Source organism: Falco cherrug, chromosome 2 (genome assembly GCF_023634085.1).
Source record: "Falco cherrug isolate bFalChe1 chromosome 2, bFalChe1.pri, whole genome shotgun sequence".
Classification (NCBI taxonomy): domain Eukaryota; kingdom Metazoa; phylum Chordata; class Aves; order Falconiformes; family Falconidae; genus Falco; species Falco cherrug.
In genome coordinates, this window is record NC_073698.1 from 76,109,701 (window position 1) to 76,164,367 (window position 54,667).

The window sequence follows — 54,667 nt, forward strand, 5'->3', positions numbered from 1 at the left end:
TTAGAGTAAAGGTCCACCTCTTGCTAACATTTTGCATGTTTGGAACTGGGAATGTGTTTGGGACATACCAGAACAAGCAAGCAAGCTTTATAGATATAAATCACAATTTCAAGTTAAAGAACTTGTCTTCCCCAAGACATTCCTTCTAGTGTGACAAAGCAAACTTGACTAGGCAGATGATTATGCCTAGGGCAAAATCTGTGTGCTGTAACTGTTAAAATGGTATGAGAGAGAGTTGCTGGAGTTCATTACTTCCCCACCCTTGACAAGTCTGGACTAGACAAGAAGAACAACTAATACACTTGTCCAGTATTTCAAATATCAAAGTTACTACACTTGTTGCTGCTCTGAAAAATAAAACCCTGATTAGAAACAAACTTTAGTCTTTCATGTTGTTAATTCCCCTTAGTAACAAGTAAGGTCCTTAACGTACTAACGCACGCACAAACATGTTAATGCAATGATAGAAACATGTATTACTAAGCTGGCAACAAGTCTTGCAAAATGACAAATACTAGTGATCACTTACAGATTTATGGAGATTGTGCATGCTATATTTATGCAGAGGGCAAATAATAGAACATGAGCCATACTTCCAAAAAGAAGAAGAAATTAAGTCTTCCACGTAAAGCAGGATGGCTCAGCTGGAATTGCTATTTCACCTTCTATCTGTTGTTAGGTCACTTAAGGACTAAGCTATTTCTATTACTCTATGCAGGAATTCCCCTGGAGGGGCCTGCTATTGAAGAGCAGCAACACTTTGTTATTTCAAACCACTTCTGTATATAGAACAATTTCTTACAAACATCAATACCTCCAAGACATAAGTAAAGAAGAATGATAAGCATGAATACCAGTAACTCCTTTCTGCCATGGAAGGACTTCTATCCTTAGCAAGGGTGAAACCTATGCATTTTTGCACAACATGTTTTGCAAGCCAAAGATGCTGTTACTACGTAAAGCCACTTAAATGCTGATAGATTTTCATATTTCAGAAGTTTTTAAAATAGAATTATTCATGTTGTAGAAGAAAACTGGTTAGAATATTATGAACGCACAGGGATTTCTATAGAATAGTAAGATGTTGATATCTTTATTAGGAAGCACATTAACTTCAGGCACAGAAGAATCAGTTTTTAACTGGAATATTCTGGACTATGTTTTATTCATTAGTAGATTCTCATACTTTGATTGAGATCATGCAAGTCTCTTAAGCAGAAAGCTGGAAAGGTTTTCTCTGAATAAATTCATTTGGTTGGCAAGGATATGACCTGGGACAATATTCTTACCTTTTTCAAATCAGAAATGTTTGGAAGCTTAAAGTTCAGATTTTGGCGCAAAATCTTCAAAGAGTTTCATGCATGAAATACCACAACATTTACAAGAAGACAACAAAATATTTTAATTTAAATATGCCCCATACTATACAACTGTATAAAATATTGACTAAGCATTCATTTGAACATTAAAAAAAAAAAAACAAAAAACCCAAACAAACAGAAAAAGCAAGCAGCACACTGTAGTAATGATAACAGAAGGTGGCACAGGCCAGGATGTACAACCAGAAACACAGGCAAGTTACTGTCTCACAACCTTTGTTTATAATTACCACCAGAAGGGGAAAACACACTGTAACCATCCCAAGACTTCCCTGGTTTCTAGTGCCCACCTTATTAGGCAGATGTCAGTGTACTAAAATGATGAAAACCATATTGGTATTTAACATTCTGTTCCTTTTAATTGAAAGGTAGCACTGCTTTCTTAGGATTGCTAGGAAACAGAACAGCAGCTACCTAGGTTTCTAATGCAAAACTAATGCTTCAATTGGTAATGATAGAAAGACGTAAAAAGGACAGAACAGGAATTATTCCAACAATTTCAAACTGAATGAAATGAAACACTACATCCAGCAGTAATTTGAGAAGCATGGAAAAATACCTTGGAAAAGCTTAAAGGCAGTTGTGGCAAACCTACGAAGTTTCTCTCAGTTTTACTTATTGTGTGTTAATAAGCAGTACACACATCCAGCTGATTGTTACACCTCAGTAATACAAAATAACCTCATACACTCCCATGTCCATAAAACACAGCTCCAGCAATATACGGTATTAGCTCTTCTTGACACTGTTAACACTGAGATAGTGCCGCTTGAGTTAGGTCCAAGACAGACACCAAATACCAGTGTTTCTTTCAGTTCACAGGGCATACCGATCAAAACAAGATCATAACTGCAAGTGTCACTAAAAGTTCAATACATTCCTGCTCTCTGTAGACACAGGATATCAATTTCTACTTTGCTTTGTATAATGACGGGCCTTCAATAACACCACTTCTACACTGCGCCACAGCTTGGAATGGCCTTATTATACATCTTACTTCTTAAAATATGTATTTTTTATTTAAAAAACAAGGTGTGAGCCTGGGAATTTAAAGTCAATGTTTGCTTCAAATGGCACAGAATGAGTTTCTTTGTATTAATTCCAGCTACAAACTCATTCTAAGACCAACTGTGGCAAAAGCAAATCAACAGAGAACCATGCTTTGATTTCTAAAAACACACTGAGAAGCTTCAGACACCCCCCTTCTAAAACTGTAAGTGATATTTTCCCACAGATATCAGTTACTGTCTCTTAAAAAAAATACTGCAACTGTTTCAAAGTGAGGATCTCCATTTTAAAAAACAAGTAATAAAATACAATTCTGTCATCTTTCTTCCTCTAAACTTGCACGTCATGAGCTGTTGTCTTTAAACACTGACATATAAAAAACCCTAAAGCTTCTCCCACATAAACCCATTACTTAAGTATGCATCACTACTTGGCATTAAGCATTTCTAAATACCAGCTTAATTTGGAAGCAAAGCTAGCAAAGTTTATATCTATGGACAAAGCCGGTAGAAAAAGATACAAGTGTGCAGCTTGTAGAACAGTTCACGTCAGGAATGAATGAGGAAAAGGCACTCCATCCCTCTTCGCTGTTCTACACACTGCGTACAATTTTTCAATCACTGTAAAACCTCTGCTCGTAACAATGCAGATTCACATACTGAGTTGAGTTCACATCTCTCCATTACCATTTTTTTCATTGAAAAATTAACATTTCTGTGAATAAGAAACATTAGCTTTATTTATACATTTGAGTACTTTTTTTTTTCCAAATGAGAAAGTCAAAGCTACCAAACAAATACTATTGAAGATATAAATTATCTGAACTTAAATAATTTAAAATCGACTTATTTAAACAACTTTCCTATTGCACATTTTTCCATTACTTTGCCAGATAAAACCCTATATAGTCATTCAAAAGGTTAAAATTTTAAAAGCACGAGTTACACAGCACCAAAATAAGGTGCCGAAAAAACTGTAAGCCTGCTGGAAAAATGAGTGCCAATAAAACCAAATATAAATATATATGTATATACACATCTAGTAGTAAGTCCAGGATGATGAGATAATAAATACTTTAAACAATTTCCCAGATTTCCAGAAACATGTCAGAAACTATAGAAAATAATGCAAAGTTACTTTAGGAGACCAAGAATACACATGCACAAAATCTATAATAAGAAAAAGTTTTATAATTCCCATACTTTAATCTTCAAAACCACCTCCGTTATCGCTATGTACTCCACACAATGACTAGCCTATTATCTTGAGGATTTACATCAGTCAGAACAAAGCAAGCTTCCCCCATTTGCTTTATAATGGAACAGCCTACAGTACCCCCAAAAAAGTAAACCTAGTTTGTCCTGTTATGTCTCAAAAGGTCATCTTCTGCCTATCTTTTGTTCCTAGTGATCTGGGAATGCACTCATGACATCCATCAACCTGCAGCATGAAAAATAAGGATGAAAATTCCTTTATATTTTTCTGAGCAAACATATTGGAATTTCTCCTACTATAACTGCTGCTGTTGCCACCAAACCTATGACCTGCTGTTTCCACAGTAAATGTTTCCCTTGCATATGTCTACTTGTAACCTTGGAAAAACAACAGCAGTTCAACTTAAATGGGTAGGAGTATAATCTGGCCTTCTTGTCTGAATAATTTTTGGTTTGGGTTTCTTTGTTTCTTCTTCCACATCATTTTCCTGGTCACTCTCACACACGTGGACGACAACACTAGGAGTAGTGTCAGTTGCAGCATGTAGTTCATACTTTTCTCCTGTAAGTTAAAATATTAGCAAACCTGGTTAAAAAGGATCTATTCTATAGAAAAAGTATAAAAGGAATTAATAAAAATAAAAGAATATGTAAAAATGTGCAAGTAATACACTGACAAAAGCCTAATTTCCACAACACTTCAGACTGTGCAGGCAGCTGCATTGCCAAGTCATGTTCACCACCCTCAAGTATTTAGGTTCTGTTTTCAAAGCAACATAGCTCAGCTGCTCACTTGAAAGCAAGTTTACATAAATCACCCTAGGCATTCAAGAAAGCATTCTGCATGAGCAGGCATAAATTTTCTTGGTGGGTTTTTGTCATTTTAAAGCATAAAACATTTTCTATACACTGTACCATATTCAGGAAGACTTTGTTTTCCTGAATGATGGCAAAACTACAGGACCTTCCTTCCCCCAAAATCCTTTTACTGTTAAGAAAGCTGGATGCAGTTCTTCCCACCTCAGAGGTGCTCTAAGACTGTTCTAGCATTCAGCAGAGCTAGACAGCAAGCTTCATACCTATATAATGTGAAACACAATACAATCAGTGTGTAGAAGTGCTATGACACAAATTTTATTAACCACTGATCTGAAATCTGTTTTTTCCATAACAAAGAATTTGTTTTAAATCTAACTAGGTGTTAAATAATTTAATCTTCCATTAGATCAGGGAAAGGGCAAACTATTTCTTTTTACCCCTTCTCTGGTCAGCTACCTTGAATTTTGTTTCTTGTTACTTTATACTCATTACCTCTCTGTGGAAAGAACAGTCTCCATTAAGACCATTACGGTTATCTGTACATCAGCTGCTCAAAAGAGCTAACACCCATGGCAAGCAGCACACACTAGTGTGTCAAGGCTCTAAAGTGGTCTCTGCTCTGTTTCCCCAAGAACTTTAGGAAAGGTAACTGGCACAAAGGGCAGTTCCATAGAAGAAAAGGCTTTTGCCTCCAGTTCTTCAGAAACACACAAGCCACTGGGATAAAGTAACCACTGCCTTGCTCCTTGGTACCAAGTCATTAACTCCATGTTCCAATGGACATCACAGTCAAGAGGCAGAGCTTTACAGGGCTCAACGTTTCACAATATAAATGAAAAATCTCATGGAAAAACAGGATCACAGATCTTCCAATGACCTTACTGCAGGGCATCTCCATAACAGAACTTTCAGGGGAAAAAAGGACCAGCTTTTACTGCTTAGTAAATGCTTGTGTATTTATTTTAAGACTTGCAGGGTGGGGTTTTTTTGTACTGCTAAAACTTAAAAGAAATGCCTGTAGTAAAGAAAGCAGCACTCACGGGGCAAGCTCTGAACTTTCATAAAAATCAGTAAGCTGCAACATTATTTATTTATTCATTCCATGTGCTCCGTCAAAAAACTTTTATTCCAGTGAGCAGAGTCTTATGGGACTTCTCTTTCAAAAACTGATTTCAGGAAAACAAAATCTTTGAAAAAACATTCAGTATGTCAGCTGTAATCTTGACGGATGGTTTTAAAGACCTACATGCAGGCTCATCTGCTTAGTTTACATATTTCTGGATAAACAAATTATTTGTGGCAGCATTTTATACCTCCACTTCTAACTGTAGTATCTTTCCTATAAATTGTTCTTGCCGTTATAATTCACCCACCATTTAAAAGATGGTATTTATTAAAAACTGGCAATAATCTACCCCATTTTTTATGCCAGCATAAGCATAGATTTTTTGTCCCTCCACAAACTGCAAAGGGCTGAATTTTCACAGGTAAAAATAATTCCCCAGCGGTTTGTGAGATGCCCGTTACTTTCACTAGAATCTTTGGGTATCACCAGCGTACAGTCAACCATAAACTGCTACATAGAAAGCTGATGCATGAGGAATAAAAGTCCTGCCCTACCCTCTTCTCCATCCTTTACTACTGACATAATAAGACGCATTCCCCAAACTGGTAGGTAAACAGCTATATAAAAATACTACAGTAAAATGATTTAGACTATAGTTTTTATTCCCTTTGGTACTGCTACTAAATTTGGCCATTTTTTCTCTCCCCTAAACTTAATAGTACAGTTGCAAACAAGTTAAATCAGAGTTATAGAACTTGGGAAATATAATTTGCACCAATTCTCATTAAGAAGGTTGTCTTAACAGAGATCTAAAATGACATGAAGGAACGCAATCATTAATCACTGAAAAGTGGAACCATATTTAAAATAAAAACTTCAATTTAGTGAAATTTTACATCCATTTCTGAAAGCAGTACTTGGTTTAAAACACAAGTAGCAGGTAGAACTGTTTCTCCTATCTGTTGTGCTATCTATTTTTAATAAATAGACCTATAAACATGGTTAGATGAAATGACAAACAACTTAGGGAACAGCACTAGAAATAAGTGGCAAGTGTACATCCTTAATATCTCCTTTACTTTGGACAATGGGGGGGGGGGGGGGGGGGAAAAGAGGAACCTGATATAAACTTTATTGCTTTCATAGGGTAAAGCTATCACAGAGTTTCCAATAAATGAATGAATTGCAGCAGATGATAATTAGAAGGAGCAAGGAGTGGCAGAAACTTCTCCCTCTTAACTCCAAAAGAAGATTGAGTTGATACTGATCATTTCCCCTCCTACACATACTATATCTCAGATGCAGAGGTAATTCTAGCACAGAGCCACCCAGCTGTTACTGGTTGATTGAGACAATCTGAAACAGGACTTTCCCATCCCTTCTAAACTTACACAACTACACAATTGCCTCTTCATTTTTAGGAAGCTGCTTCTTGAAAAGTCTGATTAACAAGCTAATATATTACTGAAACAACATTCATACTCTCTACAAGCCCCAAAACAGAGCACATTGTGGAGGTCTGGGCCTTCCAAGTGATCCTGTGGAATTACAGTGTGCACAAGAAACCACCATTTACTAACACTTTTTCTGATATCACGTATTTAATTGGTAGGTAGCAATTCATTTAAGAAGTTCTAGAAATTCAGAAAGTTTTAAAGGTGTTTTACTCAACCAAAATTCTAGTGTTTCTACTCCTCCTTACCTGGTCCTAACTTGGAGATGGCATATAAAAGGTCATAGTTAATAACTGGAGTAGCATCTTCTACTTGCTTCCAATCAACAGGTGGAGAGGCAGGAGGTGAAATCAAGAACTGTTTATCTGGATTTGGTGGTGCCAAATGTGAACTTCCAATGTGCAGAGTCTGAAAAAAGCATAAAAGCAAAAGCTGTTTCACTATTATCAATGAAACCATCATTCATGAGGAGTTTTAAGGTTTGGAGAGATGTTATGCTGTAACAGGCACTCAAGGTGGCAGCATGTAACTATACTATTGAAGAGAGCTATATGAAAGACCCAGTATACAAAATACAGACAAGCCACCACATTCATTAACTCTGATGAAACATGCAATGAAGTATGCACATCCGCATCTTCTCATTATGGAGCTTTACAAAAATTTCACCAGAAAATATCTGCCCTTAAAATACTGAAATAGGAGGAAGCTGGATATGGGCTTTAAGGCCTAATGACAAATGGTGTTGAAACTCATTACCACAAGTGAGAGTGGTGAGAATTCTAGAAGGTATATAAATAAACTGGCTCCTTCAGGACTGTCCCTAGGGACATCTGAAACAGACACACATAGATTAATTTTCCCATTAAATTTACGGAGGAAAATACACAGCAGCTACCAAAACGTACCCAGATTACCAGAACCTGAGAGTTTTGCATCTTTAGCAGTGGATGCTAGTCAGCTATGTTGCTGCACTGATGCTGATCTGCAAGTACAAATATGTGCTAAACAAACGATTTGCAGTAACAAGAGTAGGATCAACAGGCAGAATCCTGAATGTGCAGCTCTCTACACTTTGGATTCCCTCAGATACTACCTGAGCACACGTGTGTGTGTGTGTGTACTGTTGGCAGAGCACACTTGGCTTCCCCCACCCCACTAAACTCTATTCCTATTACTATCGTCTATTCCCTTTCCCCAAGGTTATCAAAACAATACAGGAGACAAATGCAAAACTATGCAACAGTGTCCAAATACTTGTAGGTTTGGAACAATCTGTGATTCTCTAATCAAATAAAAAAAATTAACAGTGTTTATTAGCATGATTGAAGACCTGTGGAAGCTTATCGTGAGTTATGCTTTAGTACCTTGTAAGGATAATCACAAAAACACTTACCTGAGCAAAATACAGTTTTATTTCCTTTCCAAGGAACTCTGTCTTGTGCAACTGGATCCTAGCATCTGCTGCAGATAAAGGGTTACTGAAATTTATTCGTACTCTTTTGAAGCTCTTAAAATACTGAAAGGTGGTATCTCTGTCATACGTTCTAAACAGCGACTCAAATTTGGCCTGAAAAGAAGGGAGCAGAGAAGAAAGTGAATAGACAAACTATACATTTTCTCTAAAAAAATACAGAAATAAATTGCAGTTACTAGTAGGGGCATACTACCACTCTTGAATATTGATGTATTTATAACAGCTTAGATTTAGTTTTTTTCTCTTTTATAATGAATTTTTCTAACCTATCATTGTTTCTCTACAGCAGCTTTTTTCTTCCTTATTAAAAAATAGATTATCATCATTAATGACGTGTTGGACGTCATAATCTGAGATAGCAACATACTAGAAACAGTAGTATTAGTAAGATATTGAAAACAAATGCTTGTCTTATAAAATTAATATCCAAAGGCCTTGAAAAAAGTCTGCCAAGCATGCCTTTGTCTATGTGTGCAACTTTCAAGGAAGCCAACACAACAGTTTTAATAGAGAAAAAAATAAAGCATATTGCAAGGTAAATGTAATTTTCTTCAGTGACTCAGCATGCATAATGAAGTTCATGAACATCTGGTTTAATAGCTGCTACTTTCATTTAGGAAAATGAACATATTACTGAACTCTAGTTTAATAGCCTCTTCTATTTCTGGAACCAAATTCTCAAAAGGCTCCCACTATGTTTAAAAAATAATAACAATCTTAAAGTACTAACTATACAGCTCCTGAAGGGTCTTTGACACACCTTCTGTTTTGACTGTGTGGTAAGAGTAGGAACTGGACCAAAACCTCCTATCTTCATAGATCTTCAGTTGAGTTACTTTGCTGTCCTTTTGGCATGAAAAGACTGAAGCACCTTTACCAACAGCTGGCTATCTCCATTTTGCACTTCAGGTTTGTGCTCCTAGGGCATCTATACAAACCCAACTTGCCTATATTTCATATCTTTTTTATGACAACTGCTTACACTCTTACTTCAGGACGCCGGACCAAAGGAGGAGGAGAAAGAAACAGGAGGTTCTGAAGCGGCCATGCTCTTGCCAAGTGAGCTTTCAGGCTCACACTGAGAACACAGTAACCAGTCACAAACCTTATTTCAACAATGGCATGAGATCAAGCATTCAGATTTCAGATACTTTCAAGTATCTTCTCTTCATAAAAGCTTACTAGAAGTTCAATACAAAGCCAAAATAAACAACTATGTAAAATCACATTGCTTCATTTTTTTTTACTGTTAGAATTTGACTTAGTAAGGAAAAAAGCAACAAAGATTACATAAGAAGGCAGCAATTACTCCAAAATTTCATTTTCCTTCCTGAAAAGCTCTGCTTCACAGACTCACCACAGCTGTACAGAACCACTATATTTCAAAGATATTTTAAAATATCAAGGCTGTCCTGCCCCTGTCTGCTGAGCCACACTTAAGCTTCTTCAAAATGAGCTCTAAAACAAGACCAGGACCCTCTGCACACATAGCTTGTATTTGTTAACCTCCTCTACTCCAGAAAGAGCTGGATGCAACCACGAGAAGGAAGTCAAACCCACGCTAATTGCATTTTGAAGTTCACATTCAACATTTAAATTCAGGGAGTACCTGCAAGATTTGTGCAATATATATAGTTTTTAAAAGATGTGTGATTATAGAGGTCATAAATGTCATTCTATCAACACAACACTAAGCAAAATGTTATTTTTGTCCTTAAGGTATCTTAGCAGTCAACATTCCGCTGTACCAGGACTGGATTACTCTACATTATATTAAGTCTAATCAGTTAAATATAAATCCAAAAGGACTTCTCATAGTGTTAACATTATGCTCTTAACTACATTGCCAGCCAAAAAAACCCATGAAAAGTGTAAATTGTACTAAAAGTTATGTGACTCTTACTACCAAAACTACTATTTAAACGCTTGCTGAAAACACATATGCAAGAGAAGAATACACTATACAGATAGTCAAGACAGGCTGGAGGTAAACTTCTGATCGTTTGCAAAAACACATAGCTTAAGATCTAATAATTTCCAGAATAGTCATTTATATCAGAGCATATTGTTGCAGACTTGTATGACCCAAGACCCTTACATCAAACTGAAGTTTTCTTACAAGTCAAAAAGCTATCAAGGCATCTATATTTTAAACAGTGTGAATCAGCACCTATATACTTCAGTATTCCAATAGTTTGCAAAAATAAAACACAAAAGATAAAGCATACCCTTGTTTCTGCTTGATTGAAGACATCGCTATCTGCCACACAGGCAATCAGAGAACTAAAACTGTAGTTAAAATTTCTAAAATGCATTTTGTGCTTTGCCAAAGCGATGCTTGCTGTTCCACAGAAACCAATGACTTTTAAGGAAGCCGTTGGTCCTGCAGGCAGCGTTTATAAGGGAAACAAGTCCAGCCCCTTAAAAAAAAAAAAAAAAAAAAAAAAAAAAAAAGGGAAGGCTTCAGAGCATCCTGTATGTGACAGCGAATTCCTGAACAAAGTCCTGCATGCTTTAAGGCAGTCAGGAACAAAATGTAAGCTGGGACTGGAAAGAGGTGACGTCAGCACATTAGTCAGCTTCCCTATGCTAATTACCAGTGCTCGGGAGGATGGAAAAAACAGCTGAGGTTTGCACAGCAGCTGCTTTATCAAGCCTCTTGCAGCATAGTTTCCACTGGTAGTAATTCCATTCAGTGCTCAGACAACATGCTCTTCACTGGAATGGGACAAACCATCTTAAGATGGAAAATGTTACTGCTAAAGGACCAAAGTCTAGAGTAATAGGCTGTAATTAGCCAGGAGGGAAATTTCAAGACTTTGGAACGGAAAACAAATCCCTCAGGTCAATAGCTTTTGGTAATTTTGTGGAAAAAATACACAGACTGAAATGTAGAGATTAGGAGGAATTGATTTTGGAAAATACTTTTCCCCCCCATTACAGTGAGAATTCATTTTGAAGATTTCTTCAAAGCAACTATGTCAACTAATTACCATTCTCACTTTATTAAAAACTCATTCTGTGCCTCAAACTGTTGAGGTGTTTTGTTTGGGGATGGTTTGGGGTTGGGTTGGTTTTTTCCCCCTTTTTTATTTAATAACAGGAGCTTCATCAGAATTCTGCTGGCAGAGTTTTAATAGGCAACCTGAACTACTGACAGCAGTGATGAGGTATGAAGCCTACATTTCTGACATTTTATGGTTTATTTGTATCCCAGTTACACAACATTTCCCAAAAAGTAGCACAGGAACAGTTTTTTTGGGTGCTGGGTTTTGGTTTTGCTTTTGTGGGGATTTTTGTTTCTTTGTTTTTGTGGTTTGCTTTTAAATCAAGAACCATTTAAAAAAATCATTAACACTTAAAGTAATTCATTAAGTTTAAACAGAAGCTTTTGCAAGCTATTTGGAACTCTCCTATGCAACATCCAATCAAAATTTACAATTAAGTCAAAATCCTAAGTGTAGTTCATTTTACTATAACATAGGGCTACAACAGAAGCATCAAGTTTTATGAAATACTACAAACAAGAGGCAGCCATAAGATTACAAATCTTATTTCATAAATATTTCATCAGGTATAACTATTCACATGAATAGCCTTCCCTATTTACATGGGCTCTACTTACTTGCTTAAGTTAAGGACGTTTACTGTTCCACAGGCTAAAATCCCCATTTAGTAGTCAAAATCTCTGCTATTGTAAAGTTACCTTAGCATGAAAGACTACTCAAGACCAACTTCCTAGCACCATTTTTCAGAAGCCCTCACTTAAGCATAAGCTCAGCTCAGTCAAACAGAAGGTGCTCTCTGAAGGACAACTCAACAACAAGTATAGATGCTGTCAGTGAGATTAAAATAAACTCTGAAAAAAAGAAAGAGATTACAAGCCTCCAGTACTCCAGGAGCACCTAACATACCGGGTACCTGACAAAGATAGGAAGAAACAGCAGCTCCTTTCCTCTCCCCAAGCTCACAGGAACACTGTCCAGATCTGGACTGGGCACACATACAGTGAGAACAGGTTTGAGTTCCCAAGCCCATGACCTGTACCCAGAAACACAGATACTTAAGAAGAGGATTCATAAACATCCATCACGTCAAATCACCTGAGCTCACACTGAAAATCATGCCGAGTATGTCTCGAATCCTGCCCTTGCCCTGGAATTAGGTTTGTTGAGTATCTTAAAGACTTCAGAATTGGAAGCACTAAGCATGACTCCATAGACCAGCGGTCAGGATGCTCATCTGGAAAATATGGCCGTGAATCACCTGAGCGTAAAACAAAAACAAGCTTTCCACATACTAGATGAATGTCATAGCTACTGATAAGAAAGTAAAGAAGGTTCCCCCCTTAACCTACTACTGAGTCAGTCATTTGGCACACTCTGAGGCTACAGAGGTGACTGCAGCATCTCTGTGGGTGACAGGTGGAAAGAATACCTCTTTTGTAGAGCATCATTTGGCCTACACAGGAGGCAGTTTGAGCTGCTCAACAGAACGAAGCTTTCGGCAGCTTAGCTGCAGACCTTTATACAGCTAAGTGTGTCAAAGCTTCCTAGCAGTCCAGTGATTGTATAAGTCTTCAAAAGCCTTATTTTGGACTTCACAGTTGAAAGTAGGACAGGTAGATCCTAGGCACTTGTAACTCTTTAACTCTAAGACTTACATTTTTATGCCCAGATCCCATGAAGAGTAAGACATTAAAAATACCTCTGATTGCTATCCTCAAGGCCACCAACACATTACTGAGACTCAAGGAAAATGACCTTTCAAGGCTTACTACAGCCATCTTTCAAATATAACTTTATTACTGAAAACAGGACAACAGCCTGCTGTATTACTGTTAGCTGTAAACAAACCATTTTTGAGAACATTTAAGACCTCACAAAACAGATTTTTCACAGTGTTCTCCAGATTTAAAATATACATTGGGTTTTCTACTGATACACAGTAGCTTTTTACTTTGCCCATTTAAAAAGACCAAGAAAAGAAACTAGTTCTACTCTGTTTCATTTTATCATTATCAACATTATTTTTTTGGTAAGGTGCCGTCACCAATAACTCTTAAAAGAAACAGGGGGCGGGGAGGTTGCATACTAAAAATCCATTTGCAACACAGAATAAACCAGGAACTAGGTGGGGGTGGGTTTTTTGGGTTTGGTTTTTTTTTTTTTGGTGGGGAGTTTACAAAATTCATGTTGAAGTGGTCTAATATCCTTACTGATATGCTTGATTAGAAAAAAAACGCAGTCTACAGTGTCTTGATTACTGGATTAAATAAACTACCTTGAATTATTAAAAACAAACATAAGGACATACTTTCTCAAAATAAAATAAAAAAAATATCACTACCCCTGCTTCATTTATTGAAGTGCTATTTCGGGTAGCAGCATTATGTTGAGGGCCCTGAGATCTACTGTAGAAATCAAGAATCAAAGTTACAAAACCACCATTACAAAATCCTGAACAGTGTTGCAATGTTTCTTCTGGCATGTTCAGGTCCTGTAACATTTGCTAACCACATGCTAACGAACTGTCTGGAACAAGAACATGGCAAGACTATCAGAACTTCTAGATTAGACATTCTGATACTATCAGAGTGCAGTTTTTCATCCCAGAGACTGCTGCTTTCTGTCTTCTCTTTGAGACTCCCTAGTGACCTACACAAAGAGAACAAGGGCATGGAGACCACCTGCGTAGATATTTGCTGTCATCTAGACACCAAATAATGTCTGCTATTAAAGAACACAAACTTCATCAGTGCAACAGAATGCTGCTGTACTTTGGGCAACAAGAATCAGGGAAAGCAAATGGGTAAGAATAGTATGACGTGGGTCAGCCCTGCTTCCTCAGGTTTCACCTTTCCCTTGAAAGGTACAGACTCTGGAGCTCAAGTTTTAAAAGCTGAGTTTTAAAAATTGCAGACAAGATGCTCAATGAAGACCTAAATTACTCTGTAACATCAATAGCACCTGACAGATTCTCCACTAGTAAGACTTCCCAGGCAGAGAAATTTAACACAGACCATTTTTTGATTACTTTTGGGGGTGAAAGGAGAAACAAGGAGTCAAATAAGCGTATGGAAGAGGAGGAATACAAAACGATCGAATGCCATAAATAGTTCTATATTTTAATCTCCACATGCAGTAAAATAGGTAAGGCACAGAAAAGGAGGAAATTAAATGAGACCACAGAAGGAGAAAAAAGGCAACTCACAAAAATTACTTTCATTGCTGATAACTACATTAGCAAAGCTGACAATCTGAGGAAGCAAATTAACATGGATGTAAGCATGTTGGCAATTCTGTAAGCTAATAAAATGGTTGCCTACAAGCTATACATTAGAAAAATACAGTCCATTCTTCTCTCATATCCCTGGCAGACTTTTACAATTGCCCTTGGAGGGTGCTCTTTATGTAATCCCTGTACTCCCGCTATATATTCTTGCTGATCTTTTGCTATCAACATATAGTTTCTATTCCTGTTTTCATGTTAATTATCTTGCCTTAGCCCTTACAACAGGGACAAACATCTTGAAGTCAGCTAGAATGAATAATCATACTTACTAGTTTCATCTTCCTAGCGGTTGGAAGAGGGAAGGGCAGACAGTATGGTATAAAGAGCTCGCAGAACTATCCATGCATGCCTAGGGCTCAGTAAGCTCTGCTCTGTGTACACTAGCACACACTTGAATTCAGGCAACCTTCTAGTCTGCACTGCTCTGTTGGTACAGGGTGCTATGTGTCTGCTTGTTTTAGCTTGCACACTAAAAGAGAGAATGGGAAAAGCTAATAAATGTTCCTTTTAGAACTTAACACTCATCTAGAGCATGGCTTCAGTGTGCATTCAGGTAAAACCAAAAAATCCCCAGAACTCAGACCCACTGAAAAAGTAAGGAAGTTTAACATACGAACGTCTAAGGAGCACATGTCCTTGACAGTGTATTTTTCCCTACTGCCTTTAACTAACACTGCCATCAGGAAACAGTAACTTTCTCCATCATTGGAAAACCTTCTTTTCCCTGCCCTTGGGATCCAAAACATGAGTTGTTTTCATGTGGAGGTTTGTGTTGTGGGGTTTGCTTTGTTTTGAAACTTACCTGATGAGCGAGAGAAGTCACATCAATGCCGGCTGGCTCAATCAAAGAGCCAGGAGCAAGAGCAGCGAGTTAAGTCACTTGCCTTAAAATGTCTGCACAGTTCATTTGTGGCTGGTAAAATGAGACTAAGAATCAACATCCCTGCCATCCACCTCCACCCCCCAAAAAAAAAAAAAACCAAAACAAAGACAACCTGGACATGATTCCTTTTTGCAAGTCTAACAGGATCTGTTAGGAAGTAAAATTCACAGCAGACCAATCACACTTTAGTATGCTTTTCTCCTAAAAATCCTTACAATCGCATAAGCACTGGGAGACTGGCAACCTTCATGTCTAATCCAGAACACTGGAATGGCTATACACCTACTCATGCAGTCAGGCAGTAACACACAGCCCCTAACTTAGCAGTACAAATTCTTCTCATGCCAGTCAAAACCAGATCAAAAACAGAGGCAGAAGAAGGGAGTCAGAATTATCATACAACTGAAAGCATTAATGGACAGTTTCTTCTGATTTGTGATAATGAAAAACAAAGTTTTTCAAACTTGTGTACTCATTGATTATATAATCTATACATTCATCAGATCATCAGAAAGATACTACTAACTCAATGTATATATTTCACTTGTACCTCAGCAGAGAAATTATCTGCAGCAAAACACCTTTTTAACAAGCAAAAAGAGTCTTCAGTATTACAGAATAAACTGCACAAATAATATTTGCAAATTTATTTACAGTAAAGAAATCACAGAGCACAGCACTATAAGTACACAAACTGGTTTTACAAATTACACAGTGCTACGTGCAGCGTATTAAGTCAAGGTAACACCCACACAATGACAAAATGGAAAAAGGGGCATGAAGCATGGAGTTAAGACTGTCATCACCAGCTCCTCTCATTAACTTTGTTTATAATGTGGAACAGCAAACACATGACCATTCACTATTTCATATGCTTACAAGTATTTTAGTCACTGAATTTCCAGTCATAAAAATAGAGACAAAAATTTGTGCAGTTCTAACAAAATTTAAGCATCTGATTCCATGTAATAGGACACACAAAAGAAAAACCTATCTATCTGTACTACATCATCATGCCGAGTACTATATAGGAGCACTATTTGAAAAAAAGTATTCAATGGCTATAAACCTTTGAACTGTTGGATGTTATTTTCAGATGTAAAAAGAAATGTTTCAAAACTGAAGCTCAAATACTTGTCAACAATATTTATCAAAACATTAGTCCTGCACTATTATCACTAGCATATTTTGTATATTAGTGTAGATACTTATTGCAGATAGACATGGCTAGACTCAGTTTATGCTAAAAATTGAAGACCACAGTCCTGGTGTGCAGTGCCACCTCCATTTTTAAAGTTTTAGCTGTTCCAGGAAAATCTTTTCCTCTTCCAAACAGAAAACAGAGCAGAGAAATGAGTGACCATCTTCTAAGAAGTCAGGGAAAAAAATGTAAAAGCAAAGCAGAAAAGCTATGAAGATTGTGCATCTTTACTAAGATAATACACATCTTAGTCATCTTAAGATGCAAGACTCAAATACCTTTATATACCTAAAATTACAGAATAAATGCCAATCAAAACAAGTTTTTCCAAAAAACTCTACCCATTTCTCCTGTATTTATTTCTATTTAAATTCATTAACTGATTCACTTTAATTACAAAATTATGTACAGGCAATATATTTACAATAGAAAGAATATATCATAAAAAACAAAGTCTTTTTGCAGTATTTGGGTAGAGGGACTGAAAAAGGGAAGGAGAAAGTTCCTGCAAGGTCAGTCATAAACATTCCTCCACCCCCATCACAGAGAGAGAATTTGGTTTCAAATGATCAAAACAACCTTCAAGAAGATGCTTCTTAGAAGTATACAAAAATACCTAAAAAAGACTGTCCAGCAATACTGTAGTTCAATCCATTACAAGATTATAATCTTTAACCAAGACAAATGTAAATAAGATTATTCCCATGGCTGGATACAGTTGCAGTGTTGATTATCTATTTCTATTTAAGGCAGAAAGGAGAAAGAAAAGGCAACAGGGACAATAGTACAGTGTATACACTAACTCATCATGGAAGCAGTGCACATGCAACACTAGAAAAGGCTAACTATGGAAAGGGAAGGGCAGGAAATCCTTAAACAACTCTTCTAACTTAAACTTGTTGAAGGCTTCTATAAATATAGGTGTCTATATAAATCCTTTCCTCCGAGTGGAGATTAAAAAAGGGGAAAGAGGAAAATTCTCCAAAGATCATCTATATTTATTATGAACTAAAAAAGAACAAGGACTTTTAAACCAAAATGTGTTAATAGGCCATTTTTGCATACTATAGAAAAAGCATCTGTAAACTACTTACAGCAGAACTGAAGGAAGTTATTTGTTTAAAAAATGTTCCCACACCCCCCAAGATATAAAGTAATGTCTCATAAGCACTGTGCAACTATGAAATAAAGGAAGCATGAGGTATTCTTCCTACCACTATAACTAGGAAAAATCAGCAGCAGCCTGACCTTTTCAAGGTTATTTATTTGAATGCCAGCGTGGGGAAAAAAAAAAAACCACCACCTAGACAGTAATTAACAGATAGACTTGTATGATGAAACAATTTAAGAAAGAAGGGACATGCTACACACATCAGCTACTAAAACAAAAACAGCCCTTCCGACAGTTATTTCTTTAGTGAGGGGCCACCTTCTGAAGATGAAGAACACTTTGTTTTGTAAAGAGGAACAGCTGTAAAGTTATTTATAAGTTAGATTCAGCAGAGGGAGAGGTCCAGGGGATAGGGCACATGCTTAGAGTTGGATTCATGCATTCTTTAAGCACGTCATACATATTCTGACACTTACCACAGCTGGAGCATTGCACTCCAATGCTGCCTCTGCACATTGCCCATGCATTAGGGTGAACTAAGGGGCACTAAAGAAATGTTGCTGCTGGACTTGTACACTGGCATCTAAAAGATACCATGTTTCAAGACTGAAAAGGGACCAGATTTCAGAGAAATGGGCCTTTTAAGTGTTGACAGTGACATAACTAGAACTATCTTCAGCAGCCAAAGCAAGAAGTGATGAGGAATGGAAGTTCTTGCATAAAGACAAACACATCACGACAGTTTACAAAAGAGGATGTTAAGTGAAAGACACAGAAACCAAGTTCTGTAAATCTCTCTCATGGTCAGAAGGAAAAAGACCCCAGAAAGTGATCCAGCAGTACATCACATCCAGTCCCAAAACTGATACTATTTTATTCAAACCCTATCAAATCGAAGCCAGTGTGGTCACAGCTCCCCAATACCCAGATGTTCCAGTAGCAAGCACGCACTTTCAAAATGTCTGCCTTCCACCCTGGAGCTAGAAGCAGGATATACAACACAAATCAAAAACACTAACAGAACACCGAACCTAGATTTGATTTATGAAATAAAAAACCCAAGCCACTAAACTATGATCTGTTTCGATATATTCATATACAAGTACAGAGATGAAGACATGATAGATTTTACAAAATGGGAGTTTTTTAAAACTAAACTTTGAGATGACTGGGTAAGGTTATGATCCAGATTCATATATTAAAGACTGTCTTCTAAATATACATATATATTATAATATGTCAGAGTAAAAGCTTGATGTCAGCATCCTAGTCTCTTAAATCACTTGAGAAAAAAAAAATACTTTGCTTTCTGGCTATGAGAGACACACTGATCATCACAGCAGGATTAAAAGGCAGGTGGCATTTCTGGTTCAATATGCTTCCATATCCATTGAAACTTTTCTGAAAAGACAAAGTAAAGATATTTTTATCTCACTTTGTACATTCTAGATAATGAAGGAGATAATGATAAAAGGTCAGTACAGAGGAAAAAAAGCAGAAGGAATGAATCTATGTCAGCTTATCTTTATTCCCTACTCAACATCTAAATCAAGAGTTACCATTATAAAGCATGAATCATTGCATATCAAAGCTTCAGATAAACCAGTTTAAGATGGCCAACTATTTTTTCATTGAGCAGCCAAGGTTTTGTTTTCAAATCTTTTCTGAAACAGTCAGCATTTTAGTGGTTTCCAGACCTATGACCAAGGATCTCTGATGGGTATTTTGGATCAGCTGGTTAGACAAGGACTTCCAAAGTTTTGTAGTGCCAGAAAACTCTGAAGCCAGCCATCATTTCTACTGACGATTTTGGAGGCTGCTAGGAGCATTCCACCAACCTGTGTTTTGGTATGACTCTACTCCTCAATTCCACAGAGTGAACTGCCATATGACATGTCTAGAATACATTAAGCAAAAATTTCAAAACAAGTTAAGTGACAACTGATGGTGGAAACCAAAACCCAGCCATTCCTATCTGACTGCACTCAAATAGAATCAGAGCTTTTGAGCTGCAAAGAATCTTCCATGATCACATTTGGGAATCAAATCAGTTCACCATGGCTAGTTAAACAAAACAGTAATAAATAGGGAAGCATACAGCTGTATTCACTCCTCAGTTCCACGTTTATTTTCCTATTGGAAGGCCTTGCAATTCTGCAGTCGTAGTTTCTCCAGAACAGATGCAGGCTCCTCAAGGCTAATGAAAGTAAAAAAAGGCAGCCTGGCCCATCACTGCAATAAACACTTTATTTATTCCCTCAACATAACAGCAAGGTGCTACCTTTATTCAAACCAGTGGTCTTGGTGGTTCTTCCTCACAGAAGCGGTTTCTCAATATTACTCTGGTAGACTTTTTAGAATTTGGGTATAGTCTTACACCCAAAGATAATACACAGGAGTTATCCTGTGGACTACTCCCCCTCACAGATGGAGTACAGCTGATTCAAAACCTTCAAGAGCTATTATTACTCTTTGATGATATTTGCTGAAGTAGCATAACATCTTGTCTACAGTCCCATAACTTCATAGCAACTTTGAAGCACTTTCCTTTTGGAAAAAAAAAAAAAAAAGACAGAGAATGGTTTGGAGCAATCAGTCTTTCCTCATAGGATCTCCAAAACGTGTGAGAGAATTTTGTTTACCGTTTAATCAGTAATTCTTGAAAGTTTCAACTTTATTTCTTCTCCCTTCACTTAATTTCATCTATTTAAGACATGTGAATTGCAGCCTGGGCTTGCTCCAATGAATGCCAGTTAACTTACTAATTTTCCTGATCTTAATTCAACAGCATTTCACATGACACAAGAAAAAACCTTTCAGAATATTACCTGCATCTATTGCTATTATTTCAAAAGGAGAATAAAGAAGAAATCCTACTCAGATTAGTTCTCTACGCAATTACAAACATTTATTTGAAGGCTGAAACTACAGACTGTACCCTGAAGCTGTGTGTCCTTTCAGCAGAAAGCCATAATGCCATGGGATCCAGAGTTTTTAACCACAGAAGTATGCATCACCTATGGACATCACTAAGGTTTCTATGAAGCCAAGCAATGAATTCAGCCATTTCTCTGCAGACAGAAGCCATCCACTCCACAATTACTCCACCAAGGGATTAAAAAAAAAAAAAACAACAAAACAAACCCCCCCCACACACACACACCAAAAACAAAAAAACAGAAAAAGATTCAAATAACCCACTGATTATTTTTTTTAAACACAGATTTCAAAAGCACTGCCAAGAAGGAAAGTAGCTGTTTACTGAATAGACCCTTACAAGATTTTTTAATAGGAGCTTAAAATACATGAACTGTTGTCAAGTTTGCATTATGTAGCCTACATATGTTCAAACAGAATATAGAGCTGTGCTCTATCACAGAAGGACTATTTACAGATTCAGTGTGTGACAGATTTCCAGCCAACCATCTGAAAAATAAATACCTACAGTGTGCTTATTCCTTCCTTGGAAAAATCCATGACTTACACTTCCATTTCCAAGCATTAAACACTAAATTCCTGTTCACTGACTGGTAACATAAAAGTGGTAGTTTGGAAATTCCACTACAGAATATTTGAGTAACCAACTGAGACTCACTTAGAAGACTTTTTAATATGGCAAATCAAAATTTAAAGTCTTTTTTTGACATGTTTCCACTCCTGCAACAAATTTACTCAAATGATCCATAGTAAATTGATTACAATTCTGCCCTCATTAAAATATTCTGGAAGGAAATAAACATTTTCACCCAGTATATTTACTGGCAGGTATTTTTCTATTCATATTTAAACACCATTCCCCCTGGAAAAACAACTTGTGAGTGCTAAAAACTAGCATACAAAAGTTTGCAAAATTGCGGTGACTAAATAGAACAGTGAACTATTGGGGAAAAAGTATTTTAGGATTTTATATGCTGAGAGCATTTTAGATAAGATAAACAACTTCTGTTTAATTAAGTTTGTTTCATTGAGAAAAACATTTTTAGTAAGAGGCAAAACCAAAACAAGTAAATAAGAGCTGCATAGCATTCCATCAGTCCATACGGACAGATTACACAAACAGAGGCTATTCAAATACTCTAACACTTGTGCAATCCAGCATCTTAAACTGATAATAAACCTCCTGAGGAAAGAACAGTACCCTCTACGGAAAAGTCTCCAAGAAACCTACCTACTTTGTTCAAAAGGTGACATTTCAGAACAAAGGTGATAACCCAAACTCAGCAACCATGATGCTCAGTGATCACAATTCACATCATGCCACCTGAAAGCCTGATGAGCACTAGAACTCCTTCCCATTCACTTATGCCTCAAAGCCAGAATCCTACATTTGGGAGCTACAAACCATTCAGTCCAGAATAGCTGGTGTCTCTTTGGAAAACACAAGAACAGAGCAAAGAATATTTATGACTGCTGCATACCTAAGAATGTGTTAGAAAGCCTATAAAGTTTATTCTCACCTGGAAAGCAGAAAACAGTCATGAGCAAATAGCATCTTAAAAGGAAATTCTGAAGACCATGCCACATTCGCTCAGAGGATTATCAAGAGCCTATAACCCTATATTCAGACATCATTCAGGGATAATCTCCTCAAGACATTACTTAATCCTTTAAAGCATGATCTGGAAAAAAAAAGAAAAAAAAAAGGCATTGTGTTTTACTTTGAAAGAGCTCCTTCATACAAGTATAAATCCACAGAAGAAAAATGTCCCTTAAAGTGATAGCAAAGTTTTCTCAAAGTCATCAGAAAACAGCAAGAAATGGACCGTCTTGAGCCTCTTATCAATTTTCAATCAAGTATGATACTGGGATAAAGGGTTACAGGATAGCATTTGTGATAAAGAGTTGCATAAAAATATCAGATACTGGGCAGAGTAGGAAGACCAAAGAAGCAGCATGCAGAACACTTCTCAGCTATTTCACTTGGCAGAAGCCAGCCAGGCAACTTATGTGGGCCTCCAGAAAAGCTAGAACAAGGCTCTAAAGAAGGGATAATTCAGAACTTTTATAGAAGGTGATGGCCAAGGACACAAATGCAAACACAGACAGACATTTGTTCAACCATCTGAAATATGCTCATTGTACAAAGGAATCTGCAAGCTTTAGGGGCTCACTTAATCCACACACTATAATAAAAATTTTAAAATAAAAATCACTGAAGTTATCTTAGGAAAAAAATTGTCTGTTTTCCAGGAGTTTCCAGAGGTTAAAACAAGAGTTAAGAATGAGTGAGAGCTAAGGATAATTTAGAAGAACCACCTTCTAACCCGTACATAAAGGCTGAAACGCATACTGAGCAAGCAATGTGAATCTGAAAAGTATATCTGGCACAGTATGCACACTTTTGGGTTTGGAATTAGAGCGCAAAGGCCAGAGGTGACAAAGAATTAGAAGTGGCTATCTGGGGCATGGTAAAATGGAAAAAAATAAGGAGAAAAAAAGAATCCAAATGGATGGAGAACTACAGTGATAGGTTCAAGCTTGGTTCTGTATAAGGAGCAGGGAGGACAGTGTTCAGCTTAACAGTATCTTGTATGGCTAAGAATTAACTTTTAAAAGTCCTTCCCTGTAATTAAATTTCTTCAGATATATTTAACTGAAAATGAAGCACCCATCCACTTTCGAAAGAAACTGGAAGTTAAAGTTGCCTAAGCACCATTCCTTTATATTGCCCTCTCAGAAATAGCCCAGTAAGTTAGCAAGACACAGTTCAGTACATCTGAACAGGAAAGTGAATGCAGCAGCCATCACTGACCTAACTGGTCTAATCAAGACTATATGAGTGCACAAGCTGTTGCCCACAAAAATACTCAACATACCAAAAACACAACAATAAATAAACAAAAAAAAAAATCAAACCACAAACCAATTTCCTATGTAGCCACCTGAAGGAACTTGTATGCAATCATCTTGGCAGAACCAGCTCTCGTCAAGGAAGAGGAAGCAGCAAAAAGTGAGACTTGTCAGTCATCCAATACTCACAGCTTCATATCTAAGAAAGGATGTCAGTAAGTCCCCATTCCAAACACCAAGAGCTCCCCTAGGCTTTTGGATCAACAGCCTGTGTCACAAAAACTACTGCAGGTTTCACACCAATGAAGACTGAAAGCTGTACTCCCTCACCCATGCACTTTTCTCTGATACACCAGATATATTTCTGATATACCCTTTTAGTCTTACAATGCCATAATTATTAACACCATTCAGATCACACTTGCCAGTGCAAAAAGCATGAAAGTTTACACACTTCAATGTATTTTAATCAGTGAGACACACAACAGACTGTAGAACTTGGCCGATAAATTGGAAAAAAAATTATCATCCAGTAAGGACATATTTGGCCAATTTACTGCATATGAGGATACCATTTTCCACCAGTTCTCTGAACAACAGCAATCAATACTGCAGTGGATGTACATTATCAAATACATAACTTGGCTTCTGCATTGGTACCCGACTTCATTTCTACAGTTAAGTTGTTCCAATTATGCATTTTTTGACTTTGCTTAGTTGTTACCTAAAAGTAAAAGCCTGACAAAGGAAAGACGACAAGTAACAGTTTCAGAAGAGAGAGTAAGAACACCCCCCCTTTTTATGTTATACAAACAGGAAAACACAGGAGAGGCAAGTTCAGGGAAGAAAGCAGGGAAATTCCCTGAGCATCTTAAAAACTTGGAAGATTTCCCCCCAAATACCCACACCTTTTGCCCAATATTAAATTTCCTATTTATTTCAAAATAAGCATCTTGAGAAAGCTATGAGAAAGTCAAAAAGCAGAAGCTGTAATTGCTTGCTATTCTAACTATAGCTTTTTTTACTTCTGCCACATGATTTGTATAAAATCATGGAAAGCTGCACTATTTCCTGATAGCAAAATGCACAGAGTGGTCACTCAAATATTATTTGACTAATTCATTCCACTGGGTTTTCCATAAGTGATTCATGGCTGTAGTCAGCTTTCCTGGAAAACATTTCACAAAGTCTGCACAGTATGTAAAGTAGTGAACTCTCATTGTCTAGTTTCTAATTGTGAATCTTGGAGACTCTCTCTTTAAAAGCAAACAGCATATTTTAGTAACTTCATTCTATCAAATATGATTTTGTTAACTCAGGCACTCCCATATCCAGAATAACTGCCATCACAGCAAACATGCACACACTTGTTTTCCTAAACAAGTTACTCCAGGCTTACACACAGTTGTACTTCGAAATATAACTAGACTTAGTACATCCTCTAATAGTCCATTTCATCCTCTCACCCGTCCTGATCCTGAAATCACTATTTTGTATCTTGATTCTGTTCCCAGTTAAAGTTAATGCCTTAACATTGCCACTTTCCTAAATGAAAGGAGGATCAAGTCCTTACCTGTAAGCTCTTCTTACAAGGGATTTATCACTGTTTAGATGTTGCTGCCAAAATGATACAACAAACCCCCTGAAACTATCAATAAATACAAAGTTACCTGCTCCATTCAACTGAAGACAAGACTATGAGGACAAGTTACAACAATTTGACTTCACAGCAACCTGGACAGCCAGAGACTGTTAGGCTCCTGCAAAAATACGAACAGTTCCTGCAAAAAGAAGCCTCAGAGAGCAGAGCTGTCAGCAGATCTAATGCCCTTCCCATTAACCCAGAAAATGCTACTGTGTTTAAACAGCAGGACACTTAGCCTCTGAGTGTGTATGTGGGAAGAGAAACCAGTTAAGTATACGCATTTGAGTCCCAAATCTAGACACACTCACGAACAGAACTGGAGTTTCCCAAACAATTCTTCTTGCTTCTTTATAGAAAGGTGGTAATTATAAACACTGGCCTGATTCAAGATTTAGGTGAAAATGATATTCCACACTGTGAGAAATTTACTCAGCCTCTTAAAAGGAGCATCTAAAAGGAAACCTCTGACAAATCCTATGAGACAGAGGTCTTGAGAAACTGGAAGGGGGGGGGGGGGGGGGGGGGAAGTGTAATGTGACTTTCTTTTTAAAAATTTTGAAAAGAAATCTAAATGCTTATTTTCAATGTTTATTTTCCCCAAAAATATTAGGAAATAACCAATTATTTATGCATAGTTTTCACTCCATTTACTATATATCCCCATTTACTATAACTCCAGCCTTAGATGCCCTAGAAAACGGGAATTTTTTGGGGGGTGGTCAGGAAATTTAGAAAGAGGCTCTCCGAATACTTGCATCTTCTATTAGAAGTTTGTTCTTTTCTTGGAAGTCACAACACTACAATGAGTTTGTTTACATAGAGGGACTGCAAAATAATTACAAGTTCTCTGAAACTACTTGCCCAACTGGTTTCTAAATTCCCTTGTGGCGTCAATTCAACACAGCACACACCAGTGAGGCTGACTTCAGTGATGAAAGTTCTGGTTACACTCTGTCTAATCAAGCCTGAGTCAGGAGGGTACTACTCAAACAAATGAGTCTTCAAAGTAGTTCCCTGGACCCTCATCTCCTCCTATTTTCATTAATAAACTTAAGGGAACTTAATTTTGTTTAATATGCAGATAAACTCTGGGTATGGTGAAAGATAATGTAACATCATTTCACATTATTTATATCTGGGCTGCTGCCTATGTGCAATTCAAAGGGTAACAGGTTGATTTCTCTCACCAGACATTCTTTCCTGCTTGAAAGGGCAATTGATTACCCAATTCCTCCCTGGGAAGACAGTCTGTCAAAGCACTGCTCACATTCCTCATGGCTAGAATATGACTTAAAAAATTAATTTTGATCAGAGCTTTACTTGCCTTAGGCAAGTTCTGCTGGACTTCCATTAAGCCCCCATGTGAAACTACTTAAGAGTGTTTACACTCCGTGCTCTATTCCTTTTTACCAATTTTAGAAACACAGGCTATCACACATGTAGGTAAAACAGTGCTATCAAAATAAGTTTTTGGTGTTATAAAATTGTTCGTATTTCCCAGTGAAGGTTAAATAATAAAGAAATTTCAGTGCAATGTTAAACATGACTGTAATTCCTCAGGTTACCCTAGTGCTTTCAAATTTCTTGTTTACTTGTTCTCATAATCCCCCAAAACCTGATTTGGAAAATACAACCACGAAATCTTTACTGCAGCCAAGGAAGAAAGGCAGACAGCTCCCTTCAGGGCGCTGCCGTGAGCTATTCTTAGTCTGTTTGCTATTAATGCCACTCTCCAAGGTATTTCTGAGGAACTTCATTAAGTTACTGCAACAATAATGTCCTAGTCAAAGGAAAGACTACTATTGTATACTTAGCCTTTAAGTAAATACAGAAATAAAGACATCTTTTCCATGTGAGCAGTTAAGGCTGATAATTCTTTCCAGATGAATTAGGTTTTGATTGAACCACTTCTGTAAAAAGCTTGGAGATAAAGTGCTTTGTTTCACAAGTTTGACTATGATGAAAACACACTAATGTGCTCAGGTGTTCTTTATAAAAACAGTTTGTGCATGATTAACAGATACTGTTTTAGGAGCCAGAGTTTCATAAACACTGTATTTTTAACCACCACAGACTGGTTACTTCTCAAAGTCACTTGATTCTGACAGCCTCTAAGAAAAGCACTACCTTGATTGCTTCTAAAGTCAACTCAGAAAATTTTAGCTGACATTTCAAACCTGCCAAGCAGAGCAAAAAACAGCTTACAACAGGCATTTCCAGTTCTACATTATGCAACCTAAATGTTACAACAAGGTTTTTGCAGATTCAGATGCAAAAGAATTAGTCTTCAAGTAAGACAATATGCAATGCAAAGTACTAACCAGAACAGTCAGCAAAAAAAGGGATACTTAAAACAAGTCAAGGGAGTTGTGGCAGGTGGGAAAGGAGGCAAAGAGAAATTAAACCATAATGTGTAAATACATGAAAAGATTGTGTGTTGGAAAAAAAAAAAGGGAGGGGACAGGCAGGAATTTTAGCAGCAGTACCCTTAAGAAACCAGAGTCTTGTGAATTTAATACTTTGTAAACTACGAGAAAGAGGCAGCTGCCTGTTTTTGAGGGTCAGAAGCTACCAGTTATATTAAAGATAAATCAATTTGCAATAAAAAAAATTTCCTGGGTATGTTCTTCCTTATAGGGGAAAGGGCGAGGAAAAAAACCACAAACAAACCACCCCACACTGCTAAACTAGGAACAATTCTCTTCTAAATTGCTCTGCTGCACACCGTTTCGTCTGTAATTAAACACAACTGCAGGATGTAGCAATTACAGTAATTCCTTTTCTGTCAGATATGAGGCTGCAATATACTATAAAATAAATACAATCAGATTTGTCCAGTAGTAAACTTTGGTGTCCCACATCCAATCTATTAACAAAAATAAGATTATTCACGTCAAGATTTCAGGTGAGCTGGTTGGGTTGACACATAAGACTTTCCAGCACTTACTTGCTTATGGTCATTCTTTGGTTTTAGATTTAGAGAACCAACCATTATTTCCCCCCCAAACCCTCAGCCTGCAACACAGCTAACTTCTCGATCTTCCTAGCCTTTACTCCTATTAGCTACATCCAGCTGTGTAGACAGAACATGGCTGACCTTCCAAGCTAACAGCACCACTCAGCATAACTGTTGCCAGCGCTGTGCCAGTTCCTCAGTGCCACAAGCAGCAGGCTCTCCTGCACAAGAGCTGCCCTGGTGTGTGGGGGCCTGAAAGGCAGCTTGGCTCCTCCACCAGCACCCCCTCAGCTTTTAGACTATGTTAGCACAAACTGCCGGCAGCTTATCTGGAAGTGGATGTACTGCATCGCAGTACTGAAGGACTCAAGTGTTGCAGCCAGCTTTTGTTTTCCTGTCACTTGGGTTTCCCAGGATCCTTTACCTCATACTTTCAGCTTATGCTTGGGCAATTTTTAAGGATAAAAAGATGGGGCAACTGCCCCCCTAATAATTTGGTTAAACTATAGGTCCCAACAACTGAGCTGCAGGAGTTGAAGCCAGGTTTAGTCTAGGAAAGGGAGACACAAAAGCAAAGACAGCACAGATGTAAGTACCCTCTACTTTCTAATTTATAATCAACCGCTAAGTGATCAAAGGGTAACTTATCATTCTGTCTCGTTCTCCTATAATCTAAGATTTTTTAAAAAATATTTATTTAGAAGTCATATTGGAGTTTACTTTTTAAAGCATCACGTGCCTTCTGTTTCATTACTCACTATGGCATTTAAAAGAATGGATCTACTACAAATAACTTTAATAGCTGATGAACTGTGGGAAAGAAACACTCCTCAAAAAATAGACAACAGTGTCATCATCTGATTCCCAGACCAAAAGGCTCTCTAAACAGCATCAGTTCAGGTCCCAGCTATGTCATACAATACTCTTCATCACCCCTGTATTGCAAATTACAGTGGGGCTTGACTGTTCAGTATTTCTGTTTACTTCCTGCACTGACTCCTTCTACAGCAATCTACCATAAGACAGCCACTAAAATATTCTTAATTTAATGAAAGTCCACTATTAAATAAAAAGCTAATTCAGAACATTTTCAGAGATAAAAGATTCAAAATCAGTGTGGTATTCTGTAACACCAGAACTTCAGCTTATTATGGAGAGGAAAAATGGACTCACAGCAGTGCATAAGAATTAGCCAGCTGCACACGATTTTATACTTGTTAATTCTCATTGACCAGCAAACATTTTGTATATCTCTTATGTTTCAAACACATCTTCAGGACTGCATCATCTATGGGGTCAGAGGTTTATTATAATAGGCAGTACAGCAGGCGGTATTATTTTCAGCTGGCAAATTAAAATTTGCTGTCATTTACAGTATATAGACGGCAGCTCTTCAGAGGTTCTCAAGAAAGAAGCTGGCAATTTCAAGTTTGTTTCCATTGAACATGCACAGATCTCAGAATTGTCACCAGCTTTAAGAGTATGCTTGGCATTTTCAGAAGGGAAGGAGCAAACACAAGAGACAAAGGGGGAATGCTCTCACACCAAACCCAGTTCATGCACACCAGATTGCGATGACAGCTTGACAACACTGGACAAGCTCATGCACACATATAACCTAATGCTGGGAATGAGCAAAATCTGATGACAATTCTAAGGTGAATGTCTTAGAAACTGAACTGTGCTATTAGAAGCAACTCACAACCCGCTGCAGCTACCCAGCTGCAGCCTTGCTATCTGCTTGGCCCACTTGAGAGCCTTTGAAAGGCCTGCAAGTCCCTGCCTTAGTGATAAGGGCACTGGAGTGCAGGGCAGCTTTATTGGAAAGAATAGCCACAATTGCAAGGCCAGCGTTGCCAGGATGCTTCCACAGAAGCCTAACTCATCAACACTTCCCTCATCACACAACAGGAGGAACCTCCTCCTCTCACTTTCAGTTCTGCTGCTTCTGTTTTCTAAAAGCAAACTGGGAGCTTGGGACATTTCTGCTCATCCAAATATCCTTTGCTGCATGATGTCAGCGCTCATTCTGGTACACTTAGTAAAGCTTGTATTTAAAATTCAGCCTCCATTTATGTGCCAAATTTTACCTAAGATACCCAGACTATCCTTTAAATGACAAAGATGGTTAACAGGTGAAACTAATATCTAATATATTACCTTGGCTTTTTTTTTTTTTAAACATGCAGCTTGAACATGTATTTTAATGATTTTTTTTCCCTTTTGAGCTTTAGTTGTCATTTCCAAGAAGTAAAGCAGGAGCTGTCCCCAAAACATTTTTCTAAATTGCCATGGTGTTTCTTCAGCTATGATAGGTACATGAGCTGTCATACTGAGTGAAGATATGGCCATAATCCTGAAAAAACTTAATAGAAAATACTTCTACGATTAGCTGTTCACTACTGTTTAAAAATGCAACTGTATTATGCCAAAACTACTGCCTGAGGGAGTACAAAGTTAGAAGGAAGATAAGGACTAAACTGTATGAAAACAGCATGTGTCTGCGGGCTTTTTTAATGACTAGCTCTTTATAGTATGACAACAGTATTTAACTTATGTCTGAAAGATATTCTCACAGGCAAGTAAAAGTTACAGTGTTCATCTTCTGACCACTCTTCTCACATGTTCTCTGTGACAAAGGGAAAAACAAAAGTCAGCATATAATTATTTTTTTTCCCCTTAACACAGGGGTCCTTAGAAAACCACAGCAGTTGTTCAGAAGCAGCCTGGTATTTTTGTGAACTTTAAAGAATGACATTTTCCACTGGAGTCAGGGAAGGAAGAATGGAAGACAGTTTCAAAATATTTTTAAAGAATTTGCTGGGTGTGTAGCAGAAGAACAATATAGTGGCAATTAGTTATTGTACTTCTAAGAATATACTAAGCACACTTACAAATTTCAAAAGCTTTTTAAAAATATACTAATAAAGATAATAAAAGGAGCCACAGAAAAGTCTGGATTTTAACCTAAATCATATTCATTTTTGTTAAAGTTAACATCTAATACACTGTAATTTTCTCAGGCATGTTAAGTCAGTGACATACTAGTGATAAAATATATAACCTGTATTTGCAAATATATTACAATATAATAAATTACAGCTTTTTAATAGTCAAATAGCCTAATTGTCTGCAAAGTCTGACAAGCTTCCTATGCAACTAACCCTTCTGTTGCAGCAGTCACACCATAGCAAAACAAGGGCTGAATTACTTCAACTGCTAATGGCAATATCTTGGCATTAAAAAAACCTCACAAAACAAACACATGACCATCTGACCTAATCAGAGATGCCTCAGGGAAATTGTGCTCTTGACACACTACTGCTAACAAAAAACACTGGCATTCAAAGCTTTTGAGGTACTTAACAGTAGAGCTTTCAGGATGTATTTAATGTCTTTGTTTATATGGCAAGAAAACATCTGTTTTGATTGAAGAGGAAAAAAGACCAGTATTAGGACATAACTCCTGAAACCATTATAACTTCCTGAATATTCAAGGCAATGTTTTTTTCTTTATGAACTTACACTTCAATTAACATTTCTGAGAACCATACAGTTCTACATTTCATTCAATCTTCTGCTTCCCCCACCCTCCCTACAGAAAATTTTGGGTTTCGCTTTTCAGCAGGGGACGTGAACACTTCATCAGCGCAGTCTAATAATGGTAAGAACAGAATTTTATTTTGACAACTTACTAAGGAAGAAACAAGAGATACAGCTGTATCTCAAGTAGTTAAGGAACAATCTCTCCTGAAACTGTCTCCTGTGAAGACTTACTGCACTTAATCTGCCATGGGCTACGTTACTGAAATTGCTTTTAAAGTTTGCTTGGCACATACCAAAGAAAAAAAAACAACTTCTAAGATGTGTTCAATGTTATTATACACCTCTCAGGCAAATGACCTTTTCCCCCACTCCTTTCTCAAGAGAAAAATACCTGACTCCTGATGTGAAGGCTTTATCTATTCATGTCTAATAGGTGGGCTTTATTTAGTGTCCTTAAATTATATGCTGTAATGAGGCGTGAACACATGGGCTAACAGCGTTTTTAATAGAAGTCACAATGATTTAACCTAGTCTCTGATCCGATTATTCTTTTGGTTATACAACCCCAGGCAAGAGTTATTCATACTTTCCACTGCCTGCAACAGCAGCTGTTTCCCTATCACCCTGGAGCCTCAGGAAAATTCAAGCCCTTAATCACTGTTTCCATTAGCCAACCGATCTTTGCTATCAGCTTGATGTGATATGGCCAGAGTGCCAAGTAGCCTAACTACAGGAAATTGATTAAAAAAACAAACATCCATCCTGCAAAGAAGCATCCACATACATCAGAAGTTGGACAAATACCACTCATGAGCTCCCATTAATTCCCTCTTCCTACACAAGCCACAAACATAAGCTTTCCCACAATATTTTACAAGTATGTATGTTCTGCTTAGCACAAGAAAATAACTCCTATTATTTAACAACCTGCAAGACATATACATTTTAGTTCTTACTGTTCCTTCTTTTGCTCATATTTAATTTCATCCTCTTCCCTGAACTGGGCAAGCCAGTCTGCGACATATGTATTCCCACAAGTAGCCGCAGCTTTCTATAGTAAAGGACATTAGTACTGCAGCTTCCTAGCAAAGCCACCAGCTCTGAATAATTATTAAAATTCTATGAAGAAAGATCAGAGATGCAAGTTGTGTTTAACACATTTCATAATGTATTATCTACATTTGTTGTTATACCCTCCCTTCCTCATATTTGCACTAGAAGCCCACAGATCTATTTTATTTAACTATACAGATTATAAATGGCTTCTTCACCTACAAAAACTGGAAAGAGGAAATAAACAATTTATAACAATAAAGCTTGCATCTGCTGGCAGTTCACTAGCTTAGTTACCCTGGCTTCCTATCTCTACAGAGAAAGGGAACAGTACCTCTAGGGAAAAGAAATAATTCTCCATGCCTTTCATCCAGTTTTTACTTGGAAGGCATCCTGATTTTTAAGAGGCCTTTTCATCCAGGCAGTCCCTTGCTTTGAAAGAAGGCCCAACCTCTCACGGATGCTTCCAGAAATGGTATTCTGTCAATGAAAAAATAAAGTGATTTTGTTTTACTTGCCTATACAGCATCTAAAAGTCAAAGTCTAACTTTTCTTTTTTTAAAGTATGTGATATAGACACACGTATATATCAATCCATTTATCAAACAATCCTCATCTCACCATAATCTTCACTCAAAGCCACCATGCAATCCATCATATTTACAGCTAAAAGACTGGACATAGACTTGCCAGTTGTCTGCCAAACGACTCAAGTTTATCCCATCAGAAACAGCCTTCAGTCAGGCTGAATATAGACAAGAAAAATTAATCACAATACTTCAACTCACTCCTACTTCACTCTCATTATAGGACAGTTTCGTCACATTTACCACCCCTAAAAGCACTGTTGCAAAAAGATATACTGTCTCAAAGCTTATGGTGTTCAAATGTATGTGTGTGTTGCATTTTCATAATACCTTTAGTACTTCAGGAACAACAAGTAACCAAAATCCAACTCATTAGGCTCGCGATGTACTCTCAGCTTAATAGCCAAGAGTGTGTTTCCCTTCCAGGAAGTCAGCCAACAACAAAATAACTCCAAAAAAAGAACACCGCAAAAAGGAAAAACGGTTCAAATCTAACTATTCATTTCTGAACTATCTGAAAATCTGACAAGTGAAGAGGAAAGTTCATTTCGAACAATGAGATTACATTTTAATAAATGAAATCCACTGTACACACTGAGTATCGATAGCTCTGCTTTTATGAGTGGGACCAGTAATAAATAATGACTCACATAGTTAATGATAAGAAGAAACTCATTCTAGTTATCTCTGGGAGTAACAAAATGCTTGGAGGAAGAAACAAAAGGCATAAAGTTCAGTACGTCTAGACTACTCTTCTTCCACCTAAACCTGGCAATAGCACTTCATAAGCTTCACAAACCCTGAGGATTAAGTTATACCCTAATCACTGTGCTTGACAGACACCACTCATGAATCAGTCCCACCCCTTTTTTAATATTAGCCTCCTAAACTCCCAAACATTCTAGGACAATGACTTCCACAGTGTAATTATGAATTACACACATGCAAAAAAAAAAATAAATCGTATTTTAAACCTCAGTCCCAACTTCTGGTTCATATTTCAGTTTCACTAATGCATTTCCAGCATATTCGCACCTTCTATGAGAAAAATAAAAGTACAAACATTCTACCCAGTGGCTCACTCCCACACCTCCCCTCTCTCATAAAAATGACAATCCTTTATGTTTCAAAATGTTTTGGTAGAATTTGATGGAGCCCGAGTTGTTGGTTTTGTTCTGGGTTTTTTTTAGAAAAAAATCCCAAGCCTGAAAATCCTTCATAAATATCGCATTACAATAATTCATAGTGCAAGAATAACCTCTTCAGCCTTAAAAAATACAGTTTCCCTTGAGATGTAGGGGCAGGTTCTGGCTATCTGAATGGAAAAGACTTTAACTAATTATAAAGTCATTCCTAGTTGCTTTTAGGCCAGAGGTGTCTAGAAGCCTCTCATCACAGATGAAGTGAAGTCCTTACGTTACTGACAAGAGTCTCAGTTGGGTCCATCCTTCAGATACTTACATAGTCAGCTATATCAACCCCTGAGGGCAAAAAAGAAAGCTTAAAAAAACACCCACAGTCTCTATGCCATGGTTGCAGGACTTCTGTTTCACCAAGTTGAAGTTTTGATGAAAAGCATGGCTTCTTATAATTTTTTATAAATTAGCACACAGAAAATGTTAACTAGCTTCACCAATTCTTTTTTCGCATTCAGTTTTACCTGCCACGTTGGTGTCAAAACAGCTCTTGTATTATTTTCCAGAAGATACAGTGACAGTAATAACAAACTTAATTTTTCCTCACTAACTTGAGAAGCATCTCCATGAAAAGCCTGAAGTATATAACCATGATTTGGACCTGGTCATACTTAGAGCAAGAGGAAAAAAACAGAAATGAACCACAATTAAAACTACCTAACATCCCAGTTGAGGAAGGTGGCACATATTTGTTAATATGCCATTTAAAAAACAAACAAACCACCAAACAAAAAAACCCAACCCACATCCAAGATGAGGTTAATAATTTTATTAATGCTTATGTTATTGAAAGGCATTTGGGTATCACATCTAATAGTCTGTAGTTATTGTCATATTTTTATATGGGTATGTATGTGCCAGTATTCCTGAAGAACAAAGCTAAATTTGTTCCTAAATAGAGATAGATAGCAAATAGAAGGAAATGTACTCCATAGTGTTCTAACATATACTAGACTTGGTGTGTCCAGAGCCCAGTGATGTAAACCAGATAAAGTTCTTCAGAGTTTCCATCTGATTCTCCAGGAAGATTAAAGCTCTTAATCTCATTGTAGCACAGATCTTGTCTATGATCTTTTTTCATTACTTGAGATAATGATTAGAGCATTGGATCATATGAAAATATTTTTTGTTAGTTTCTCCAACATCTATGCCATTAATAACAATTTTACAATATTTGGGTTTATTTCTAGGTATTTTTAAGCCACCCAACAACCATCTTGTGCAGCATTACCAAAATTGTTTCTAAACAACGATAAATCTGATTGTTGCTTACTCTTATTTTCACCCCATGTCTGACTTAAGTTAACTTATTATCCAAACATTAAATATTTCCGTTTTATTTCTACTTACAAAGGTATTTGCATTGTTTGATTGAAGAACAAAATGATCAGCACACTTCAAGGACTCAACTAGCAATGGATTTTTGACATAGAAATAAGTATTTTGTTATTTTCACCTGACCTAGAAGACCTACAGAGGGTCCAAGTGTGATATAAACCTGAAGCTGCTCTCAAACACCTCCCTTTAACAAGACCAATATACTCAGAACTGCAGCGTGAGGATTCTCTATTAGCACCTTATCAGGCTTCAACCGGTTATGATGCACTCCAAAATGCCTTAAGAACAACAAAGAGCTACAGAAATGAAAACAATTCTCCCTCCCCTTGTGAAATCAGCATTTCTACTTCATTTCCATGGTATTATCTGTACTCTTGCAAGAAGTATAACTAAATAGAGCAGAAAAATAGAATCGTTTAGGTTGGAAAAGTCCTTTAAGATTATTGAGTCCAACCATTAACATAGCACTGCCAAGTCCCTAAAGCAGGAGTCTAAACCATGTCCTCAAGTGCCACATCCACATACCTTTTAAATACCTCCAGGAATGGTGACTTAACCACTTCCCTGGGCAGCCTGGTCCAACGCTTGACCACACTTGCAGTGAAGAAAGTTTTCCTAATATCCAATCTAAACCTTCCCTGGCACAACTTGAGGCTGTTTCCTCTTGTTCCATCACTTGTTGGGAGAAGCTACCAACACCCACCTTGCTACAGCCTCCTGCCAGGCAGTTGTAGGGAGCGGTAAGGTCCCCCCTGAGCCTCCTTGTCTCCAGGCTAAACAACCCCAGTTCCCTCAGCCGCTCCTCATAAGCCTTGTGCTCCAGACCCTCCACCAGCCCCGTTGCCCATCTCTGGACACGCTCCAGCACCTCAATGCCTTTCCTGCAGTGAGGGGCCCAACACTGAACACGCCATGCCAGGTGCGGCCTCACCAGTGCTGAGTGCAGGGGCACGATCCCTTCCCTAGTCCTGCTGGCCACGCTGTTTCTGATACAAGCCAGGATGCTGTTGGCCTTCTGGGCCACCTGGGCACGCTGCTGGCTCGTGTTCAGCCAGTTGTTGACCAGCACCCCCAGGTCCTTTTCCCCCAGGCAGCCTCCCAGCCACCCTTCCCCAGCCTGTAGTGCTGCATGGGGTTGTTGCGACTCAGATGCAGGACCTGGCACTGAGCCTGGTTGAACCTCATACAATTGGCCTCAGCCCATCAATCCAGCCTGTCCAGACCCCTCTGTAAAGCCTTCCTACTCTCAAGCAGATCAACACTCCCACCCAGCCTGGTGTCATCTGAAAGCTTAATGAGGGTACACTAGATTCCCTCATCCAGATTGATAAAGAAAATAAATGGGACTGGCCCCAGTACTGGACCCTGGGGGACACCACTTGCAACCAGCCACCAACTGGATGTAGCTCCACTCACCACCACTCTTCGGGCTCGCCCATCCAGCCAGTGTTTTCCCAGCAAACAGTGCACCCATCCAAGTCATAAGCAGCCAGTTTCTCCAGGAGAATGCTGTGGGGAACTGTGTCAAAGGCTTTACTTTACATGTGGACAACAGTTAAAGGAAGCCACCTAAATCACTATTCAATGCCTCAAAGCCCAAGTATATAAGAAAAAGCAGTCAAGCACTTTGCTTAACGAAGAAATTTTATACTGTACAGTTTCTCTTCAAATCCCTCTACTCCCGCTGAAAATAGTGTATTCAGCTCAAAACTTATTCAAATCACCTTTGTGATTTGAATTTTACTGAATTATTTATTTGAAGTTAATTCAAATCACCTCTCAGCATCCCACATGAGAACTGGAAAGGAACAATTAGAAAACCTACTCCGGGCTCAAAGGCCAAAAAAAAGCTACTCAAGAAGACTGAAGACACTATCCTTATACTAAACAGACACACTAAGATTGAATATAACTTTAATACCTGATAATATGTAGAATAGTATTCATATTTTAATTCCATTTTCTTATTAAGGCATAGGATAGAAAGAATGGACAAAAAAACAAGAGAGCATCATCACCAAGCAAACTACAAGCATTAAAATCTCTATTTACTTTGAGTCTATAAAGCTTTTGTCTTCAAAGTGAGGAATACTCTAACTTCACTCTCTCTGGATATTTCACGTCTTCATGACTATGTTAAGGTTTCCATACAGAATAAATACATAGTATAAAGAGTGAGAACTCTTCCTATTATTCATAAAGTGTGTCATCTTTTTAGGCAAAAAAGATTTTTTTCCAAAGACCCTTAAAAGCTGAGGAGGTTAGGCATCCCAGGAGTCCATGTTTATCCTCAGATGCAGAGATATGAACAAGTTCTGCTTGTGCACTTGGCAGACTGGATGCATCCCAGGACCCATAAAACTGCACTAGCATGGTATTGTGCTCTACTATAATGTCAAAGATTATTACATCAGCCACAGCATAATATTTATATGGCTTCCAGACTTCAAGTCACTCAAAAGTCTACCTTAACCTGTTAACACCTGCAGAATATATCTGCACCATCTGAAAGGACCGGAGCTAAATGTTTCCAGAAGTTTTATTGCAAAAATTTTCACAATGGAAGATTTTATTTTTTAAATCATCCTTAATTGTTTTACTGTTCAGTGTAAAAACAGGTTATTGGGATATGATTTTGACCCATAATCTTAACCCTGGGGTTCTCTGGAAAGCAACAGCATAGAAAGAACTATGAACATTGTCAAAAAAACAATTTGAGAAAAAAAGATTGCAAGAGAGAGAATGAAAACCTTCAAAATATAAGCAGGAAAGTATAAATGCTATTAAGTCATTTTTACATTCCCATTAGGGAATATTTTGCCAAAAGCTGAGCTGTGGTCACAAAAAAATAAACACCTAAAACCACTCACCTTTGTGAAATTTACTTTTAAAATATTTTTTTTAATGTGATCTAAGAGGATTAACAAACTGTAAGTAAAAGGATTAATGAGGCATGCGACTGAGACAGGAAGAGATTACCAGAAAACCCTAGTATTATTTTGTAAAGAAAGTTTCATAAATACTCCTGAGAAATTTTACAAACTTCCCCTAAAGCAGAAGTAATCCCCTAAGTATTTAAAAAACACAAAATACATTCAACATCTCACAATTACTCCAGCAGTTTTTTTCTAAAAGCATGGCTCATTTAACAATGGCTTTATTTTCAGACCAGCTCACAAACAAGTTTTTCCGTACCGAAACTATATAAAGCTAAAGGAAAAGTAGAATTTTAAAGCTATGATAATCATTAACAAGATTTAATACACTTGACAATCCTGCTTTTCTTGGTTATACTACTGCAGAGATTTCTGACATTACTTAGGCCTTATCTTCAAACACAATTATAACTTTTTTTTTTTTTTTTAAATAAGTAACCACAGACAGTTTCACAGCCAGTTTTACTTTTGCTTGCCACTGGAGGTTATATCAGGACACGGACTACTGTAGGAGACTGGCTCACTCCTCCTTCTAGTGCACTTAAAAACAATCAAGCTAAGTTTCTTCAAAAATCCAGTTTTCAGTGAAGTTCTCCTTTAACAAGCTCCACAGAAAAAACATTATTGTGATATAACAGCCTGTTTTTGAGAGTTATCTATGAATGCAAGTTTTCATTACTTACAGGAAACCTGCAACATTCATTAGTTTGCAGTAACTTGCAAGATTAAGATATCTGTAACTGCCTTAATATGCTTAAAGTAATTTAAAGAACTCCACTCATTCTAAGGAAAATTGGCTGCATCAAAAATCTTTAATCTCTTAGCCCTAAAACCCAATTATTTTCTCAGTAGCCCAAAGTTTAATTCTTTCTATGTACTCTTTATGGTCGTCTTTTCACAAATTACATGAGTGATACTTGTCTACAGTTAAGCTGAAATGGAAACCTGACAGTTAGAACAGGCCTAGGTAACCTACTTAGCAAGAGACTACCAGGGCATAAATGAAGTTATTTAGCCCCCCTGTGGCTGTACTCAGAACTTTAAAGTCATCAGTGAAGTATGCCACATCCCTTCAGGATTACAAGATACAAGACAAGCGTTATTACCTAGTGGAGTTGTCATTTGACAGTACAAGTTCTATTAAAAAAAAACAGAGTGTCCTCTACTGTCACAAAAAGGTTCTTAAAAATTGAATACTAGTTGAGGAGGATGGAAATATGCAAAAGTATAATTGCTGGCTCTGTTAATTAGCTACTGACACTTTTTTTTTTACATGAGTGCACAGGAATACAGTTACAATAGATCAAACTCATCTGCATGTTGCATGAAGAAACACTGCTTTTCTCTAAGAAAGAACTACAATCCTTGAGCACTGAGTCAACATTAAAAATACCAAAGGCTGGGGGTTAGAGGCAGAAGACATTTCAGGAATCAGAACAGCATTTTTCCAAGGTAGCCAACTTGAAGATCAGATAAAGGGTTTTCATTTAGGATAATTTCTTGTACTTCAGTGAAAATAAAAAAAGGATGGAGAATCTATAGGTAACACTCCAGCTGTGCTTTAGAAAAACTTGAGAGTAAGAATTTAAGCATTCTCTGGAAGATTTTGGAACCGACACTGAAAAACTAGCCATGAGGGCTTAAAGCAAGTCAGAATCATTCTTAGGAGAATAAAGCAGAGAAAAAACTGTTATTTACTAGAACTATCACCTTACTTGATAGGATAGTCCATTTTTAAGACATTGATCGCAAAAAAAAAATTCTCAACTGTGACATCAATACAATAAAATAAATTTAAAATTAAAATAAAAAAAGGAAGAGCAAGAACATACAACCAGCATTTCAAGTACAAATCAGTGTTTGGGAAGGGGGAGGGTAAAACAGAAATAGTTGCTGTCAACTATGCCTAGCTGTCCTATCTTACCTTTGATTGGATCAACCCTCCTCAAATAGGGCAATCCAGGATTATTAAGGGGCCTACTGAAGAGAAAAACACTAACTCTGTAGACAAAGTATTTTAGGAGTGTTGCATGCACGGGAAAAAGTAGGAAGTTCACAAAACAGAAGGAAACAAAATGCACACACCAAAATTCATAGAATATTTATAAAACACTGTCTGACGATACCTTTTTAGGATACCTTTACTCATTTCTTTATCCTCATGGAAACAAAGTTCCACACAACTGTTTGCTATACTGATAAGAGCAAGTTAGATTTTTCTGTATACATTCTATAATGAACTAAGTGAATTTTCTTAAAATTAACTCTCTATAATTATGAAGTGTAGCCCTTTAAAATTATTATCTTGGAAACATTTTCAGATGCTAGGTTGTCACTCTAGAACCAAAACACCTTTTTCTTGGATACCAGAATCAATAAGCACTAAGGTAAAAATGGCTGCACACAAGGAAGACTCAGTAATCTTTTCCCCACTTCTAATAACCTTATTCTTTTCATACCATCCAACAGCAGTATGCTGAAGCACCTTTCACATCCAGTCTGAGATCCAGCCTCAGTGCCTCATCCCACATTTATCTCTTTGCAACTGCCTGTCATTTGGCCAACAGAACACGTTAAAAATTTATCCAATCCATGAATCTGCTGTTTTCCTACAGAGCAGTCATACACTTCCAGCTTTAAAGAGTTAGCTCTTGCCATCTCCATAACTGTATTAACTGAATCTAAATTATGTTTTTCAGTGGCTGAGATTCAGTTAGCAAAAATCCTAAGTTGTTATTTCAATCTATTAAAAGTCTGTGTACCACATTTACAAAACACCAGGTCCCAAACACCTCAACTTTTTTTTATATTTTGCATTGCTTATAGAACACCAAGACAGACTTTTCTTCCCTCTTGAATAAGCATATCTATTCAGGTTCAAGGTAAATCTTCCATTCTTTGCTTTAGGAGTTTAAATTTTAAAAGCAACAGCTACGCTGCAGTAACTGCACATGCTGCCATCCATGGTTAAGATAACACAGTTTATGCTGAGATGATTAACCTCAAATTAATGTTATTATTTTAGTAACCTGCATTCTTTCCTGCTGCAGATCTTGTCAAGAAAAAAAAAAGTATTTAAAACAATTTTTTATTGTAGCGTTAAGGATACATAAGACTTTGTGCAGATCTAAATTAGGTGTGTGAAGACAAGATTCTTTGGAGTCAAACCAGGAAAACAGAAAAACGGTTTAAGTGTTCAGATACCTCCTGGTCTTGCGTGGGATCTTGTGTCTATGTTGTATTCCATCTAACTGAAATTTCAAAACATGCACTTCAAGGTCACACGAATCCATGTGAGAAAACACTACTACTACGCACAGCTGTTGACACTACACAGAACTGATTATAGGTCTTTTCCTAAGCATACTTGGGAGTAACTTGAATTTAAGTAAATGAGGTAAAACGCAGTGAAGCTGTCATACCCATCACACCTGCAGGTGCCCCAAGCGATACAAAAGTATACTTACATTAGAAGTTATATAACCTTAGAAAGTAACTGGAATACAATGTAGCTGCGTGTCCTATTTCCAGATCATTTTTAACACATACCTGTTAGCAGTTGGACTACTACAACAACTCTAAGCTGTTCTTCCACATAGACAGCTAATTACTTTAATAGGATTTTAAACCAGTGCAATTATTGCCTAATTTTTCAAGTCCATTTCATTTAATTTCAGTCTGTTTAAAACAGAAATATCTCCTTCAGTATCAAAGTCACTAGAAAATAAGAGCTCCAAAGCAAAGCCAACTATAAAAGCCAAAAGAAAAGTTAGCTTCACTCATTCTTTAATTCTCACCAGGGCTGAGGCAAGTAAAATAAGGGCAAAAAATTAAGACTGATTTGAATTCCTTCTTCATCAAGAAGGCCACAGATAACATGAGAAGCAATTCTGAAATATTTATGTACACTTATTACCTAGAGCTGCCGTTTACTTTGTACAGCGCACAGTATTCCTCTGACACCTGCTGGTACCTTTCTCTCCCCTGCAACAACGGTTGGCAATTTTGAGTATTTTTTTAAACAAAGCGGTCCTCAACTCAGACATGCCTTACAGATCTGCGTATTTCACCCAGCAACTCCCTTTGCCTGCAGGCAGGCGGCTTCTGCGCCCACCGGACCCCTGGCCGCCGCGGGCCTGCCACGCCGCCCGGCCTCTCAACGCTGCCTTCGGCCTCGTGTCTCACCGAGCGCCTTGGTGTGCGCCAACAAACCGCAGTTCCTCGCTAAAGCACGACCGCAACGCTCTGAACAGGGTGGTCGAGGGCAGGGGGATATTCTTTCCCTTCTGGTCTGTGCAGCTCTTCGCCCTGACCTAGGGGTGCGGGTCAGTGGCCGTGCCGGAGGGCTGTGGATCAGGCCCGCGGACAGGGGTCTCCGAGGAGACTTCGCGCCGCGGCGGGGCCGGGCCACCGCGCCAACCCAGCTTCGCGTCGTGCTGGCAGCGCGGCCGGGGACGCGGCGCCGCAGCCCCGGGCCCCCCGGCCCGAGGGAGGGGGCGGCCGCGGAGACCGAGGCGCCCGCCGAGACCCGGGCGGAGGCGGGCCGCCCCTGCCTCTCACCCCCTCCCCCGCCGCCGGCCCGCAGCGCCCGCCCCCGCCGCTCCCCACACGGACGGCCTGAGGCGGCGGGAGCCGGCCGAGCCGAGCGGCGGCGGCTCCTCGCCGGCAGAGGGAGCCGGCCCGCGGCCCTGCCCGCGGTCCCCCGGCGTGGGGCGGGCCCGCCCGCCGCGCTCACCCGGCACGGACCGTCCTGGAAGACTCGCGGGTCTAGGTTGCAGGCGATGGTGGCGGTGGGCAGGTCCCGCAGCGCCACCGCCTCCATCTCGCCGCCAACGAAGCTCCAGTCCGTCTCGTCCTCGGGCGGCAGCAGCAGCGCCTGCGCCTCCTCCCCTGCTCCCCCGGCCGGCGGCAGCTGCCGGAGCGGCGGCTCCTCCTGCCCCGCCGGGCCCCTCCCGCCGCCGCCGCTCTCCATGGCCGGGAGCGAGCGGAGCCCCCGCGGGGCGGGGTCCGGCGGCCGCTGAGGCAACGCGGTGCGCCTCGCGCCGGCGGCTGCTCCTCCTCGCCCCCCCGCCGCGCGCGCGCGCCGCCACAGCAACAGGTGGCCGGCCCGAGCGGGTCGCCGCGTCCGCCATCTTGAGTGAGGGCAGAGGGCGGGCTGCGGGCCTGAGGGAGCCCGCGGGACCGGGGGCGGCCGCCCGTGGGGCCGCGGCAGGGGCACGGGGGGCACGAGTGGCGGCCCGGGCGAGGTGACCCAGCAGCTGAGGTTGAGGCACACCATGCCTGGTGAGCGTGGCCACCCGGGGCCAAGGTGACTGGCCGAGGCCTGCTGCAGCCGCACACTTGTGTTTGGCGGCTGACTGGAGCAGGGAACAACGCATCGCGATTTGAAGGACAAGGAATATTATGCAGCAAGCAGTTGATTAACCCCCCCCCTTATTCATGCCCTTGTAAATCAGCCAAAGGTCACTGTCGTGTCCATCTTAATTCTCTCACCTTCCTCGAGGGCAACCCTTGCAGTTCTGCAAATGGTTCACTGAACATTTAGCAGAAAGGAAGCATAAAAGAAAAAATAAAAGGCCCTAACATAATTTATACAGCTGCATCTCCTCATGCTGGCAATTGATGCAGCTCATCCTTTCATTGTACTTTTTTCAGAAGTTGGGCCAAGGCCAAAAGTCTTTTGACTTTAAAATTTGTGGAAGCTGGCATATACAGCCATGTCTGCACTTTTCTCCTTACTGTGGGCGTGAAGGAGACGTTTTCTTACAATGTTTCTTCTTTACCTGTGTCAGTAAGGCCATAAAAGACAACTGCACCTTCCCCAGCTACCTCAAGGAACTGCTTGTGTCAGACATTTCCTACATACAAGAATGAGGTTTACCTGGTGTTCTGAGCTGGTTAGTCCAACCTAACTGACCTAGACAAACAGTTCTCTTACGTACATATACGTAGCATCCCCTTCCAGGGGAAGGCCCAAAAGTAAGCTTCAGAGGTCACCGTTTCTTTTAAAGTTATAGTGACATTCATGTATATCTCAAATGTCCTATACTAGCACAAGGAAAACGTGGAATAGTACAAGGCAGTAAGGAGTGAGAGGATGCTGGGCAGTAGCTGGCAAAGTACTAACTTAATATTCTACCCCTGCAGGGCTGCATAAGAAAGAATGGGGTCTGAAATGTGGAAAGAACAGTCAAAAACCTGTTTTCTCACCTGAAACCTGCTCAATATCAAAAACTTGGCTACTAGCAAAATGTACTCCAGTTCCTGTAAAGAACAAGAACTGGTGGCAAAAATATGGGAATTCCTTCTGGCAATCAGAAAGCCTCTGAGGTGCTAATCCAGTTCTCATTTCCAGTTACAAGAAGCTTCTCAAAGACATGAATGAGGAGACAGTTGACATTTATACTACAGCTCAGTGTCCCAGGGCTTACTTAGAAAGTAACATTTCATTATGCATAGTGATCTTGTCATCACGTGTCATCTATACAAAGACTGAAATAAAATTGTTTCATAATGTCTGGTTATCTAGATCACAGGTTTCTAACTGTATTTGTGTAGATAGCATGTTAGCGTGCACTTGGAAAACGTTACTATGCCAAATACAGGATTGGATTTTGTAACTGGACTATAAACACACTGACGCAGCCTATGATGGGTCACTTGTTCTGGTACAGCAAATATTTTCAGTGATGTTCAAAGTAAAATACTCTTACAGATCTTTTCTTCCAAAATGCAGCAACACGAAAAACCAAAGTAGGTGAAAACGTAGTTCTGACTGTCGTGAATGCTGTACCACCTACTGATCTGCACTGTGCTAAGTTTACAGCAGAGGCAACAGCTCCACCCCTTGAGATACCACTGTTGCCCTATCTTAAGTTAGCACTGCTGACCTTTTTTCCCAACAGCCCAAAGACTTTAAACTGACGAATTACTGGTCTCAGTACATTTTAATGAGATCTTGCAGGATTCAACAAGAAGGAGAAAAATACCACATGAAGAGATAATTTTTTGCCTTCTCCCTCCTCTTCTGTTAGAAGTTTCTTCAGACTTTCTAATCTGTTTTGAACCATTTAAGCCTTGTTCAGGAGATAAACTCACATCTTAGATACAGGATATTTTTGTGAACAGTTGTGCAAAGTGACATAAGCCTGTAAGTTCCCACATCAGTTTTCACAAAAATTCAGACAAATGGTATCTTAAAAGTCACATATATGAACAAGTTGAAACTTTTAAATCCTAGTTTAGCATTAAAACCCCCAGACAAGCTGATGCCATTTTTAACCTTATTCTTTGATTTCAGAGTTGCTTCCTGACAGGAGTGGTGACACTTGCCTCTTTGAGAAGAAGCTATCTGTCTGTTTTCTCTGTATCAAGAGCTCTAGCTCCCTACACAAATCCCATGTGAGGAATCTGAATGGAAATCTGCTGTTACATATATGTAAAAAATTAAAGTCAAGAAGCAAAACCTGCTGACAACAAATTCCCGCAATTGCAGCCTGCCACCTTATTATTACAAAAGCCACTGAAAAATACTAATCTACCCACAATTGGTCTAATGGCATAAGCCACCCTCCAGCTGGTTATTGTAACTCAGGTGTCAGATTTGCGGGTGAAAATAAGTTATTAATTGTATTTGTATCATAATACTGCCTGAAGCTCAACCGAGATCATTATCACTTCCTACCAAATGCTGTAGTACTCCACAGCCAAAGGACCTATCTGCCCTAGGAGCTTAAAAATTCAGACAATTCAGAGAAAGCAAGCATTGCTTTCTCTAAATTCCACCCCCCAGCATTAATTCAGTCATAGACTTCAGAAGAAAAATTAAACCTGAATCTCCCTAAACTCAGAGTTTAACGACAGATTCGTTCTCCCTTTTTGTTACATATGAAGGTAACACAACATACACTTTTGACTGGAAGAGCCGGTAAGCCAAGAAAAAAACAGATCTTCACCCCTAGGTTCAGCTTTGAAGACAGAGTATATCTTTCAGTGTAAGTGACAGTGATTAACGCTAATGATTTCTTTACACGCAGGAATAAAAGATGCCTGGGGTAAATCGCTTCACGTGCACTAGAACAGAGCCATTTAGATGTTTTAAACAATACACACTACCATCTAGTGGTAGAAAGGAAAGCACGAAGGATGTCAAAAGGTCTGCATTCATTACACGCATCTGCAACAGAATTCCTCACTTCTCAAGTGAAAAGTAGCTAACCAGAATGAAGAAAAAATACCCAACCCAAAACAAAACAAAAAAAACCCCACCAAACTATACAGAACTTGATTATAACTAAATGGAAAATGTTTGGAGAAAGACTGAACCTGTGGCCCTATGGGCAGCTTTACTTCCTAAACCACTAATTTATTTAATATTTCTCAGAACAGATTTTCATTTCACCTATTTAATGGCTACACATAGGCAGATGTAGTGATCAGTTTGAACACATGGCATTGATATCAGTGACAATACTTCAGAAGACAGTACTGCAATCGTTCCTTGCCTATAGACCTTGACAAAGGATATGTGTATCTAAAATATTTGTATATTAACACTGAAGATTAATTTTGGCTATCAATAACACAGTTTAATTTTCATTAAAATAAATTTTCTTTGATTACTCCCATATCCTGCAAGTACAAATGCACGTCCTGAGCATCTTCCTTACATTGACATTGAAATATTTGTACTATCAGTTATTTGCGTATATATGTAACAGAAAATCTTGATTTCTTAAACCTTAACCAAATAACCACCTAGATTTACAATAACAAATGTCCAACACATTCACTGATTTAAAAGCTCAAAGCAACCCAGCCATCCAGTTGAATCTCAAAGATGGGTCAAAGGAACTTGATCTATACTCATACTTTCACCACAGTCAAGCATGGCAAACTAGTATATGATGCAGCATTTTAGATATTTACTCTATGTCTCTTGTTAGATCATACAAACTTCATAAAAGCCTGGCTGGTTCAACAACACTGACTTCTGGGCATCTTCTTTATTAAAAAGGTTCAAGGAAGGGGTTCTCAGGCTCGCATGTGGAAGGGCATAACTTAACTATGCCAGTCATCTTTTAAGTCCAGTTCTTCTGTTGGAGGGAAAACACCCATTGCTGATTCCTTCCCAGAGCCAGGAGGACCTTTCCACACAGTGATGTCTCCTTTGTAGGCTGCCCAAAGAGCTTTACCTCCTGCATTTCCTCAGCCATTCTGAACACCTTTTTTTCTAGGAGGTTTCACTAAAAATCATAGTAAAGTCTTCAGTTTAACTCTTTCAAGTGCTTATATTATCTGCCAAGCATCCTCTCCGGGCTAATTTCTCACAGATGGACTTGTTCCTCTTAAAACAGACAGAGAGAGGTCTGACCCTCTAAAGCAGGGGTCCTCAAACCACGGCCCACGGGCCAGATACGGCCCCCCAGGGTCCTCAATCTGGCCCCCGGTATTTACAGAACCCACCCCCACCCCATTCCCACCCCCACCCACCCCCCGGCCGGGGACTGGGGGGAGAAACCAAGCAGCCGCAGATGACCGCCTGCCACTTAATCCACGCACCGGCTCCCTGTTTAAAAAGTTTGAGGACCCCTGCTCTAAAGCAAGACAGTAGTTTTAAAGTAAATATATAAAGTACACAAAATCTTTTACTTTAAACTCAGTCTGAGCAAAGCACATGCCCCCAAAAGGAAATAGTTACAAAGAAAATCCCCAGACTTCTTTAACAATTTGTTCTGATGTTAAATGTTGTTTTATTAAAAATTTTGGTTTCTTTCTAGCTTAAATTTGCCTGGTTCTCACTGATAGCCATTCATTCTTCTCATGTTTTTCTCCACTGTAATAAAAAGTCTCTCGGTGCTTGATGTTTTATGTTGACGTCCCTCCTCACTATTATTTTTGTTCAGCTAAGCAGATCAAGTCCTGCAAATCTCTCAAGAGTCTTTTTCCTCTTAGAGCTGTTGAAAGTGGTTTCACGCCTGATCCGTACTTATCACCACCATGTTCCCTTGCCTTCCCTTGACTTAATCCAGACATTCCAAGGGATTCCCTTTTTAGAGTGTCATCACCCTTGCCCTCAGAGGGTCTGGATGCCACATCCAGTGCTGCTTGCCAACCTCCTACCATAGGATCATGCCCCAACACTGCCTTTCCTCCTGGATGCCTGCAGTTGTCACAGCTGCTCGCTTAACTTGGCTTCTCTCCACTGATAGCTGCAGCAACCACAGCAACCGGGTGTCCTGGGCGCAGTTTGACAGCCTTCCCCAAACATTACCAAAGCAAACACATCTTAAAACACCATCACCACAGGTCTGATTTTTATTGGCTTAGAACAATTTGTATAGTTCACTTTTCTATATGTTTTTTGGTCTTTTTAGCCAACAGCATTCAAGGAATTGCTACAGCCTGTATCGTATCAATCATCTACATTAGCTATTTCCAGCTGTATTGACTGAAAATATCTCATGACTCTGGCTCTAATAGCACAATGTCTCTAACAGCACAACCTAAAGGGTTATTTCTGATAGCAGTTCAGTGCACTGCATTTGCCAGTACAATATGCCGTCCTGGTTTTTTTTCCCCCTCCTTCTTTAACTTGTGCAGACTGATCCTTTTTTGTTTTAAAACCACAGTAGTGAGAACAAGAAAGCAGAGTGATAGCCTCTTCATCCCATATTGTGTACATGGGTCTTTTGTAGAAGGACCTGGCACCCACAGGAGGGGTAGGTTTAGCTGGAGTGCTTTTGAGAAGAACTGCTAATGTTTGGAAGAGTAGGAGTTGTCCCAGGGCAGAGGAGAAACATACAATTAAAATGCTGTTAAATAAAATAAATGCAGTGAAGCTAATGTTTCTTTACCTTGGTACTGGTAGGAGGCTAAAAAAATCCTGAGGTGCAGAAGCTAAGGCTTGTTAAGGAATCTTTGAAGTGGTGGGTGATGTGCAAAGCTCATGGAACTGATTCAGGTCAGTTGCTTTGTTAAATGTCTATCAGCACAATCTCTTCTCTTCTATACTTATCTTCCCCTTCTCCCATGGTTCACTATGCTCCTTTCCTGCTGCTCTTCTCAGTAAGTTGCTCTGGAATGCATATTCCTATATTTGCATTATGCCTGGCAGGGTTGCACTCCCAAGGTCAATGCCACCTTTGGATGCCACCCCAGATCTCACAATGATATGCTTTTCATTATACTAATGCAGCAGGTTACCGTGTACCTTTTACAGATTTATAAACTATGCTTTGGTAAGTCAGCTCCTAAATAGGTAGAAAAGAGTAATACATAGTAGAGGTAAAAGAGCCATTTATTTCAGGAGCACTTAGTAATTAGCCTGGTTACTGATTTACCATTGAGCTCATTTACAAGTGCTGTAGAACAAATGGGTTTTGCTGGTAAGCATTTCTGAAAAGGAACAATAAATATAAAAAAAATTCAACAAAAACTGTGTCAAAGCTGTTAATAGTAAGAATAAGGTAGGACTCCTAATCCTAGGAAAAGAAAAATTAAAAAGAAGGTAAATAAAAACAAAAGAGAAAAAGAGGAAAAAGAAAAAGAAAAAAAGAAAAAAAGAAAAAGAAAAAGAAAAAAAGAAAAAAAGAAAAAGAAAAAGAAAAAGAAAAAGAAAAAGAAAAAGAAAAAGAAAAAGAAAAAGAAAAAGAAAAAGAAAAAGAAAAGAAAAAGAGAGATTGTGGTATAGTCTGCATGCAAATAAAATAAAATGAACATTAGTGAAAAATGGACTGGGGCCCATACAGAACAAACTGTGTGTAATTCTATCCCAAGGCAGTGCTTGCCTTTTTCTCACTACAAAGCTGCAAAAACAGCAGTTTCTTTGCTGATGATATGAAGAGATATTTTCAAGGCTATTATTACAATGTATAAAAGTATTTCACAAAGCTCTGCTGAAGTGAAAGCTATATATTAATTTGTAGACAACTATATATAGGTGTGATCTTTTTTTCTAAAAAATTAGATTTTTCAGATCTAATGAATTGAGTGATTTAACAGCAAGTGTAACAGTCAGTCTCAAAATACTGCAACACTGGGAACATAAGACAAATGATCATTGTACCTCTTGATTGCACATGTAACTTCTCTATCAGTTAGGTATTAACTCAAATAATTTTATTACTAGTTTGAAATATTCCAAATCTTATTCTCCAAATCTATAATTATTTTAAAAGCTATAATAATTTTTAAAGTTCTTTGAGTTTTGCAAAGAATAATTTTATTAAAAGCCAAGTTAAAGTGGAAACAGTACAGGATATGACTCTTTTACATGGGAAAAAAAAAGCTGTTAAGAGCTATGAAAGGTAAACTGAAATGTAAAACAGAAGCAAGTGTATGAAAAAGATCAAATGAGCTGTGATTAGGGATTAAATATTAATAAACTATTTCAAGAAGCAACAGGCACAATAAAATAGGAAACTAATTTTTAATAAATGACAGTTTGATATAATAGGAATTAAAATATTAGAGGTGTTCCAGAAAATTTAGACAATTTATTAAAGTGAAGAAAATCTCTTGGACCTTAGAAAAAGCTTTGAATTATTTTCAGGTTGCACAGTAAAATGCTCTAATGGGTCTAACTAGGACTTCATATACAATTTTGTAAACCAGGTGAATGCGAGAAAAGCAGCATTTGTAACACAGATAACATGAAACATCATATGTAATTTATCCACTTAGTTTTGAGTATACATATGTCTTGGGCACTTTGCAAAACAAGTAATGGTGTATTTTCCTCCCCAAAGAGCTTTTGTTTTAAGGACTTGTTTTCAGATGCCTTGAGCAGGTGAAATTCAGCTGAAGCTGGAACACTTCATCACTTTTGAAAACTCACTCCCCCAATTCAGTGCCACAGTATGTGTCAGAAAATATAGGGAGGGAGGAACGATGAGGATGACAATAATGAAATCACAGTTACTTAATAAGACCCAAATCCTTGCAAAGACTCTTAGCTTTAAACATATCAGTAATCCTATTGAATCATGCGCAAATCAAGATGGTCCTTTAAATAGTGTTGTGTGCATCCCCTTCCCTAAGCAGCAGTGCCTGAGGTAGTGGGCGGGAATGGTTGACAGGCATTTGAAAGTGGTGGAGAGGAGGGAGTTCAGTAATGTAAGTTTTACATGGATTTCCCAAGCAGAATCAAAACCCTGGGCAGAGGTCCAGAGGTGTCCAAAATGAGAGTAGGTCCAGAAGTCAAGCCAGACATACTGTTAACAAAAAAGTGAGTGCTGAGCCAGCCTTGTTTAGCTACCAAACAAAATGATAGGAGGCTACAGCGCAGTCATGAGACTTTCTAGGACCTTGATGCATCTGAGGAACTTTCAAAGTTACTATTTTACTATTTGCAAAGTTACTAGTTTACTATTTGCAAACCACTATTTTATTGAATTAGATATGATACTTGACAATAAAAAACTACATATAAGCTTTGTTTGTTATCTTGTCCGAGACACATAGAGGACATTATTGCTTCATTAAAATAGTGCTGCTTAACAAAAATAAAAGTAAAAAATAGGAATAGGAAAGTCAAAGACATTTGGGGAGAATTAACAGATTTTAAGTACTAAAAAAATAGTAAGCAGTACAGACTTTATTTTTGAAAGTTTTATTGTTGGTATTCTTCTATATTTTTAACACTTTGTAGAAAGATTCATTCAGAAATGAAGTACAGGCTGCTTTGGCACCTGCAGCTTTGTGGGATGCCAGGAATTTGGCGAACTGAGTAACAAAGAACAGGAAGAGAGGGACCAGTAGTATCTGACAAGAAGGTGCTTCTGCTCTCCTCTCTGCTTTTTCAGCCTTGGTTAGAGGTGGCTTGGCTTTCTGTGCTTCCTAGACCAGCAACCAGGCTTTTTCCAGCCTTGCACGTCTACATCCCTACCTTGTTCCCAAGCAGACTGCCTCTAAGCAGCTGGGAAGGGAGCCGATTGCCCCTAATCAGCTTAGTGCTGGGAAGCTCAGAACACTAAATACAGATGGTATCACCCCCCGCAACACGCAGCATGCTGCTGCAATTTTCAATGAGGCATCTCTCCCACTTAATTTTGTTTGGTTAGAAGGAACACACTCTCAATGAAGCAACAGAATGCCACACTGAGTTCTTGACAGAAGTTTAACCAGGGACTTACATAGCAAACATACATGTATTTTGAAAGCAGTAAAAACTACAGTTCTCCAATACCATTGTTTCCATTTGCAACTTTGTCTTTGCCATAGTTGAAGTAACGTATTTTAAATAGGAGAACACAGAACTGGCTTACATGCAAATGTTAATACAGTTTTGGGTTTGTTTTTTTTCCATCAGAAAGGGCTAGACAGTCATATTTTTACATGGGATAATGTTTTATACCACAAGTAATATGGGTTAAACCACCAGCTGCAATAAAAATAATGCAGAAAAAGTGATTGGGCTTTAGCCCACATTTTGCTGACTGTCCACTTTCAAATTCCAATGTGTAAGGAAATCACCTTGGACAGGATTATTCTCACATGAGTTTAGATGTGTCCAGCACAGACATCATCTCCCTGAGCCAGTCACCCTCAGGTCCTTGTACACTCAGTGTAGAGAAATAGGCACTTTTCTGTAAAGGACAATCTACCCTGCTTTAGATATCTACCTTGGGATGAGAAGAGTCATTTCACTGACTCTGCTTACTAGATCTCTGTCAGCTGTCTGCTGACATGCAGTTTATACCTGTCTGTGTTTACTCTGATAAATCCCTCCCTCCACCCCACGGTGGGGAACCCAATTAAATGACACCCAATTTCCAAAGGTGTTGCTCACCCCTATATCCCACTGAGATCTGTGCAAAATAGCAGTTACTCAGCATCTGGCAGAAACAAGCAGAATTCAAATCGCAGCTTTCGGCCTGGGGAGACGTAGCTTCACTTCTGAAATGTGGCAAACCCAGGGAAGAGCAGATACACATGATGGATGAAACAGCACAACTTCAGCCAGAGCAGGCACCAGCGAACAGGCAGAGCAGGCTTCTGTGGGAGGCAGCAGCCTGCACAGGGAGGCAGAAATGCCACGCTGACTCCGTTACCCCAGTTCACTTATGGTGAACCATTAAATACTTGGCATATGTGTATTTGGCACTGCACAGGACTGTAAACTAGAGCTGCAGAAGCATGAATGAATACCCTGGTCTGCTCCCTTTGCAGTGGGGCTAAACTGTCCCAGGAGTTAGGCAGGGTGGTGGGGAGGCTCTCTCCAACACCCTTGTAAGGCAAGAGGCCTTTTTTCCTTGCCTCAGGCTGCAAAAATTACAACCTTAATCTGCAACTCTGTACAGTCAGGGCAGAAAAAGAAGCTACAATAATCCAGGCAAGTACAGCCTAACTGATAACCCCCAGGGATATAACTTGTTTGCTAACAGACTATAAAGGGATATTCATGTTGTCCACTAATGTCTAACATCTGTGATATTTAATTACCTGAACTCATCTTTTAAATGAAGAAGGTGTGCAGTAATCCTTCCTGAAGCCGAACTGAGAAAATAATATTTATTAGTTGAGGGCCTGTTTTAGAAACAGATGGGGTATAAAGAGCTTGAAGATAGTGTACAGGAGTGTGAAGCAGGAGAGATTAATTGTTAAGTAATTGAGATAGAGGGGAGGTGTGTTGAATTCAGAGAGCGCAGAACGTCAGATATGCAAAGCTCTGGGATTTCAGTGGGACAAATCTAATTTTAATGGTGTGTTTCC

At 38.7% G+C, this 54,667-nt stretch overlaps 1 protein-coding gene and 1 long non-coding RNA gene across 4 annotated transcripts; both read right to left on the minus strand.

Moving 5' to 3' along the window:
• Nucleotides 1-1,377: 1,377 nt before the first annotated feature.
• Nucleotides 1,378-44,018, minus strand: RCAN1 (regulator of calcineurin 1). Of its 3 annotated transcripts, XM_055702482.1 has the most exons (5): nucleotides 43,689-43,826; nucleotides 10,646-10,837; nucleotides 8,337-8,510; nucleotides 7,189-7,348; nucleotides 1,378-4,163 (listed from the first exon to the last, which is right to left on the minus strand). In XM_055702482.1, the coding sequence occupies exons 2-5, from the start codon at nucleotides 10,730-10,732 to the stop codon at nucleotides 4,000-4,002; spliced, it is 585 nt and encodes a 194-aa protein (XP_055558457.1). In that variant the 5' UTR covers nucleotides 10,733-10,837; nucleotides 43,689-43,826; the 3' UTR covers nucleotides 1,378-3,999. The 3 variants fall into 3 exon arrangements, with proteins under 3 accessions (XP_055558457.1, XP_055558455.1, XP_014134910.1); XM_055702480.1 differs by lacking the exon at nucleotides 10,646-10,837 and having other exon boundaries at nucleotides 43,689-44,018; XM_014279435.3 differs by lacking the exons at nucleotides 10,646-10,837; nucleotides 43,689-43,826 and adding an exon at nucleotides 9,178-10,609.
• Nucleotides 16,227-22,517, minus strand: LOC129735385 (uncharacterized). The gene is made up of 2 exons (XR_008730959.1): nucleotides 22,364-22,517; nucleotides 16,227-19,307 (listed from the first exon to the last, which is right to left on the minus strand). It is a non-coding gene; the product is annotated as an uncharacterized LOC129735385 (long non-coding RNA).
• Nucleotides 44,019-54,667: the final 10,649 nt, after the last annotated feature.

Excerpts from the sequence above, each read along its gene's own strand:
- RCAN1 (XM_055702480.1), bottom strand. The coding sequence starts at position 43,925 with ATGGAGAGCGGCGGCGGCGGGAGGGGCCCGGCGGGGCAGGAGGAGCCG. Across the intron at positions 8,511-43,688 it reads TCCAGGACGGTCCGTGCCGG|GCCAAATTTGAGTCGCTGTT; the intron begins GTGAGCGCGGCG and ends CCTTCTTTTCAG. Across the intron at positions 7,349-8,336 it reads TAAAACTGTATTTTGCTCAG|ACTCTGCACATTGGAAGTTC; the intron begins GTAAGTGTTTTT and ends TGCTTTTTTCAG.